The following is a 52,550-nucleotide window of genomic DNA, read 5'->3' as shown; positions in this document are numbered from 1 at the left end:
TGCAGAGCTTTCTGGATAGATCACGGTTATATATAGAAATCCCACAAGTATTTCCGATGAGCTGTCTGGATAAGCGGCCCTTTGCTAGGACCAAATGCCCATCGTTGCCTACTGCGCGGTAGAGATCCGTCAGCTGGATGACGCTCATTCCAACATTCACAAATGACTGTGCTGAACCGTCTTCGTATTGCATGGGGCTAAGTTTAATTCGGTTCCCTGGCACGCTGCCAGTTCTCTGTGGGCATGGCGCTGATTCTGGCAAGGGCCTAATCATTTACTTTGGAGTCCTTTGCAAGTTATCTGCTCTGCCAGTTTTTTTTCTTTGTTTTTTTGCATAACTCGAGCCAATAGGTTCACGTTGGCAAGGGTTAAACGTTCCGCCAGCTGTGTCTGCAGCGTCCAGAGTTGGTGTCTGCCTGGCAGGGAGGGTTAAACGATGTGCGCTGATCTGCACTATGTTTGGTTACATTCCTGTGCAGAGAGTTTTCGGATGTTTATATTTAGAGCGCGTGGAACTTATGAATAGGGAGCGAGAGATGGAAAGAATGAGATTTCTATCTATATCTGCACATCTATCTGCCTGCTATGGTTTTACAGCAGCGGCTGCACCTCCTTTTACAGCTCCTGTACCGCTGCACCGGGGGGCAGGTAGAGGCGCACCTGAGATCGCACCTAGTCTCGTCGGCCTACAAGCTAGTGTTCCCTGGTATCAGCCAACATGTTCGTCAGTGGATTTACTGCCCGTCTCCGGTGATCCCAGCCTTGTCTCCCACATCTCGGAACATTTTATAAGTTACAGACTTTAGGTTTAATGGGCTTTTAAAGAGAGAGCGATAAGCGTTTTCAGTGTTGGCACATTTATGAAGGTGTATAGAAGTAAGATTTAAGAGGTGAACGCAGAGTATAGGGAATGTAAACTGAGGAGGGGAGCTATGGAATGGGGTGCACTTGGGAACCATGATGTATATGTAAGGGCTGGTGAAAAGCAAATCGGCATTCCTTTTTTATAAGGAAAAATATGGCCCTCAAACTGACCTTTTTTAAAAGGCTTTTCTAAAAAAAAAAAAAATTTTTAACTGATTACCTCTGGTGGAGAGTCCAACACCCGGGGGCGCCCACCAATCGGCTGTTCGCTTCTCTGAGCGCCACTACCTTTTCACACGGCGCTGTCCTTGGTATCGCGCTCAGTCCCTTTCACTTCTACGGAGCTGAGCTGCACTTGGGCCATGTAACAGATGACTCTGACTTCACATGGCCTCCTAGGCTAAGGCTACTTTCACGGTGGGTGCGGATCCGTCTTGTATCTGCACAGACGGATCCGCACCTATAAATGCAAACGCTTGTTTCCGTTCAGAATGGATCCATTTGCATTATTCTTAAAAAAAAAAAAATCAGTTTTGACTTACATTGAAAGTCGATGGGGGACGGATCCGTTTTCAATTGCACCATATTGTGTCAGTGAAAACGGATCCGTCCCCATTGACTTACACTGTAAGTAGGGATGGATCTTTTTGGCTCCGCATCGCCAGGCAAGCAGCGTTTTGGTATCCGCATCCAGAGCGGAATGGAGGCGGAATGGAGCCACACTGAGGCATTCTAAGTGGATCCTTATCCATTCAGAATGCATTGTGGCTGAACTGATCCGTTTTGAACTGTTTGTGAGATCCCTGAAACGGATCTCACAAACTGAATTCAAAACACCAGTGTGAAAGTAGCCTAAGCTGCGAGAAGGCCGCGGTGCTGCTGCCTTCTCAAACAGCCGATCAGCAGGGATCCCGGGGACCTCCATCAATCAGATACTGATGACCTATAGGACATCAGTTGAAAAAAAAAAAAACTTTAGGCTGAGTTCACACGGGCGCAATGCAGGAGGTGAACGCATTGCACCCGCACTGAATCTGGACCCATTCATTTCTATGGGGCTGTGCACATGAGCTGTGATTTTCACGCATCACTTATGCGTTGCGTAAAAATCGCAGCATGCACTATATTGTGTGTTTATCACGCAACGCAGGCCCCATAGAAGTGAATGGGGCTGAGTGAAAATCACGCATGGTTGCTAGGATGAAAGTCTATTCACTGTATTATTTTCCCTTATAACATGGTTCTAAGGGAAAATAATAGCATTCTTTAATACAGAATCCTTAGTAGGTGGTCAATTGAGGGTTAAAAAAATAATTAACTCACCTTCTCCACTTGATCGCGTAGCTGCCGGTCTCTTCTTGCGCGTAGCTGCTGGCTAAAGGACCTGTGGTGACGTCATATCACACAGTCCTATTTTTTAATCCTCAATTGATCACCTACCAAGCATTCTGTATTAAAGAATGCTATTATTTTCCCTCATAACCATGTTATAAGGGAAAATAATAACATCTACACAACACCGAACCCAAACCCGCGTGATAAAAACTGAACAAAGGAACGCAATCGCAGTCAAAACTTACTGAAATTGGGTACCTACTCACGCGAGTTTGCCGCAACGCATCCGGACCTTATCCGGACCTTATCCGGACACGCTCGTGTGAACTCAGCCTTAAGGCCCTTTTTCACACAAGTGAATTTTCAGTACAGGTGCAAAGTGTGAATTAAACGCATTGCACCCGCAGTGAATCCTGACCCATTCATTTCTGTTTTTCACTCATCGTTTCTGCGTCATATGAAAATCGCAGCATGCTCTATATTGTGCGTTTTTCACGCCGCTCTGGTTCCATAGAAGTGAAAGGCGCCTCGGTTGTATCCACATACAATGCGCTTGGCATGGATAGTTGCCAGGAGATGTAGATTGTTATTCTTCAGCTTTTTCTCAAGTGTGTAAAAAAAAAAACTCATCAAAAACTGATTGCACCTGCGCAGGAAAAAACTGAAACGCTGAATGCAATCGCCAATAAAACTGACTGAATTTGTGTGCAAAACATCAGGGTTTTTTTCTGAACAGACTATGGGAGAATCCGTAACACAAAAAGATCCCCCTCTTTTTTTTTTTTTTATAATTACAGAATACAACAGGCTGATGAACAGTACTCACAAATCACCATATTTTTCAGTTAACGTCTCTCAAAAGAAAAAAAATTTACATATAAAAAAAATGTCAGCTTCAGATAATGGGAGTGTGAACTGTTCCTCAGGGACATGCAAAGGCCCAGAACACAGAGAATGGAAATGGGTCAAGAATAAAAGGGGAACTAATGGCATGAATATTGTATTGGGAGAAATAAGTGCAGAAAAATGTCCTCTCCAAGACACAGAATCCTTATTGATATTGTCAGGCAGGGTTAAAAATCTTCACTGGTCACCAGCCCACTGCTTCCGATGCGGAGCTCCCTTCTCCTCTGCTTCTGGTACCCGTTGGACCAGAAGTGTGAGATGCTGACGGCCTCAGTGCGGACACGTGCAGGTAAAGCATATGAATGCTGAGACCATTGACCTTTGACAGCGGTGACCTGTAGATGGCACATCAGACTTCCGGCCCAGCGGGGGCCAGAATCGGAGGACAAGGGAGCTTGGTGCTGAAGGTGGAGCGCTGCGCTGGATGTCTCTTTTTAGTTTATTTTTTAAAAATCCCTTCACCCTGCCTGGCAGTATTAAGACTCTGTCCATGTGGTGGGAATTTGGAGGGGATTTGATCAAATCTACTATGCCAGTTTCGTGGCATAAAATTGTCGCAAGTGATGCCCACCTGTAACATTTGGTGAGCCTCACCACTGTTGGGGCTCATGCACACGGGCGTGTGTGCCCCATGGCCATGCGGCAGACCACAAAAAGCGGTCCGCAATGCACGGGCATCGGCTGGGTGTTTGTGGATGCGGACCCAACGACTTGAATGGATCTGCGATCTGCAATATATGGTCCGCACTGCAAAAAGATAGAGCGTGTTCTATTTTTTTGTGGTGCGGAGCAATGGCGTACATAGAGAAGTAAGGGCCCCATAGCAAGGATCAAACCAGGACCCCACACAGGACAGAAGGGTTTCTGCTTAAACCCTTTTCAATGACCCTTGGGACATTTTTCTACTGCTTCATTTGCTAAAAGTTGTTCCTTTAGAGGGTAGAGTCCTGACCAAGTTTTCCCCTCCAGTAGAGGAGGAGATAATCCCAACTAAGAGTGGGTCCCATCTTGCCCTGGGCCCCATAGCAGTGGCATGGTTTGCCGCTATGGTAGTTACGCCCCTAGTGCGAAGGCAAAGGAAGAAATCCCACGGAAGCACTTCGTAGTGCTTCCGATCCATGCCTCCTACCTATTCAAGTGAATAGGTTCACCGCGGAGTACATACGCCCAGTGCCCTTTTATTGCGGACCCGCTATACAGGCGCTTACGCTTATGTGCAAGAGCCCTTAGAAGTGGTGTTAAAGTAGTCAGGATTTCAAATTAGAACACCTTTAAGGCCTCATGCACACGACCGTTCCGTTTTTTGCGGTCCGCAAATTGCAGATCCGCAAAACACGTTAGCCGCCCATGTGCCTTCCGCAATTTGCGGAACGGAACAGGCGGCCCATTGTAGAAATGCCTATTCTTGTCCGCAAAACGGACAAGAATAGGACATGTTATATTTTTTTTGCGGAGCCACGGAACGAAGCAACGGAATGCTGTCCACATCCTTTGCGGCCCCATTGAAGTGAATGGGTCCGCACCCGAGCCGCAAAAACTGCGGCTCGGATGCGGACCAGAACAACAGTCTTGTGCATGAGGCCTAAGTCTAATTTATGATGTGCGACTTTTTAAAAAGGGGGAAAAGTTGCATCTCCAAGCCAGGCAATCCCCTGGTATACTTCTACAGACACAGGCGTGCACCACATTGCACTTGTAAATTCGGCGCTACCTCAAAAAGCGAAGACAGATTTAAAACTAACACCAAAATCACTGGAAATGATGAAATCCCCTTCAAAGCTTTTAGTGTCAAAAGCTGCCTAAAAGAAACTGGCTGACCTGTTACATGTGCACTTGGCAGCTGAAGACATCTGTGTTGGTCCCGTGTACATATGTGACCGCATTGCTGAGAAAATCCTATATTAATATATGCAAATGAGCCTTATAGGAGCAACGGGGGCGTTGCCATTACACCTAGAGGCTCTACTCTCTGTGCAACTGTCGCATCCTCTGCACTTTGATTGACAGGACCAGGTATGATGATGTTTTCACTGCCTGGCCCTGTCAATCAAAGTGCAGAAAGTGCGTCAGTTTTAGAAAGAGCTGAGCCTCTAGGTGTAATGGTAACGCCCCCGTTGCTCTTAAAGGGCTCATTTGCATATATTAAAGCATAATTTTTCTCAGCAATGCGGACACATATGAACGCGGGAGCAACACAGATGCCTTCAGCTGCCAAGCGCACATGTAACAGGTCACAGGTACAAAACTGCTGACAGATGCCCTTTAGAAACTTGCAGCTAATTGCTGGGAGACATTTTGTGATTAGCTTATTGTTAAGAGAGAGTTCACAGTGGAGAGCACCTTCAAGAAAATGACAAAGGGAATGTCAGAGGGGGGACCAAAGGGATCAAAGCTGAAGCAGAAAGTTCTGAGAGCAGATGGAGAACATCAGGTCTGTGATAAGATGCAACAAGAAGAAGGGAATGAAGGCTAAGGAGAAGGATGCAGCGGCGAGGGAAGACTGGAGAATAGATGACTAGAAAAACCTGATTGGGCATGACAGAAATGAACTTGAGAGAGAATGAGTCTGACTTCAAGAAAAAGAAGTGAGTAATTCAAGCTTGTAGGAGTTAAAGGGACAAGGGAGGTGGAGAAGGGGGGGGGTTGGATAGTGACAGGAAGGAGGGAGAAAAAGGGTGGGACAGAAAACAGAATTTAGAGGATAGGGAGAGAGAAGCGGAGAATGAGGATTGCCAAGTAAAGGAATAAGGTGGGAGAGAACCTGCTAGATCAGAAGAGCAGCAAAGGGCAGGGGGTGTGAAGTTTCAGATGCAGAACTTGCAAGAACTTACTACATTGCATTGCCCAAGAAGTTCATAATGCTTGCCGCTAAAGCTAAGAAAAAGTATTAGCTTGTAGCCATGAGAAGAAGTTAGATTGTCTATTAGCATTCTTTAGAGATAGAAGACGACGTACAGGAACTAAAGTCCATCATTCTCCAGGTTAGAAGTTCATATAGCACGTTGATTATGGTTTCTTATAATATTTAGCCAGATCTGTAGAATTCATGGGCATAAGAAGAGCCGTCAGCAACTGTGACATGGACAGGTGGCCGTGAACATCGAGTAACCCCACTAACAGGATGGAGCATACACTCCTGCCACCAGCTCTCCTGAGTCTAGATGCTCTACTGGACCTCATGCTCTGCGTGTGTCACGAGTTGGTCACATCGCCATTGGTCAGTGAGAACCATATAGCAGATTTTCTACACTGGGGTGAGTGCCTTCTATTATTTGTGTTTACGTTTTTAGGCCGTAGCGTTGTCGACAATAAAAATAAAAAAAATGCCGAAGTTGACTTTTGCGAATTGTGATTTCAAGTTGTTGGGAATTATGAATCACATGTCTTCACTCATTTTTGTATTCATATGAAATAAATGATCGTAGATGTGCAATCATTTTTTGGAATGTTCTTTTAGACGGAAAGCTATTTTGTAACCTATTTCAATAGTGTCCAGATCTATACGGTATATTATATGTACTGTAAGTGTTTATGCTCACACTAGTCTGACTGGAAGGGTTGGTTCACAACACAGGGAGTGCCAGTGTCTGCAGCAGAACGCCCTGTAATTATAGATACATATCTGGCTGCTCTACGGATTGACACAATCAAAGCTCCTTCCTAACGTAGAAGGGTAACAGCCAGGTTTATGTAACCGTACTGCTAAAGTTTAGGTTTCTTGGTCTGGCACACCTTCCACATGTTCTTCATGTTGGCACAATTAGACGGTACTTTAGAGCGTTCTTCTAGTTCTTTATGCCAAATTCCTCCTGGGTGTTGATCCCTGTGCTATGACAGTAGGCCAAAGAATGCAAAAGAGTACCTCCACCTGCCAGCGAATACACCTACTAGGAGTCTTCTCTCCACTTGTAGACCGATTTGGACGAATTAAACGGCATGTTCCTCATTGCAGATCTACAATGACGGGAGTTTGCCCCATGAGTAAACCCATCTCCTTGTAAGAGATGAGAGATTAATGGGTTGCTCCCCGACTCCTATTCTGGGAACTATATAAACTGATAGATCCTCAGATAGAGGTGACCATGCCGTCTCGGTCTCCAAGGGAGTGGGAATGAGTTAATTCCCCAGACGGGGAGGTAACACTATTACATTAACCATATGTGGAGTCTGTAAGAGCACCGACTGACACAGGCCATATAAGGAAGAGGTCTTACATTTCTCCCCCCTGGACTAAGTGCTCATACCGCTGTCCCCACACCCAGTGGTCCCTTATCCCTCCCCGGGCATATTGCATTTTATGCCCCTTTCCCCGATCCGATCAATAACTGCATCCCTGATTCCAATTATTAATATTTTACACTAGCTCCATGAGGACCACCATCTGGCATTACTGCACCAGGCTTGGTTACGTACACTCTCTGTATCTTTAGACATGTATTGTTATCTCAGCTTGTCATGAACTCCTTAGTAGGTTCATGGCCTAGACCACTCTGATCCTCCACTTAATTTACTGGTTGTACCTCTTGACATTTGACATTGACCTCAGTATGCAAGAAGTGAGAAAAAGCTAGTCCTGTTCATGTGGTTGGGTGGTCTACTGTGGACATTCGGCGGTCGAGCTAACCGGTGGTCAGGATCTGAGCACTTGTCTGTCACATTAGGATCAGGGTTACACTGTGATAACATTTCAAGATCATTAGCACAAGCAAAGTGTAAATGGGTTGAAATGCTAATTCTCAAGACTGATCTCTTCTTAAGGCATGGTCTTGAGATGCGTCAAAAGCTTTACATAGAAACTTATTTTGCCCCAAGCTTAAAATAATGGTTTAATCATGGTATTTAAGGCTTTACCCCAGCAGACTGATTGTTATGGGCATGCTCTCTGACAAACCTAATGAGAAGGCTGTGGTTGACAGCTTGACAGCCATGACTCAGCTGATCAGCTCAAGGATGGACTTTGCAAGACAAGAGGAGAATAACTTGGCAGCAGACACATCATGCCATTCTTCAGTATCTCATATGAAACGACTTGGCACTGGGCTCGCAATGTTATGTGTGACTCTAGTGGGGCCACGAAACATGTTTCCTGTGGATAGGAATGGCAAAAGAGCTAAATCATTGTAATAATCTGCCTCGTCTGGTGTAGTAACTGCTAAATCTTTAGAACATGGCTTTACCTCAAATGTTTCTTTTATCGTTCTTATTCCCTTTTGGATTTGGTGTCTCCTCTTTAAAGGGGTTTTACTGTAAAATAATTTTATGACATGTCACTTGTAAGACCTGGAGGTTTCTGTAAATCCTTAAATTTGGTGGAGTGCGCAGTGCCGGACTGGGGTTTCTTGGGCCTACCAGAGGAAATTATTCTTAGGGCCCAACTCAGATGTCACTATTAATGTATAATAGGTTTCCTCAGGATAGATCATCAATATCAGATCAGTGGTGGTCCAACACCCAGCATCCCTACCAATCAGCTGTTTGAAGAGGCTGCGGTGCTTCATTTCCTCTTCCTAGGCCAGTGACGTCACAGTCTTCATCGGTCATCAACTACATGGCCTAGGCGCAACTTAATCCCATTCAAGCGAATGGGGTTTAGCTGCTATACAAAGTACGGCTGCTATGCAATGGACGGCGCTGTGCTTGGTAAGCTGCGAGGAGGCTTTGGTAGTCACGAGAGCGCAGTGGCCTCCTCAAACAGCTGATCATTGGGGGTTCCTGGTGTCGGACCCCCCCCCCCCCCCCCCCCATATCTCATATTGATGACCTGTCTAGAGGATAGGTCATAAATATGAAAATCTCAAACAACCCCTTCAAAGAATATGGTACATGATTACATGATTATCTCCAAAGGCAGCTCCAAATGTTTTCTTTTTTTCTCCTGGATCTTTGGGGTCCTCTATTGCATCAGTGCCTGGACCCACCAGAGGATCACTGGTACACTGGTGGGCCAGTCCGACCTGGGGCATAGGGACCTCAAATGCTTGAGACAGTTCACATGTAATATTGTGTCTCTTGGTAACTCCATGTTTTACTGCACTGTTGCTATGCCATAAGTTGGTTTTTAGAGGTGAAATGTCATAAGAAAATGTGTTTTACCTGTAATAACCATATCGCAAAACGCAATGTTTGAACATCTGCTGTAATAATAAGAACTTTTTGCAATGGTATCCGACCCATGGAAATTACATTTTATCATCCGATCGGGAATTTATAAACAATTACATGTTCTAAGGCATAGCTATGTGACATTAAAGAAACTGTCATGCATGTGAATGCGATTATTGGCAAAGTTATCACATCCCTAAATCAGCAAATGCTCCGTGTCTCTGCTCTTAGGTTGCCCATACATTTTATATAGCTGTTGGTTGAACTTGGTCCAGGCGGCAGTCAGTGGCGTAACTAAAAAATGACTGGGCCCCACAGCAAATTTTTGAACAGTGCCCCCCTCAGCAACTTCGCAACCTCCTCCTCCCGTGCAGCCCGTCAACCTCGCTCCCTCTAAGACCCGCTCCATCCGTTTTCTACATACAGTATGCTGTATGTACTGTATGTCATGTCGTTAGAAATAATGTAATTGTATAATATTGTTGAATGGACCCTGATAAAATCTTTTAGTCCTCCTCCTGGAGGGGCCCCTTCTGAGCTCTGGCCCCAAAGCAGCCGATCCCCCTATAGCTATACCCCTGCCAGGCAGCTTTTCATGCACAGCTATATGGGGAAAAGGGAGTAACCCTCTGCCTTGAGAACAGAGGGATTGGCCATGTTGAAATCCAACAGCCTGATCCTCCTTTGCCCCAACATATTCCTTCTGGGGAAAGTCAGGACACCCTAATATGCATTAGATAGCTGGCCAATCCCACCATCTAATCTGTATGGAAAGCATTACATGCTACCTGGCCCTCGTTTTGAGTTTATCCATTTTTCATCTGGCTCTATTCTGTGTTCTATGCAAGGATAGAGTATGGTGACACACTAAACCTTAGGTGCCTCTGTATGGCAATGCTTCTAGACAGGGGTGTAAACAGATATTTTCTAGGATTGCTCCAAACAACATTTCATTGTATTGTACATTGTATTACATTGTATTGTACAGTGACAATAAAGGCATCTTATCTTATCTTAGGGACCTATAGCAAAACTTAGTATGAGCTCCCTCTTGCTTCAGCCACCAAGTTTTCCACTATATACAGTATGTGTCAAATACTCCCAGACAATGCAAAGTTCAAATTTGTGACAATTTAAAAAAAAAATAAATTAAAGTAGAAGACATTTTTAATCATAAAAAATTATAATAATAAAAATTGCCCTCTCCCTCACTCACTTTACTTGAATTCTAGGTTAGAAATAGTGGAACAGGTGCTTCATAAATACGACAATTATCTTAACCACCATATTTCTCAATGTAATTACATCAGACAACTGGCATAAATACACTGATAAATCTGCTGCTTGCCTTCACACAGTATATTAAAAAAACTATGTGCCTGCAGCCACCACTAGGGGGAGCTCAGTGCATAGGAAAATATATAGTTGCCATTGAATGTAATAGAAGCTGTAAATAATCAGTCTGCACTAAGATCCACCTAGTAGTAGCTGTCAAAAAGTGCATTGATTCTTCGTAGGGAACAGGAGTTCAGCACCTCACATGTCCTATTGCAGTTACGCGATCTGCTTAAATGTCAGGTACACCACTATATTTAAAGCCTTCTTCTTCATCCATTGCATTTTCTTCATATAGTATCTCCTCTAGTTCTACATCCAGTGTTTCTCTACAGTTGTTTTTACGTTCTGTCCAATGTCCACAATCTTCTTCACGGTTTCACTTTTGGTATGGCTTTGTGCACATCACGTTGTGGCAGTACAGTTGAAGTATACTGTTACACAGTAGAAGCCTGGTTATGGTTATACTACCATATACTTTTTTGGTATACAGATATGGGGACACAGGGGCAGACTGGGAACTTAAAGTGGCCCTGGATAAACACTAAAAGTAGCCTTATATGGTAGGCAGGTCCAAATCAACAGAAAGTGGGTTAACACAAGTAGGCGCGATTAGCAATACTGTAGCACAAAATACTGTCCCAGCAGAACCATATACCACAGTGCAGCGCAATAACTGTCCCTCTGTGGTGACCATCAATAGCTGCCATTTTCTGACCACCTTCTCCTCCAGTGCATGGATTTAGGAGGTGATACGCGGGATAGAGCTGTTGAATTTAGGAATTCATGTGCGGTCGCTGGCCGGGTACATGAGTACCTGATTCTCACAAAGTTAAACCACTGAGACCTCATTATGTATCTGGCCAACAGCAAAGAGCAGGGCTTCGGTGGCCCCCTGGGTGATGGGCCACCAGGAAATTTCCCTGGTCTATAGCCAGTCTACCCTTGTGGGGATAAAATCTGATACCTATATGGTATCTTGGCTCCATCTCTTTACTAGAAACAATTGGGGCTTGATAAAATTGCCCAGAGCATTTTTTAAATCCCATGATTTTTTTAGATGGTTGGCCATACACATTAGATTATTGTTGACCAACCTCACTCATATCAGCGGGACCAGCCGACCGTATGGGGTCTTCAGAGAGAAGAGAAGGGTTGGGCAGTTAGATTTCCTCATGTAGGATCCTGTTGTTCTCAGGGAAGATAAGCTGCCACCAGATGTGTTGGGCAGCAGGTAAATACCCACTCACTGTTGAGAACATATGTGTGCTGGGCCAAGCCAAGCATTCATGTAGAAGGGGGAGTCAGGAGGAATAGCAGTAAACTGAATAAGCTTCTAGCCAGCCATGTGTATGGCCGGCCTTAAACTTAATTTTATCTGGAGGTCCATGCAAGGGCAAACGACTAAACATACTTATCATACATGCCGTTGCCATGTCTGTAGAAAGTCCCCAGATAAGCACCTTTATTTATTATCGCTTTGGTACCACTAGGTCCAATGATCAGGAGAATCCAAGGTTAAAGAGGTTATCCTATGGTTAATGTAAAAAATGAAAATCAGACATCACATAGTTCATGACAATGTATTTCTAGCAAAACTAGAACCAGCCCTGTACCTCACATGGATCCAGAGATCTCCCCATTGATTGCTCCGTTACATTTATTTTGAGCTGGCAACTCAGGATGCGTATACTTTCTTGTGAGGCATGTCCTTTCTGCTGCAGTTCTCTACTTTTACAGTTCAGTAGATGTGTCCTTACTTCTGCAACTCTCTCCGTGTTGCGGTCACCGCTTACAACTGTAGATATGGCTGGTGGCAGCTGAAAGTTGGAACTGAGCATGTGCAACCACCTCAGTGAAGTGGACAGAGAAATTATAAAACAGAAAAAACAGCAGATGATGCTCTACAGAAATATTTTATTGAATAACTCAATGGCTATACTAAATTTTAATTACATGTAATTACAAGTCATCAGATCCAGGTGCTGCCTTTAAAAAATGTAGAATGGTTTTTGTGGGACAACCCCTTTAAATTGACCCCTTTAAAAAAAATGTATACATAAGACTCACTAGTATACGTTCACTATAGCAGATAATGCACCATCTGCTGAAAAATATTAAAGGACCTGCTATTACTGAAGTTTGAAGTATTTTCCCATCAGTTTCTCCCTCGGGATTAGGACACCTTGACTGTTTTCTGTCCTCAGGTGCAGCAATGCAAATGGCTGTCACTTTAGAAGACCTATGTAAGAGTCAATAACTTGCATACAACTTTCAGAAAAGATCCAAAGTTCTGACTCTCTCAACCCTGGCTGAACGAGAGATCTCATGGTACTGATGAACAGGGGCGGATTGGCCATAGACCTTACAGGGAAATTTCCCAGTGGGCCGATGCCCAGGTGGCTGCCCAAGCCCACATCTCTGAGTACATAATAAGCTATCAGTGGTAATTAACTCTGTAAGAATCGGGTACTCATGTCCCCGGCCAGCGTCATGCCCTCCTGAATTCAACTATGTCCTGCATCTCACCTCCATCTCAGCCCACTGCCACATATCTTAATCAGAGACAACTGGTAGAGGAGGAGAGAAAATGGCCTCTATTGATAGCCAACTCAGAGGGACAGCTTTTGTGGCAATATATTAGGAGGCACTATGGTATGTGGTATTTTGCACTATGGTATTGCTGGACCCTCTACTTTTGTTGCCCTGCCTTAATTTAGACCCTCCTACAACATGAGGCCACTTTAGGTTCCCGATCCGCCCCTGTTGATGAAGCGTATTCCATTGATTAATGAAAGTTCCTCTCACCATCACAGAAGGTCATCTCAGAATTTCTTGACTTCTATGATAACACTCTGGTTTCTATGTCGGCAGAAGTTCTTGGTGACTGCTAATATTCTCATGTTGTATAGTAGAGAGTGCGATATCTCAGTATGTCTTGTTGTGCTTAGAAGAATTCTTCAAAATCCAGACATAAACAATATATACCAATATCTGTACATGTGAAAGATGCTATCTTCAGATGTCCAACTATAACACCTTCATATAACATACACATTTATTTTTTCGGTAGCTGAGCCATTAGTCCAGAACATACGGGAGCAGAGGATGAAAAGAAGTGACTTTGACATCATTAAAGTGATTGGACGGGGAGCATTCAGTGAGGTAAGAGCTGAGCTTCATGTATACTGTATGTAGACGATATCAACCCTCTGTCTAATGGCTAATCCGGGTCTAAAGATTAACACTGGTGTGAAGAAAATGTTCTAGAAAAATGGAGAAACATTGGACAGAGATACATTTGACTCACCAAATGAAGTGGTTCTCCGAGCTCTTGCTTAGATATATAGGACTTGTACATGTCCTTTTCAATCTCCTATAATTCATGAGGACTAATAATTAAGATATTTGTGTAAGGAACCCCCCCACAAACTATCTAAATGGTGGCTACTACCAACTTTTCATTGGGTTACCCTAGGGTTGTCTGCTGGGTCATGTGTCCTGGATGTCAGGAGGGAGCCAGCAAGCCACCCGCTCAGGGGATTTAGAAACAGGGTGAAGGCTAAAATATGAAACCTTGCCCTGTATGGAGCAAAGCCTATGAACTCCTCAGGGTTGTCCACTGCTGGACCTCATGAAACCTGTTCTCTGGACGCCGTTATGAGTGTAGTTTGTCCTCACCACAGGATGCTGTGATCACCTAGTAAGTTAGTCAAGCCATAATTTGTTAAAGTATGTTACAACCTAAATATAAGGTCATTGCATTGGGATTTGTTCTGAATATGTGTCTTCAAAGGTATTTCCCCCTAAAATTAGTCCTTTTGTTGTCTCACCGTTTCATGCAAATAAAAAAAAAAGATGAAAATTTTATGGCCACCATTACAGATTTCAAGGGGGATTTCATGCAGCTTGCTTTGTAATTTGCTCAAGTAAAATCTGCAGCGGATTACTGCACACCTCAAGTTGATGAAATTTCACGAACTGCATGGAAAAAACAAGCATGCTGCGTATTTTCACTGCACTTTTGATGTAGCAAGGGTGAAATCGATTTTTGGAGAGATCAACTCTGTGTGGACTTGTGGAGCCCTTTTACAAAGGAAGAGGATCGGGGCAAATATTGGGAACAAACGTTCCTACCAATGCTCGTTCCTGAAAATCGGGTAAATGGGCTGCTGGTCATCTGACAAATGAGCTAATTGCATCTTTCATGCGGCACCAAATATTCTCGTTTACTGGCAGCATATCGGCCTATGTAAACGGGGTAAGTGTATGGGGACAAATGACCGTAGTAGCGATCGTTTATCCCCATACATCACTGATCACTGCTGCATTTGAATGCAGCTAGCAAGCGGAGGAAGAATGCAATTCTGTAAAAAGTCCCTTGCTTTTGCAGTGGTGTGTTATGGCATTCCTGTAGATGAGAAGGGTTTAAAAGCAGCTGGAGCGCTCTACAGCGAAGAACCGGCTGTTGCAAACAAACAGCCTGGGATCTCAGCATACCCAGTGCTTCACAACCGGAATTGGAGGTAGTTCCATACCACCGCATGATCAAAGGGGACTCCACCCCCAATGGGGTCACCGGGTTTTCCAGTGATCCGATCAGCGGCTGGGGGGAGCCATCCACAGTCAGCCCTGAGGTCCTCTGTGCAGTAAGCATGCCCTTGGGGCATAATAGTGTTGTCCTATCACCGCACGCTCCCCCCCCCCCCAAAAATAAAAATAAAATTGTGAGCATGAGACATGAATGATGTAAAAAAACAAAAAAGATGACAATTTTTTTTATATAGGTACGCAGCAAAAAAAAAATAAAAATTATAAATGACACCGTAATGTACTGAACATCTGCAAAAAAATGATGACATTTCCCCTACATAAAACAAGCCCTCAGCCTGCCACATAAAAGGAAAAATAAAATAGTTATGGCAGCTGAAATGCATAGCGGAATAAACTGAAAAACTTTGCTGGTCAGTAAGTTGTTTTCAGGCCTGTTCCTTTAGGCTAGTTTCACATCTGCAGCATTGTGATCCAACCGCCAGCTCCAGTAGAGAATGTCGGAAATTGGCCGGACACAAACCGCGGCGTGCAGCAGTTTCTATTGTATTTATAGTTAATGGGACCGGTGGGCATTCGGTTGCATCTGGCAGAGCCGGATCTGGAGATTTCGGAATTGCTGCCGCAGATGTGAAACTAGCTTAAGAGGTTTAAAAGGGTTGTCCACTTTGGGAAATCTCTTCTTGTTAGAAGGGTCCCCTTACAATATCAGCTATAAGCTGGAATCCCTGCAGCGCCGTCGCAGGAGGATAGAAGCACTGCATTGTTACCACTTAAAGGATAACTGTCATATTTTTTTTTTTTTTGCTAGTTTATTAGAGCTAGGCATGTATACCTGAGTTAGTCTGTCAATGATTTGCCAAAAGATCTGTAATTACCTTATAATAACAGCTTTCATCAATGTCACCTGTCCCTTTCCACGGCTTCCTTGAAAGACCGTTGCTATGGCTCATCTGTCTCCGGCTAAGAAGACAGGAAGGCGGAGGGGCGGTTCTTCACACTGCATGCTTCAGAGTGAGGAGGCGTGTCTCTCAGTAATTCAATCTGATTGGCTGGCAGAAAGCTGCTGGCTACAGCAAGTTTGTATGTGACCTGAGGGAATGCAGTTTTGGCCTCAGAGAACTGTCAGAGGAGCCATCTTGAGAAGGTCCTCATAATGTAGGATTCAAAACAGCCGTAACTAAGAGGAAAACTCAAGGAAAACAGTGGTACGTGAAGAAACTAAAGATTGCTTTATGCATAATGCTGCTGCAGCAGTAACATATGCTAAAATTAGTTATCAGTTTCAGTTATCCTTTAAAGAGGAGCTGTCACCTCTCCTGACATGTCTGTTTTAGTAACTACTTGCATCCCCCGTGTAATAACAATTCTAGAGCATCTATTCTTATGATTCTATATTATGCCATTCCTCTATTATTCCTGAATGAATTGCTAACCGTTTACAATGATGGTCCAGATAGGTTTTACCAGAAGGGGGGGGGGGGGTGACCCTACACAGTCTGACATTGCCCAGTCAGTGCTGCCAGTGTCAGACTGTGCAGGGACCCACCCCCAACTGGTAACACCCATCTGGACCTCCATTACAAACTGCTGGCAGTTCATTCATAACTTCTAGCAGGAATAGTACAGGAATGGCACATCAGAGTCATAGGAATAGATGCTCCAGAATTGTTATTACAGGGGGGATGCAAGCAGTTACTAAAACAGACATGTCAGGAGAGGAGACAGATACTGTTGAAGTAAATGAAACGTTCTTAAAGTAAATGAAAGTGTCAGGTCCTCCTAAGAGAAAGAAAGAGAGAGAGAGAGAGATGCTCTTTGAATGTTCTTTGCGATGTCTAATAAATGGGGGTCCTGAACGGGGGAAATCATGGATGGCTCTTTGTTTTCCAAGACAGAAAGGATATTTTGGGAGGCATGGATCATCTTTGCCAAATTTGTTGCCATTTATAAAGACACGTTCTCAACATGTATGGTCAGAAATATATATGTTAGCTGAGAAAGGCATGGACTTGGGCTCTCTAGATGCTGAGGAACTGCCAGTCCTAGGACTCCTGGCCAGCCTATGGTTTGCATGGCGTGTGGGGTCATGACCTAAAGGATGAACATATTATGCAGGAATGGAACCTGGATTAAAAAATAAAGTCCTGTTGTTTGTACCGGATTAGAATAAAAGCTTTCCATTAGACGTTAGACAGGTATGGTTAGTTTTTTTCAAGATCTAGGTCAATGCAGTTTTTCCCACGACCACTGAGTATATGTCATAGGAATTTGGATCTTGGTTTATCTGTATGGGTAGCAATATTGGTGGCCATGTATTGGGTTAACAGCCCCACTGCAGAGGTTTCATGTATAGACATTATGTGGTCGGGTCTGTGGATTTATTAACCCCAGGTACTGAAATCAGATATATGGTTGGTCACTTTGCCAACATGTAAAGCTACAGGGATTTATTCGGGGACAGTGAATCATGCCAATATAAGTCTTTAAAGAGGTTTTCTGAGATGACTTGAATAGGTCATCAGTATCTGATTGGTGGGGTTCCGACACCTGCTGTTTGAGAAGGCATCGGCACTCGCAGTAGATCCGCGGCCGACTCACAGTTTTGCCTAGGCCAGTGACGACACGTCATGGCCTAGGCGTAGCTCAGCCCCATAGAAGTGAATGGGGCTGAGCGCGATACCAAGCGCAGCTACTATTCAATCTACAGCGCTGTGCTTGGCGAGCTGTAAGGAGGCCGCAGCGCTACTGCCAGCTTATCAGCAAGAGTCCCGGGTGTCGGATCCCCACCGATCAGATACGGAAAACCCCTTTAAGACTGTTTTTGCCTAGATCCCGAGTTACATCCTGTAATATAGTCCAGAGCTGCATTCACAATCCTGCTGGTTATTATTGCAAACAGCCATACAGTTTATAATCCAGTGGGGCACTTCTTTTTTTTTCTCTCAACATCAGATTCGTGTGCAGATTCCTACATTGTTTTTAGAACGCAGACATGGAGCCAGCAAGGACTGCTGGGAGTTTTCAGCTCTGAAGTTTGCAGAATTACGAATGCAGCTCTGGGTAATAACACAGGCTGTAACTTAAACAATATCAAATAGCGTCAATGTTTGAGTATTAATAATTACGGCGTAGACAGGATATTTGTGTACAGTAAGTCCACAGGAATTCTCATAATTGTATTTTATGATCTGTTATTATGGCGCCCATACACATTAGATGCACGCTCCCGCCGACCATCGAATACCTGTCTTTCATGACTCTTCACCAACAGATGATTGGGCGTTTTCGATTTCAATCATTTTTTTCTCCTGGGAGATGGCTCACTGCTAGAGATGTCTGCCAGAGGCCTTTTTCATTCTCTCCATTGACATCACATGCTAGTTCAGCCGAACCAAGTGTCAAGGGCGGACTGGGAAGTAAAAGTGGCCCTGCAAAAAAAGGTAAAGGTGGCCCCATGTGCAGGCAGGTCCAAATTGACAGAAGGTGGCGCAACATAATTAGGCAGGGCCAACATATGTAAGGATGGCGAGCAGTACCATAGGGTAGAGCAATATACCACCCCTGCTGAACCAAATACCACAGTGCAGCACAAAATACCGCCACCTTCCCCACAGTATCCAACTGTATCACTGTCCTGAGGATGTCATGAGGACCTGCAGCTGCCTTCCTACTTGCGTAGGAGAGAATCAGATCTTTATATACCTGGCTGGCGGCCATGAGGAGGGCTTGGATGGCCTTTCTAGGCATCAACCCACGAGGAAATTTCCCTGTAGGGTCTATGGACAATCTGCCATGTGTATGGGGAGGGGGTATAGAGGAACAATGAGAATTCAGCCTACAGCTTTCTGAGGCTTTATGCGCACGACCGTGTCCATTTTGTGGTCCGGAAACCACAGACCCCGGCCGTGTGCGTGCTGCCACTTTCTTTCTTCCTTCTATAGAAATGTCCTACCCTTGTCCGCAAAAATGGACAAGAATAGGACATGTTCTATTTTTGTCACTCTGATGCAGACCTAAAATACGGTCGTGTGCCTGAGGCCTAAGGGTTGGTTTGTCCAGGATTTATATTGATGGCCTTTTCTTTTACCATTCAAAAGCTTGCGCCATATGCTGGTTACTGCGTCTTTGGGTTTAATTAATCGAGAGGAGCTATATGAACATGACGGTATGTGGTGCTGATCTGGCAAAAAAGCACCCGATGAAACACAAAGAAACCCTTGGAGATACAACAAAGGGTCTAAGGGCAAATTCTAACAGAATTTAGCCAGATTATATTGTACCTGCTCCTTCAGAATGGAACTAGGATTGGGCAGCAGGGGCGTAACTACCATAGCGGCAGAGCATGCGACTGCTATGGGGCCCAGTGAAAGACGGGGCCCAGTCTTAATTGGGATTATCTCCTCTTCTACTGGAGGTGAAAACTTGGTCAGGACTCTACCCTCTAAAGGAACAACATTTAGCAAACAAGGCAGTGGAAAAAATGGTCCAAGGGTCATTGAAAGGGGTTTCGGTGGAAACCCTTCTGTCCTGTGTGGGGGGCCTGGTTTGATACTTGCTATGGGGCCCTTACTTCTCTATGTACGCCACTGTTGGGCAGTCCCTATAAATACGGTCAAAATACTACCAAAGCACAGCATCATTACCTGACTATACGTAGGCAGATTTTCAACCAAATTCGAGGGTGGCGGTATTGATCACCTTTGGGGTAGTTGTACCTGTTTCCTCATAACAAGGTTCTCGCTGTAATTTACAGCATCAGATAGATTTTGCAGCGTATTGAAGGTGATTTCATATAATCCCATTCGCACAGGACACAAGATTACGATTTTCAGGGGATGCTGTTTTTTGTTTTTTTTGCATGCCTTTGACTGGGTTCAGTAAGTGAAGCTACATGTTAAATCCATGTATAATCTAATAAAGCCAGAAATAGTAGGACAAGTCTTTACAAGGGAATTTCTTAAATAGTGTCGTAGTTTAACATTCTAATTTTGGCTTGGCACAAACGTTATAATATTAGTCAGCATGCTAAATAACCTATAAAAGAGAAAAACCAAAACCCTGCCAACTTTACTATGGTGTGAAGTGTATAGGACTGATGGTATATTGATACATGGCAGATTTGTTGCACAAATTTCTGAAACTGTCCCAGTCATCTGAATGGGGCTCAGAGAAATCCATGGAAATAACCCCCATTCAGATGAATGGAACATTTTTTTCAGTTGTAGAAATGGCTGCATTTGAATAAACCGTTCCAAGTAGAAATCCTAAGAGCAGGGGCGCACCGTCAATGAGGCGATGTGAGGCAATCGCCTTAGGAAGCACCACCTAAAGAAATGCAGTGGGCGGCGGTACTATTAAGTCATGAGCACTCCCATTGTGGAAGCAATCATCTCTCTATATCCAACTGTATTGCTGTCCTCAGAACGAAGATACAGTCGAATGCTGCTGCGGGGAACAGGAGAGGTGTCCCTGCCCCATTGTTTCCTCTTTTAGGCCACAGCTACTAGGCCTGTATTGGTTAGTAAGAAAAATTGTGGTGTAGCCCTAGTAACTAATCTTAGGTTTTTTAAGGTGGCCACACACACATAAAACACCTCATTTATCTGACAGCTGTTTCTCAGGGGTCCACCATAGGCATGCACACATTTAGCTCAGCTAGACATGCCTGTTTATTTTAATGGGGAAAGGAGACTAACACACTGTCAGTGTAACAGTCACGTCCACACACACACAGGGGGGAGGATAGTGACCACTGTGCTCCACCCTCATCCCTGGCCCTGCCTACTTGCCTCACGAGTCCTGATGACAGGGGACAACTGGACGGCAGTCCCAAACTTAGAATACGTGTGGGAAGGACAGACAAGACAAATAACGGATAGTGAACGTACTGGGTCAAAACCAAGAGGACAACGCAGTACAGAGGGATAAGCAAAGAAAGGTCAGGAGAAGCCGGGGTCATAAATACCAGGAGAGTCGAGAAGTACCGAAGGAGTCCTCAAAGAATAGTCAGGTGGAAGCCGAGGTCAATATACCAGGAAGGATGCGCAGTACAGGAGGAGCAGGCAAAGGCTCGTCAGGGAACAGGATCAGGTAAGTACACAGGTATCCAACAACTGCCAGGAACCTAAATTAACAGGCAACCTGTGGCCAGCAGGCTGCCTGTATTTATAGTGGGGAGTGAGGGTCATATGACGTGGCCAGCGTCACATGACGGACAGACCGACCAGTCGAGCATCGAGTGATCAGCTCGGCGCTCAAGGCAGACCTAGGAGCAGGGAGCCTCCCAGCTAGCAAAGCCGCCCTGGGAACGAGGTCAAACACAGATCCTCGCTCCCGAAGCTAAGCAGCAGGTCTGCGGCTGATGGGAGACCGAGTGCGCCTTCGGAACCCCGTTACAGTCAGACACCTCTGCCTCTGTTGGCAGCTTATCTCCTCCTCCAGTTAAAGGCTTGGTAGCTGAAACGCGCGTCGGGGTGGACACTGGACCCCTCTCACTTATGGGTATGGATTTATCTCTGTTTGTTGTACTTTATTAATGTTTATACCATTTATGCCTATTTGGCATCCTCTGGATACTTTCTATATATATTAACTTGACAATTATTATGTATGCATCATTGGATTGTATCCTGCGTTATGACACATGTATTATGTGGTGGTCGGGGCCTAGTCTTCTTTGCGGTCTGTGATTAATGTTTTATTATAGCTTTTTGATAAAGAATTTATTGTCTGCTACCAATGAATTAAATAAACATAATATTTTTAGATATACGTTTTATGATGCACATATATATATATATATTTTTTATATACGTGATAGATTGTCAGCTGACCTGCCAAGATTTTTGGGTTCAACTGATCTTTGTGTAATGTGTATGGTTTTCAACCCAAATGGCATATTTAGACCTTGAGACATAATTTAGGATTATCACCAAGTACTTCATTTGCAGAGTGCTGTTGATTGCCCCTTATTAGTGCAGAGTAGAGAACTGACTTGTCTGAGTGAAAGGCCTTTGTCTCGAATCTATTCTTCTTGTGGGGAGCACCTGTTACATGGAAGGAGCCTTATAGGCATGCAGTGCTCCCCTGGGAAAAAGGTATGCCAATTGACTCTCTTTCCAATACTGAAAAGAAGGCTGAGCCTTTGGAGCTACCAGTTGGAAGGTAGCTATCCTATAAGTCAGTGGTCGACCTTTAAACAGGCCTTGAGACATATATTGGGAGTATAGCTAATCCAGTACCTCATCTGCACAAAACGGTTTCAGGGTGATTGCCCCTCATCACTGGAGATCAGAAAGGCGAGAGGCCTTTGTTGGGGATCTGAGTGGTACTAATCTTCTTGTGGAGAGCTCCTGCTAGGTGGAAGGTGCTTTATAGCCATGCAATGCTCCTCTGGGAAAAAGGTATGCAAGTTAACACTCTTTTTCCAAAACAGAAAAGAAGCCAGAGCCTCTGGAGCCACCAGTTGGAAGGTAACTAAGTCAATGGTCAAACTTTTAAATAGGCCTTGAGACATAAGTTACGATTATAGCTAATCCAGTACCTCATCTGGAGACAGCTGTTTCTGCAGTTGATTGTCCCTCATCAGTGCAGAGCCGAAAGAACTGACTTGGCTTGATAAAAAGCTTTGGTTGGAGATCTGGATATTATTCCTCCTTCTAAAGAGCAGCGGTGAGCAGGTGTGATTACACCTAAGCTGTCCCATTCATTTCAATGGGATGGCTTGATCCTATGTAAGTGTATAGGAGGAAGCCGCCCCATTGAAATGATGTCATCAATAAAAATAAAATAAAAATAACTCGGACAACCCCTTTAAAAAAAAAATTGGCTGTCCATGATTTTCGGATCAGTTGTCCAGAAAAATTTGAAAATTAGGCTGGCACTGCTTGTTGTGCAGTCATCATTAGACCATCACTGTTTCCCAGCTGACTAAACACTAGGGTGGAAGAGGAAGAGCTGGACGAGGATAAGTCCTAAAATATCCTCTGAACAGTTCTTGTGACCTTTAATTATCTGTTACTACGCATTTTTTTTTTCTTACCCTGATCATCTGTTCAATGATAGGACATAGGAGACTTTAATACTGTGAGTTATATCAGAAAGAACCTAATCCAAGGACAGAGCTGTTCAAATAAACCACTCCTGTTCTATGACTGAGCTTTCACATGGCAACCTTTTTTGTTATTGAAAGTCTGAGTGCATGCTTCTTTCTACCAAAGTGCAAGAAAAAGTCCAGCGTACTACACAAAAAAAGTGCAGAGGAAGCGGTCTTGCAAAAGCAGAAGGGGCACAGCCTATTCCCCATCCCTCCAAGCCAGGGACAAGTAGTCGCCCCTAGTAGAAGCTTATGGCGAGATATGGTTCTGTAGCATCTGTCACTCAATCATTCTTCATAGCTCAGAGCTACTACACACTTGACCTTAGCCCAAAGGCTGAGAAGCAATGATAGCTCAGAGCTGGGTTATGGGGGCATGAGGGCAAGAAACCTCCAGGATGTACATCCATAAAAACATTGCATCCCGAACAAAGAATGTAGCCAATGAACACACAGTGAGCTTAAAGGGTTTTTGCCATCACATACAATAGGGGCATATCGCTAGGATATGCTCCCATTGTAAGATAGGTGTGGGTCCTACCTTTAAGACCCGCACCTACAACAAGAATGGAGCGGGGAAATGAATGGAGGGCACACTGCGCATGCACAGCCGCCCTCCATTCTTTTCAATTGGGCTGCCAAAAATGGCCAAACGCTAGCTCGGCTATTTCCATCTGCCCCATAGAAATGAATGGGAGCAGGGGCCGCGCGTGCATTGTGCGCTCCCATTCACTTGTATAGGAGCAACCTATGGTGGTGGACAGATCCCAGGAAACCCAGGGTCCACCTGCCACAGCTCTCCCCGCACCGTTCTCCCTGTAGGTGTGATTCCCAGATTTTGACCCGCACCTATCAGACATTGGGGCATATCCTAGCGATATGCCCCCATTGTATGTGATGGGAATACCCCTTAAAAGGCTATGTACACCTTCGGAGTGAGCTATGATGAGTGTTTATAAAGTCAGAGAGCAGAGATAAAGAGCCGGTCAGCTCCCCAACTGACAGAGCAGAGAGAAAATCCAGAGGCTGCTACTAGAGCATTTCAGCTATGTACAGAAAAAAAGACTCCATATTTTTAATAAAGACCAAGTGAAAGATATGATTTTTAGCTCAAAATGAGTACAATGCAATAATTAAAAACAATTGCCCCCAAAGGTGTAACATAGCCTTTAAAGGCATTCTCTGGGACCATACTTAAAAAAGAATTCCTTTTAAAGGGGTTCTCCAGGATTTTCATATTGATGGCCTATCTTCAGGATCAATATGAGATCGGTGGGGGTCCATCTTCCCAGAACCCCCTAGCAGTTTGAGTAAGCTACGGTGCTTACAAGATCTCTGGTGAGCGCCGCAACCTCCTTACAGCTTACCATGCAGAGGCTGTCCATTGGATAGCAGCTGTGCTTGGTGTTGCAGCTCAGCCCCATTCACTTGAATTTGACTATCCTGAGGACAGGTCATCAATATAAAAATCCTTGAGAACCTCTTTATCTGTGGATAGAAAATGTTTCCTAAATTACTTACTCCTTCATAGTAGCGCCATTTTCTCTAATGGGCGCATCCAGGTTCCACCACTTCCTGTGACATCCCGGTCGAGACACAGTCTTCTATTTTCCAGTCTGTGCAATATATGAGCATCATCACTGACATCACCTGTACTGAACTGGTGGGCAGGGGGAGCATGCGATGGAACAGATGCCGACGCAACACATGCTGAGTTTCTTTTGCCAACCCAGCCAGAAATTTCAAAACCAGAAGTTCAGGATCCAAACAAATGTAGCAGTGAGGCAATTACTACTCAAGCATAGCGCTACAGTACAAAAAAAGCATTGGGGCTGAAATAGACATTGTCTAAGGGTAAGCTCAGCGATTAAAAAGAACATTTTTATCCTAGAGAACTACTTTAAAATTAAGAGAAAAAGTCATGACAGCCAAGACAACAGACTAATTAAAACATTTTGTTTGATGTTTACAAAAGCTAGAAGGCCCAGATAAATTAAGGTGTACTGTATTAGCTCAAAGGAGTAAAAGTGCATGCAAATGCAGGATCCCATCCCTATTGATTTCAGGCACCCCTTCTGTATCACTTCTGCACCTCGGGCTTTCAAACTCCCCAATTTCTCTGGAGTCGTTGTGGCGCTAATGTTCACATTTCTAAATCAAAGCAAGGCAACATACATGATCCCTGGGACTCCTTCTGAATTGGTGAGAAGATCATGGTTGGGGGCCACTGGGTAAACCATTGACTGATATGCTTAGTCTTTAAATGGAGATTTCTGAAGTTAATGGCCTGTAAATAATCTACTTGCTTGTTATAAATTGACCTTTTATTGGGAAATGTTTTCTCCTATTCTAGTTAATAATCGTAGCTTGAAACTCTTGGGGCCTAATGCCAAAAATGAGCTGGGTCACCAGCGAACAGGCGTCATCCTTGCATTCTGCTGAAATGGTATCAGATTGACGGGCGTATAAAGATTATATAGACAATGCAAAAGTATTCACATTGTGTTACAGCGTGATGCCCCCACATACAAATAATGGCTGCTCTCTTTTATAGTATTAAGACTTTTGGACCCCCCAAGAGCAGTGGCCCGGTTGCTGCTTCTGAACCATCTACGGCTACTTTGTACAGACAAAATTTGTACATACCAATTTCCACATGTTAATGTGAAATATCTGCTCTGTTTTGATTGTCTATGAGCTTTCATATTGGTTCTCTGCTGAACAATATCTCCCTTGTGTTGATGGATTTGTCTCCTCTTCATTTCAGGTTGCAGTTGTGCGGAAGAAAAGCAACGCTCAGGTTTACGCCCTGAAGATAATGAACAAGTGGGACCTTCTAAAAAGATCAGATGTGAGAGGAGAGGACGTATAGAGGGATGGTGTGTGGGGAGTAGTGGGACAGTGTATAGACCAAGGACAGAAAGTGAAGAGGTCTCATGCCCATGTCCATTTTCTTTCTCTAGGTTGCCTGCTTTAGAGAAGAGCGAGAAGTTCTGGTGAATGGAGACAAGAGATGGATAACGCAGTTGCACTTTGCCTTTCAGGATGATAATTATCTTGTAAGTTTTCACTTATACTACAGGACACATGGACATGTTTGGTATTTCAAGTCAGTCCCATTCAGGTGAAGCACCTGGCTTTCACCAAAATCTGAAATTTCAGGTTTGACTGCAGTTGATTCCAGTGCCCTCATTACTTCCAACCAGATAAAACTTACATAAGTCTGCAAAGTTGAGATTTATGGTGCTCCTTGGCAAGGTCTTCGTCCTGCAAAACTAAATTAACACGATAATTTGTTTCCATGAGAAAAATAGTACCCGAATAGGATAATTGTAATGTGATGAAACTGAAAGAGGATATTTTAGGAAATGTCACATGACACTTGACTTGCAAAACAGCGATGTTTTACTTATTGTCACTTGACTATTTAACAGGGTACACGTAAAAACTTCAGTAACACAGTGAGCAACAGTAAGTCTCTCTTAGGTATAGGCCATGGTACTCAGGTGTGTGGCTTCTTTAATGGTCTGTGGAATTCGTCACACAACACAATGTACTAAATTAGAACAACATAATCACTGATGTCTTAGTTAATCATGCTATTAGTACACCAGGTGCCTCCTGCTTTTTGATGATCTCCTCTGCAGACATCAGTTAGTCATTTTGCTGCTTCTCATACACATTGAGTGGCTGATCCCTGCAGTCTCTGATGCAACCCACATGTAGGCTTCACACGTAGCTACTTCTCCTGGTTCTTTTCATGCTCTTCACACACTTTCCTCAGTTCTGCCTACTGCTTGTCGCAGGGGATTGTGCCTTACATCAGACTCTGTACCACAGGAACCAGATTCCCTTGTGTAATGACCTCCAATAAAGGCTACACATGGCCTCTTTAGACACTATTGCTGAGACACTATTTTGATAGGCCATTTCCTAAGGCAGAGGAAATTCAAATGATGTCTTAGGGCCTGGGCTATACTGAGACGTTTTGTAGAACTACTTATCTACTGTATCTAGCTCTCATGCATGTGGAGTTTTAGGCAGAACACCCACATCTCAGCTTACTGGCTCCTGTGTGTATTAATGAAGAACACTCCACATCCCAGTTTACTGGCCCCTATGTGTATTAATGAATGAAGAAAGGCCGAATATAAATTTTGGGTTTCTTATTAGATAGATCTCCTGCTACTGACTGATGACCAGTAATACTTCTCTTTTCTAGTACCTTGTGATGGATTATTATGTGGGAGGTGACCTTCTATCCATGCTCAGTAAGTTTCCAGATGGGTTTCCTCTACACATGGCAATCTTCTACCTGGCTGAGATGATCATGGCTGTTAATTCTGTCCATTCTCTGGGTTACATACATAGGTGAGAGATGTGCAAATATTTATTTATTGCTATGACCCATGTAAAATAATCTTTATTTACCCTTACATTCTTTTCTTCCTATTCCTCAGAGATATAAAGCCAGACAACATGCTGTTAAACCGGTCAGGACATATCCACCTTGGTGATTTTGGTTCTTGTTTGAAATTACGCCAAGATGGCACGGTATGTTCAACCTAGAGTTTACTCCTGGTGCCCTTCAACATATAATAGGTTTGACTAAAGACTTCTGACTTTTCTTGAAGGTGTCCTGCTCTGTTGCTGTTGGAACTCCTGACTACCTATCCCCAGAAATTCTTCTTGCCCTTGAAGACCATACCTTGTCTTACAGTGTTGAATGTGATTGGTGGTCTATAGGGGCCTGTGCCTACGAGATGTTCTTTGGACACCCTCCCTTTTATGCAGAATCTGTTGTGGAAACATATGGAAAGATTCTTCACTATAAAGTAAGTAAACTCAAGCTGCTGGTATACCAGACTTCACTTTATGATACTTTCCAAGGCCTGCTTTATACGTTTAGAAGACCCATTTTCATTTACCCTATTAGGAAGTTAGTAAAGGGAGCTCCTATGTTCAGGATCCTCATCTGTTCTGGAAGACCTGTCCAGTCCAACATTACACAGACATCCAAGTGACCTAAATGGGTTCTCTGGGGTTTTGATAATGATGGCCTATCCTTAGGATAGGTCATCAATATCTGGTCTGAAGGGGTTTGACTCCCAACACCCGTGCCAATCAGCTGTTCTGCGGCAATGGAACTACACCAGTTTACTTTGACGTGAATGGGAGTAGTGCTAAAATAACCAGCTCTAGGCACTACACAGTGGACAGAGCTGTGTAGTTCTACCACCTTTTTACAGTCCCAGAGCTATGATTTGAGGGAGAGTGCCAGAGATACAAGTAATGATTTGGTATACCATGTCTGTCAAGAAGATGATCAGCTGTGTGGGTACTTGAAAGCAAGTGCCGAATTCCCCTACAGCGCTGCTACAGGAGAAGCAAAGCATTATACACTGTATGGACATGCTGAGTCCTCCAGATCAGGAGACTCTCTTTGTAGCTACTCTCTGCTATGGCTAATACCACAATGTTAAATAAGGAAATTAGAAAATGGGTTATCTTAAAGCTTATGCACACCTTTGGGGGTATTTTTTTTTAATGATTGCATTGTACTCACTTTCAGCTAAAAATCATTTTTTCAATTGGTCTTTAGTAAAAATAAATGTTGAACCCCTGTCTTTGTGCAGCCTTGAGTTTCTCTAGTAGCAGTGTTTAAAATTTCACTCTGTTCCATCAGGCAGCTCAGCTCTCTGACCTCCATAACACCCATTATAGCTCAAATCTTATCCTACTAATAAGAATATGGCTTAAAAATGTGTTTATGACCTTTTAGTAATTTAGAGATAAGGTTTATTAGATGACTGGCAGAAAGTAAAGTAAAAGTAAAAAGTACGATTCACACACATAGAAAACCAGTTAACCTTTTGTGACAGAACGGCTCAATATTTGTAATAAAGACCAATTAAAAAAATTATTTTTAGCCCAAAATGAGTAAAATTCAATCATAAAAGAAAAAATTGCCCTTGAAGGTGTACATAGCCTTTAAAGGGTTTCTCTCAGCAGAAAATGGTTATTAACCTGGCTGACATTAGTGATGTACTAATGTCAGCTGAACATAACTATATTAGTGCCATCTCACTGCCTGCCCCCGTTATTGAGAAAAAAATTACGTTTATAATATGCAAATGAGCCTCTAGGAGCAGGGGGCGTTTCTCCTGCTCCTAGAGGCTCCGTTCTCCCACCTCTGGCCACGCCCTGCTACACTTGATTGACAGGTCCAGGCAGCGCTGGTCTCTTGCCAGCCCTGTCTGCCATGGAAATCTCGCGCCTGCGCCGTCCTGTTTAGTATTTGGCGAAGTGAAGTGAGTGAAGCCGTCAGCCGGCGAGCGTCCTTCACTTACTGCACCTGCGCCAAATACTGAACGGGTCGGCGCAGACGCAAGATTTCTAGGACAGACAGGGCCGGCAAGAGGAGACCAGCGCAGCCTGGCCCTGTCAATTAAGTGTAGCAGGGCGTGGCCAGAGGAGGGAGATCGGAGCCTCTAGGAGCAAGAGCAATGCCCCCCTGCTCCTAGAGGCTCATTTGCATATTATACAAGTTATTTTTTCTCAATAGTGAGATGGCACTAATATAGTTATGTTCAGCTGACCTTAGTACATTACTAATGTCAGCCAGGCTAATACCCATTTTCCTGCTGACAGAAACCCCTTAACCCCTTAAGGACGGGCTCATATTCTCCTTAAGGACCAGGCCATTTTTTTTGCAAATCTGACTGGTGTCACTTTATGTGTGAATAACTTTAAAACGCTTTTACTTATCCAGGCCATTCTGAGAATGTTTTTTCATCACATATTGTACTTCATGACACTGGTAAAAGGGAGTCAAAAAAAATCATTTTTATTTATAAAAAATACAAAATTTACCAAAAATTTGGAAAAATGTGCAAATTTCCAAGTTTTAATTTCTCTACTTCTATAATACATAGTAATACTTCCAAAAATAGTTATTAATTTACATTCCCCATATGTTTACTTTATGTTTGGATCATTTTGGAAATGCCATTTTATTTTTTGGGGACGTTACAAGGCTTAGAAGTTTAGAAGCAAATCTTGAAATTTTTCTTAAATTTTCCAAAACCCACTTTTTAAGGACCAGTTCAGGTCTGAAGTCACTTTGTGAGGCTTACATAATAGAAACCACCCAAAAATGACCCCGTTTTAGAAACTACACCCCTCAAGGTATTCAAAACTAATTTTACAAACTTTGTTAACCCTTTAGGTGTTCCACAAGAGTTATTGGCAAATGGAGATGACATTTCAGAATTAAAATTTTTGGGCAAATTTTCCATTTTAATCCATTTTTTCCAGTAACAAAGCAAGGGTTAACAGCCAAACAAAACTTAATATTTATGGCCCTGATTCTGTAGTTTATTGAAACACCCCATATGTGGTTGTAAACTACTGTAAGGGCACACGGCAGGGCGCAGAGGGAAAGGAACACCATATGGTTTCTGGAAGGCAGATTTTGCTGGACTGGTTTATTTACACCATGTCCCATTTGAAGCCCCCCTGATGCACCCCTAGAGTAGAAACTCCAAAAAAGTGACCCCATTTTGGAAACTACACCCCTCAAGGTATTCAAAACTGATTTTACAAACTTTGCTAACTATTTAGGTGTTCCACAAGAGTTATTGGCAAATGGAGATAAAATTTCAGAATTAAATTTTTTGTAACCTTGCCTCACAAAAATGTAATATAGAGCAACCAGAAATCATATCGCAAAAAAAAAACGCTTGCGCCCCCCAAAAACGTGTGTGTGGTTGGGTAAGCTGCAGCACCCCTGGGGGGGGGGGGGGTCTAGGGTCGCACAGCTGAGTGATCAGGGTGAAGCCCAATAAAAACACTTTTTTTCCCCTTAAACTATCCCTTGGTCTCCCAGCCTAATCTAACCTTTCCCTAAACCTGTCCCTGCGAACTTTTGAGTGCCAGATGGCACTATGGTGGCTCACGTGGGGGTGCTGGGCTCAGAGGTGGACGGACGGGCTCCTCTCTCCTGGCTCCATGGAAGCAGTGTGGAGAAGAAGAGCAGAGCTAGGGGAAGTTAACGCCCGCCCGTCCAGCCAATAGGATGCGATCCTGAGAGGTCATGTCACCGCATTGTCACAGAGTGCCTGCTGAACGATTTCAGCAGGCACTCTGTTCCCATCACCGCCTGCCACGCAGCGGTGATCAAAAATACACAGGGCGTACCTGTGTCCTTAAGAGGTTAAAGGGGTTGTCTCACTTCAGCAAATGGCATTTATCTAATGTATACTTATTGTCTATATTTCCTCCTTTGCTGACTTGATTCATTATACACTGCTAGTATCCAGGGGTTATGACCACCCATCCAGCAGCGGTGGTCATGATTGCACACTGTAGGAAAAAGCCCTGGCCTCTCTGCACTGCAGCAGTGGCCTAAACCCCTGGAAACAAGCAGTGTATAATGTGATGGAAATAATGAATCCAGCCAGGAAAGGAGGCAATATGGACAATCACAATTCATTAGTAAGGGCCTTGTATTAACTGTATCTACATGTTAAATGCCATTTGCTGCAGTGAGACAAACACAAAGAATATTCCATCTTTAAGAGCAGTACATAATTCTCTTCCAATCTTCCAGACCTCCCTCTATTTTTCTAGCCTAGATGGCACATATGTGAACTGATTATATTGTAATTAGTCTCCTATGGGGTACAGGCATAGAAGGATATTCCATTTCCATTTTAATTTCTGCTATACCTTATGCCATTCTGTGCTCGTACTTGTACATTTGCCAAAACAACGGGCAAGATGTTGGGCTGATGCTAGTTTTTGGATGCCCTTGCCTAAATAATGGGCCATACTATATTTCCTGACCTGAACATTTACAAAATAACAGGTCAAGGAGCAGATCTAGTTGACTCTTACATTTCCTTTCCAGGAGCACTTTAACTTTCCCTCCTCAGTGAGTGACCTACCACCAGAGGCCTTAGATTTCATCTCATCCCTAATTTGTGACCGTGAAACCCGCCTGGGCGTTGGTGGACTCCAGGATTTCCAAACCCATCCACTATTTGTTGAGATCGACTGGGAAAGGTTGCGGGAATGCACTCCACCTTTCGTTCCTGAGTCAACGGGAGCCACAGACACTTCCAATTTTGATATCGTAGAAGATAAGCTATCAGAAATGATCAGTGGGGGCGGAGTGAGTATATTTATGCATTATTGGTCAAGTATTAACTGAATTTTCCATTTTATTATCTGGCAGACTTTGCACTCAACCAAATAATATGAAAACCATAACAAGGCTTATCATATTACTTATTACAAATATTCTATTCTAAATTAATATACGGGAGGTTCTTATTCAGGACCCTCATCTACAAACCAAAGAGGATCTTTTTCAGTCTCTGGAGGACACAGTGCACCCATGCATCACATTGATTTCAATGAGAATTGTGCAATACCACCTTTCTCCTGCAGTGGCGCTGCAGGGTAATTTAACACTTGCTGTTAAATGAAGATGAGCAGCTCTTCTCTATTCTTCTTCTTAGGAAACCATATCGGATGTTGGGGACAGCTCTCCTCTTGGAGTCAACCTTCCTTTTGTTGGCTACTCATATACATTCAGGTAAGAGCAATGGGATCTTTTGTTTGAGGTTAATGGGCACCTATCATTGAGCTTTCAAGCTTTAGTAAATAATGCTTCTCTGTTTCCTAGGGAGGACGGCAGGGATCATGTTTGGGGAAACTTGAGAAACGCATGTGCATGTAAATTGGGATCACATCCAGACCTTCAAAAAATGAGCCATGGGGAGAACTTGGTGAGAAATCTTGCCCTATACAGAAAGCAAATTCTATGCGAGACATTTATCATACCCCTAAAAATGTTTCTGCAATCAAACAGTCCCCCCACATGGGGATAACATCATGGGGCACGGGGCAGGGGGTGCATGGAGGCATTTCTTAGAATTTACGCCAGAAAACTGGTGTTAATTATAGCTGAAATTCACTCGGCTGGGTAGATTTCAGTTCTGGAGCACAGACCAGCACTGTCATCAACATCAGAACTGTGGAGGCCTGACACCTCGGACCCCCATGATCAGATGTTTGAAAGGGCTGCAGCACTCTGGTGAGAGCCACATCCTCTTCCTAGGCCAGTGATGTCAGGTTTATTGGTCACATGGCCTAGGCGCAGCTCAGTCCCATTCAAGTGAATGGGGCTGAGCTGCAGTTCCAAACACGGCTGCTCTCCAATGGATAGTGCTGTGTTGGTAAGCTGCAAGTAGGCCGTAGCACTCAAGCAGCTGATTGGTGGTCCAAGTGTTGTACCCCCTCCAATCTGATATTGATGACCTATGCAGAAGATAGGTCATCAAAATCAGAACCTCGGAAACCCCTTTAAGAGGTCTCTGCCTCTAAGGCTAGCGCACCCAGCATCTTCCAGGTAGCGGCCGGATCTCCGCTGGACCCCATTATAGTCAATGGGGTCGGCAGGTATTCCGGTAACATCCGGCAATGCAGGAGCGAGAGAGTTTCGGCAGGTTGTTCTCCGCCGGACAAGCCTGCCAGAGCTAGTCATTTTAATGTGAAAAGTGCCATAACAGTTGTTATAACAGGCATCTGACGCAGGGGAAGAGAGATTATAAAAAAAAAAGTATAAAATACTGGTGTTAATTAATTTTCTCCAGTGTTTATACATTGCATGTCAGAATGAAAATGCAAAAAATCCACAGGCTTTATAAAAAAAAAGGTTAGATAATGAATGGATGTAACAGTCTCATCTTGGACAGTACATCTAATTTAGGCATGATAACAAAACGTATATCTCATACCTCCAGGAATCACATTTGGATCCCTCCTTGTTATCTGAGTTGCGCAATGCTCTGCAGAGTGAGTCAGAGGCCAGGGAGGCTCTGTCTTCTGAAATTAGCCTCCTTCAAGCAGCCAATCAGAGCCTGGCCAGGTGAGAACATCTGTCAGTCCATTGAAGATGATCTGTAAGGAAGTAAACATGTAGACACTTTCTTGACCTGGGCAATGTTATCCATGTTAGCAATCTGCTTGACCTTTAGTCATATATTATATGTATTGTAATGGTGTTGTGTTTTATGTTTTTGTCCCTCTGGAAGAGAGCTAATTTGCATACTCTTTGCCAATGGAACACTGCCAAAAAGCTTAATGCAAAGATAGTTCGGTCTTTCTACTGAGAGCCAGTAAACAACCCCGCCCCCCCCCAAAGCCACATGAAGGGCTTCTCATCTATCCAGCCAATGCCGTGCTCTGTACTGAAAAGTGCTATATTTTTGTGCTTTGTTTGCGGTGATGGGACCTGAACTTCAGTCCTGTTACCATAACTCATCATAGAGCTGTATGGTGCGGCAGCACACAGGCTATATCCATGCACCGATCCATGCAACAACTCCTTACCGCAGACATACTGGTGGGGAAGACTGGAGTAGTAAGTGCCCCTCTTCCAGGGACTGGTTGGGCTTCCAGCAGTTTGCCGTCCCCTAGATCATTACTCTATGACATTGATGGACTTTCTCATCCATTATACATATAGAAAAAATCAATACATGAAAGGGTTGAAGCTGATTTGGCCAATGCTCAACACCATCATGGCTTCGGTGCATTACTTCTGGTTTTACTTTGGTTGTCTTCACAGTCGCCTGTATGAAGCTGACCAGTTGAACTCTGAACTCCAGAGCAAAATCTGCTCATTGGAGCAGCAACTAAAAGACAGAGAGAGAGGTGAAGAGGAAGGAGAAGAAAGAGGTGAGGAAGAGACTCAACTTAATTAAAATCTAATGGTTTGTACACATGAGGTATAATGCAAGCATCTCAGCTGAGTGCCATAGGGCTATGTTTATTCTATGGTGAACACCGCTAGGACACCTTTCGGTCATAGCTATGGTAAGCATGCTTCAGTGCTGTAGGGATCATATGATCCTGGTCCAGCACTTCAGTTTATGTCCTTAGGAGGCTTCTACCATAGTGAGCAATGGCAACTAGCTGTCCAGCCTTGGCCACCATGCAGTCTAATACTGGCTACATGCTTGATTTCTTTTTACCTTCTATGTACAACACTACCGCACTGCTATACTGACCATTCATGATGTATTTTGCCATCTGTCTCAACCCAACTTACAATCCTCTTTACATAGCTGTCTTCTGTATGCATCATTGTAAATATCTTCCTTTCTTCTAACAAGCCTCTGATATCTGCCATCCAACCTCTTACAGAAAAACATTTCCTACCCCGAAGATGTGAAACCTGCAAACAGAAATCTGAACCTACCTCTAGGATTAGACAAGTGAGATTTCTATAGGAACTGGAAATGGGAGTCAAGCTGGGTATTTTAATTCTAGGGGATGGTGGAGGGAAGAAGAGGGGTGGCAGCTCACTAGGGACTAAATTTTGGAAAGAGGGCCAGTAGCACAGTATGTTCCCAGGCAGGATGACTCTAAAAGTGTCTTGGGACTTTGGCCCAGTTAAATGACTTTGTGTACCTGAGACTCATAGACAACCCTGGTATACAAGTCCAGCCTTGTATAACTTAATAAAGGCCAAAAATAGGGGAACTCCCTTAGAGATTGACAGTAGACTGCTTGTTGAGATGGACATACTTTGTCTAGTGGGAGATGTTTTTTGGGACATTGGAAGCATTAGGAATATTTAAGCCCTGGACCTGACTCCAAACCTTTGTCTATCTTCTCTCTCAGCTAGATAGCTGTATACCTTCCTATTGCCACCCCTTAGTGACACCAGTTCACCGTCACATGCTGCTCTTCTCACGGGTATGTCACATGCATGTCACCTAATATGTTGTCCTATGTTGATCGGGGGTGACTCCCACCCAACCCTGTTGTGTCGTTGTGGTGTTAGACTGGTCTTCTGTGTCTGTTTCGTCCCTGTGTGTTGGGAAGTGGGAATAGATGAATGATTCTGTATGTGCAGAGCAGACTCTAGAGTCCTATCCCTCTTTGTTGTCTTTCAGTGTTAATTCGGCATCATCAGTATTTTTCTATGAGCTAACAAATTCGAAATGGTTCTTCATGGGCCCATGTGACCATCTGAGTATAGAAATACTCTAACATCAGGAATGATGAAACTTTTGTAGTCGTAGATCTAGTTTTTTATGAGCAGATTATCTGCAATCTAGAAAACACCGGGGTGAAAAGAGTTTTGCAATCCATCACATCATTTAGAATCTATAATTTTACATACATTAGAAGGCAATGCACACATTCAAATCATAGTCAAACCATTTCAATTACATTTTTTTTTAGTAAATTACATTTTTATTTTTACATTCTACAACAATATTAATATTTCTTTTTTTTCCCCATTATTCTCTCTTTTTTACCTTAATTTTTTTATTTTAAAGGGGTTGTCCACATTATTACAGCTGATGACCTACCCTTAGGATAGATCATCAATATTAGATTGATGGGAGTCTAAATATTTGCAACCCCGCCAAATCAACTGTTTAAAGGGGGGTGCGACTCTCATGAGAAAAGTTTGGTGTGTGCAGTGTGAACCAGTTTAAACAATGATGAGGCATGTGTGTGTGGCCCCTCCAAACAGCTGGCTGGTGTTGGTGCTGAGCGTTGATCCCTCACCGATCTAATGATCCTAAGGATTTTAAAAACCTGGATAACCCCTTTAACATAGCTGAACCTTTAACAATTGACTTATCTTTGTGTCACTGTCTTCCACAGGTACCTAAACCCAACTCTGGCTGGGTAGGATATCTCCTGCACCTGAGCATGTGGTCCTTGAAGTGGATGGTGCCTCCAGTCCTCTGAGTGACATCTTTGAGATACCATTTTCAAAGACATTAATAACAGAGAGAAGGAGTAAAAAAAAAAGTGACGTGTCAAAAACATCTAATGACCCTTAATAGCACTGTGTCCATGTTTACCATGCGCCCCAGACAATAGTGCCTGCTTGCTTGTCAGGCTGAACAAATGGGTTACAAAGTTGTAGTTTTTTTCACCTATTGGCTGCTGACCTTACTAAAACCAAGCTTACCGTCCTAACTGTTTTCAAGATGGTTGGGTTTTGGTTATTGGATTGTTTTTGGAGGCCATGCTTCCCATTAGCTATTAGATATACTGATACAATTGGCATTTGTGCATTGTCGGATTGGGGGTTCCTTGGCCCATCAGAGGAGATGATTCTGAATGACCGCTTTCCATCCATTTTAATTGCATCATGAATTTGTTACATTTTTGAATCAACTCCTAAGAATCCTAGTAGCAAATGATTGTCTCCAAAGTCAGCTCCAAATGGGGTTGGACCCCTTTAATTGTGCCAGAACCTGGGCCGACCAGAAAGAAAGTCCTCCAATCCGACTCTGTATTTGTGCATACTAGATTAAGGAACAATAACATTTCTGCAAGTTCCTGCAGGGCAGCCCAGCTAATTCTATAGCCTAACTCCCCTGACAACTTTCACATACAAAAATTAGTAGTACGTACTTTTGCAGAATCTGCTGATATCTTTTCTTTCAGCTCCCCTTTCGTCTCTGGGCTTTCTGCAGATTTGGATTCTGCAGGGGTTTCTTCCTGCTGTACAGGGGACTCCCTCTCTGTGCCACACAGACTTGTTCTAGGCTCGTCTAACACATAAAACAGGAGACATGAAATGGCTACACCATAGATTAGTGATGGCGAACCTTTTAGAGACCAAGTGCCCAAACTGCAACCCAAAACCCACGTATTTATTGCAAAGTGCCAACAGGGCAAATTAACCTGAATACTACAGTCCAATAGAGTATATCTTCCATTTAGCTATAATAGCCTGCCTACATTCAATCCAGACCCCCCCAGGCAGGCCCCCTGTCCAACATACAACATATACATTTACTACACTTTTTTGACACTTGATATGCATATCAAAAGTATTGATAGCGGGGGTCCCAGCTCTGAAACCCCTGGTGTTCTCTATAACGAGCAGTCTGAAGCGCTCAGCAGAGTGCTGCTTCTCCTCACTGCTGGATGATGAAGATGTCCCATAGACTTTATATTGAGACTGTCTTCACTACAGCGCTCAGCGGTATGGAGAAGCACCGCTCTGCTGAGCGCTTCAGTGGGGGTCCCACCTCTGAGACCCCCGCTAAAGCCCACTGCCCACCACTGAGACATCAAGGCCGCTTACCGTGCCAGGTGCCTCTGGGTGAAGATCGCACACCACTGCAGGAGCCTCCCCCACCACATCTAGAAAGCGGTGTGCCGAATGCTCCAGCAGCCCGCTCAAAGCAACCAATAACAAAGCTCCTTTTTGCAGGTCATGCGTGCCCCCAGAGAGGGCTATGAGTCCCCCCTCTAGGTTCGCCACCACTGCCATAGATTATGTCTCTTCAGAGTAAAAAAGCATGGGTAAAAGGTGGGAGAACATGGGTTATGCGTTATGTGTGGGCAGAGAGGGAGGTTTGCAGGAGGCATTATGCCTAAAACAAAGTCAGCTGGGAGTTGTAGTTCATAGTAATAGTCTTCTTCTAATGAGATTATCCATAATCCTTATCTGCATGACGTGTGATTTGTTTCACTGTCACAGTCTTAACACAAACGCACAGACACACATAAGAATACATACGCACAGACAGACCTCACACGCATTGTGGTAATAGATCTTAAAAAGCACAATTTCTGAGTAAAGCATCCTTTCCGACCATCCGCCATATCTGGGAATAAACCGTGCCCATCTTATGTCTTAAAAGTAGTAACACTCCCATGTTACCCACGGCTTAGTGTGATAGGCAGGAATTGTAAAAACTGGTCCTGCCCAAAAACGAACAAATGACCGTAGGGATTGTCCCCAGTTCCCCACATGCCTTAGGTGTGTGACAATTTTGGGCAATGTCAATGTTCTTATTTGCACTAGTTTTTATAAATCTGTATCGATTTATGTATGATGATCTATTTAAGTACTCTACTCTCATACATTTATGGCATATGCACAGGGAGCATCCTGTAGCTATACCATAAATTGTTCAGGTGGTAATAACCTTTTAAAGAGAATGAAAAAAAAAAATCCTGTTAAAGGGGTTATCCCATGATTTATGTAAAAAATTAAAATCAGACATCATATAGTACATGAGAATCTCTTTCTAACAAAGCTATCACAACAGCCATGGCCTTTTCGTACATGCATTTCTGATTAGCTCTACAATATTGCATCCCCTGCCCTAATATGTCTACATCATTCTCAGGAGCCTGAGAAAATTGAGTAAAAATTGCAGTGGGAGCTGTAAGACCTCCCTGATGTAGACCAGACTCTTCTGTCGTAGGTTTCTGTTTTCTTATAGCCTATAAGCTTTAGCTTTTTCTTTGAGAAAAGTTAGATCCAAGGCAAAAATTACTTTATAATGCGAAGTGTGGTACTTAGGGTACCGTCATAAACACCTGTTTTGGCAAGTTAAGAGGAAAGGGTGTTCTGGTAGGGTATCTACCTAGGTTCTTTGTACCTACAAACCACTGTGCCTTAGATACAGGGCAGCAAACCAAATCTTGGTTTTGGTTGAGTATTGATCAGATCCGGTGTTGTTGGGAATAAGATTTTTAGAAATTCCATTCACAATTTTTTTTTTATTTTTTTTACACACAGCATACCATTTTTGGCTAGGTGTATGAGCCCTCAGAGGGATCTCCCAAGACAAACAAGTCAGATCATAGAAATTCAAAGGTGAGAATCTAAATTCTGAGACTCTCACAGGTCCAGTGTATACACATATACAAAAAAAATTAAAAAATCAGTCATTGCAGCAGGGGAGGTCAATCTTCTACAGCTGGCCAATATTTGGAGTAGAGAGCGTCATCTTTAAAAATTGGCTCATATTTAGGACTTTAAGGGTGTGTTCTCATGGTCCAACCTTGGCAAAAAAATAATAATGATATGCCGCAACATGTGAATATACAATAATAGCAATAGGTACGCCAGTGCAGCACCATCATCATCATGTCAGCAGTTGTCCGATCTGGATCAGTAGCAGAGGAAAGCTGTACAAATCCCACCCTGGCTGGAGTCCTCTCAGTAGGTCTTCTTCATACTTTATTATTAGCTACTGCTGGCCATAGGGTTTTATGAGTAATTACCTATTTATAGGACTTGCTTTTCCAGCAAGGAATGCGGACATACAAACATGACCCATTTCATTAGGGAGGCATTTGTTTTGACTGGTATTTCCCACGCATTTCAGTGCTGTTATGCGGCCTCCATAAAAGACTGCTTTTCAACAGTTCATTAACGGAAATGGACCAATGTTATATTTGTATAACTGGGTATGGGCAGCAGGGACAATGTGTACTTTTTCACAGTTGGTATAGCTATAGGGAGTGCAGAAGTAGTAGTCACAACCGGACCCTGATGCCTGTGGGGCCCTCTGCCACATAAGAATACACTAGTATTATAAATAGAACACGATAGCTAAGGTACTGTGTTACAGATTTCACTTTGGGCCACCAGTATTAAAAGCAGAACATGATAGCTGAGGAACCAAGCCAGATTTCACTTTGGGCTAACTGTATCATAAATAGAACATGATGGCCGAGGGACCGTGTTACAGATTTGACTTTGGGCCACCAGTATTATACGTAGAACATTATACCTGAGGGACCGTGTTACAGATTTCACTTTGGGCCACCAGTATTATAAATAGAATATGATATCTGAGGAACCAGCTACAGCCTTGACTTTGGGCCAACTGTATCATAAATAGAACATGATGGCCGAGTGACTGTGTTACAGACTTTACTTTGGGCCTATGCACATTGTAGGAAATTTATCGATTTCATGGAGCTTTTTTTTTGAAAGACATCTTTAACTTTACCATATCATACCATTATCAACCAGTATACAGCAGATCGGCCACCCACAGATGAGAACAGGTGGGTCCAGGTGGTGTTATGCATAGAAGAAAGGTGGCCCCATAATAAAAATCAAAATGGGCCAATCCATGATGTGGTGCTGTGTTTTGCCACCCTGGACAGAGTAGTCCGCTGTCTGTTTCCACACCATTTTCATGCCCATTGGGCCAGTTCTGCAGTCTTTGAATGAAGTTTCTCTGTAGAGTACTGTCCTCCATAGGCTCTTATCACCCAGTAGCTAAGGGGATGGAGTGGGCTTCTACCTCCAAGGACCCCATAGCACCCACTTGTTCTGCCTCTATAGCATTTTATGCATTTGGGTCCAGGCACTAATGTGAACAGAGGCATGGTCAGCAGCATTCCATTCAAATCAATTAAGGTCTTTTAGTTAGTAGGTTTCTTGGCCTGTGGTCCAAACACTTACCGTACATAGACAGTGGGTACACTTTTCTTCAAATGAGACTTAGGACTAGATTTTTGGCAGATTCCCAGTGACCTGTCCTGCTTAGGGATTTATTACAAGGACCAGACGCTGGTTTCATTTGTTCCAGAGAACTTTTAAATAGAATAAGCGGTGGCAAGAGGCCCAGATTCCAAGAGGGGCTTCTATCTTTCCAGTGATATTTAGGCAAAGTATATATGGGACAATTAAAGGAAACCTAGCAACCAAGGAACATCCATTGACAACAACAGTCTCAAGTTATCGTCGTTTTTTCCTGTTCTATGTATGAGTCTATATATCTTATGACTGAGGTGGAAAATATACAGCATATAAGGCCATGTACTGCAGCAGGGTTATACGTGGCCAACTATCTAACCCACCTAAATACAAGAAGACTTGATAGATATAGGCCCCCTGCCACATAACACAGCAGTATTATAAATGGCACATTACAGATTCTGTATTGGGCCTAGGTGCTCCAAATTAGGCTTCCTCTTCTATAACATCCCATTGGTGCCAAATATATAGTTTTTCCCCCCGTGCTGTCAGACCAAAACAATAGGATATTGCCACTCAGTGTCTTGACCTACTAGATTTTTGTCTTACAGATCTGTCAATTTTAGAAAAATCTGCCAACAGCCAAATGCCAACGGGTGCCCCTAGATGCCATATTTCGATCAGATAGGTAGGACAGATTTGTACCTATGTCACCCTGTCATTTACACTTTCTGCATTCGTATGTTCATTCCTCAAAAGTTAGAACATGTCCTATACTTTTTTTTCTGATACAGTTTTCTGAGCTAGAGCAAAAAGTGTATTCCAGTAGGTCATCAGTATCAAAATCTCAGAAAACCCCTTTAATTTCTAGGTGGAAAACTGTGCATGAAATTTTCAAAATCATATCTACTTTGCAGGCAGTGTATTACATAAAAATCATCACGGAAAATCCATGCGTAATGCAAACAAAGTACGTATACCCTCAGGGTTGTTTCCACAGGGAGGCCCAAACCTTAAAGAAGCAGTCCCACAAGATTTTTATTCTCTGATCTGTTAGAAAAGTCCTGTAGCGAGGGTAATCATCTTACCAGTGACTGTATTTGTGAGTTATCCCCTCCCTTCTGATCCTCAGCTGTGTCATGTGAAAATCTGACTGCCCAAATAAGGCTACATGCACACGACCGTTGTGTGTTTTGCAGTCCGCAAAACACAGATGGCGTCCGTGTGCGTTTCGCAATTTGCGGAACGGCACGGACAGCCATTAATATGACTGTCTCTTAATATGACTGCCACGGAACAGAGCAACGGATGTGGACAGCACACGGAGTGCTGTCAGCATCTATTGCAGCCCTAATGAAGTGAATGGGTCCGCATCCAAGCCGCAAAAACTGCGTCTCGGATGCGGACAAAAACCTTGGTTGTGTGCATGAGGCCTAACAGCATCTTGTGTGTGGACAGGAAGCCAGTTTCTCTATATATTCCTATGGAAGCCTGATTGTCAGTCTCAAAGGAAGTATTAGAAAAGTAACTGACTTCTAGTCCTGTGTCAGTTGGAGATCAGAGTGCTGGTCACATGACACAGCTAAGGATCAGAAGCGAGGTTATAACTCTCAAATACAGTCACTGGTAAGAAGATTGCCTTCACTACAGAATACATTATGCACACTTTTAACAGGTCAGAGAGTAAAAAAATTTGTGGAAGTGCTACTTTAAGGGTAGATTTTCTGCTGTATAATTGCAGTTGCTGTATAATCCACAGCAACATCAAAGTGAATGAGCTTTTATGAAATCCAGGCAAAAATTGACCTGCGGAACGAGTTTCAAATCTGCAGCATATGCAATGTATAGATTGAAATCTGTGGCAAATCTTAGATTTTGTTTTCTGCAATTACGTTCATGTGAACATCCCCTTAGGTAACACAGACACATTTTAACTTCAGTATTACATTTTTCAAATCTACCGGACCCAACGTAGATTATGATAGAACCCTATAGACATTGATCTGAGCCGTTCAGTACCAGGTGGGTGGGGGGCAGAATGGTCTGGATCTTATCCATATCAGGGATGTTGAAAATGATAGCCTATATGAAACTAACACTCTGAGCAAGTTGTCAGCAACCTTGGCCACTTTTGAAGAATGTATATTAGGAAGTGTTTTTTGGCTTCTTAAAATGCTTATACAGCGATTTTTCAAAATATAGTGCTCTTAGCCTTTTTCGTTAACTAGTTTCTTTAAAAAACGGACTTTTATAATATGTAAATTACCTCTCTACGAGCAAGTCGGGCGGTTACTTGCTGGTAGCAGCCGCATCCTGCTTTCAAAACCCCCCCCCCTCCTCCTGTTGATTGACAGGGCCAGCAATTGCTCTCGTCTTCTGGCTGGCCCTGTTTGCGTTCAAAATCTCGTGCCTGCGCCGTATCGGTCTTCAGTCGGCGCAGGCGCACTGAGAGGAGGACGCTCGCTCGGCCGCTCCTTCCTCAATGCGCCTGCGCCGATGACGTCACATCTACACCCGGCGCAGGCGCATTGAGGAAGGAGCGGCTGAGCGAGCGTCCACCTCTCAGCGCGCCTGCGCCGACTGAAGACCGGTACGGCGCAGGCGCGAGATTTTGAACGCAAATAGGGCCAGCCAGAGGAGGAGAGCGATCGCTGGCCCTGTCAATCAACAGGAGGAGGGGGCGTCTTTATGAAATGAGGATGCGGCTGCGGCTTACCGCCCTATTTGCTGATAGAGAGGTAATTTACATATTATAAAAGTCCGTTTTTTAAAGAAACTAGTGAACGAAAAAGGCTAAGAGCACTATATAGTGAAAAATCGCAGTATAGGATTTTAATTAGCCAAAAAACGAAAAATTACTTTTGGGGGGTGACAGAAGCCGTTTAAAAGAAATGCCCACATTTGGAAATGGAGCCAGGGACAGTTATTTCTCAACTTCTTCCTTCATGTTACAGATCTAGATTCGTTTTCTTAAAGATGCACTGTATTGTTCCTTGAATATCAACTTTGCTTACTCAGAAAAGCATTCCGAGTTTACTCACTGCATGCTGCCAAATAGTGTACCTGTGAATGTAAGTCCCACGTTGTAAATCACCAAAACCAATCCCTGAGAATTTCGTTTACATGATACATGAATGAATTTTTACCATTTGCTCTATGCACACAAGAGTGTTTTATTTTTATATCTATATAGATGTATATATATACCTGTTTATATATAGATATATATAGATATATGAATCCAGATGTAATATATTTTATTTATGTTTTTGTTACTACCAAGGTTATGTATATATGCCTATTGTATATATGACTGTATATATTTGGAAGAAAGCGAACATGTGTGTGTATAGTAGGTTAAGATCAATGTACGAGTGGTTCTCATAGATGTCTGTATTTATAGATATATATAAATTGTGTGAATTTAAGTGGTGAATAAAAGATCAAAAATATATGAATTGACATGTGTGCCCTGCATTTCTTTTCTCTTATCTCTGCTAAGCTCCTTTCATACTGGTTCTAATGATATCCATTGTTCTGCTTTGTTATTTGAATAAAGCAATGGATGGGCAGGTAGAAAAGCGAGAATAGCTATGAAAACGCTGTGGTCTCCATCGGATACAGGTGGGGTTCAATTTCCGGATCTGAGGAGATAAAATCTAGACATTGTAGAGATTGGCTACATCAGACCTCTCATTATTCAAATACTTTATTGGAAAAGGAACTGGCCGCAGGGTGGGACTTGGGAGCTATATTGCATTCCAGGCTGGCATCTCTACCTTCAGATATCAAATTATCAGTGATGATTAGGGACACGGTAGTGACTTGGAAGGAAGTGAAGAAACGATTTGGGCTCTCATTTTTGTCTTCCAAACATAGGCCTTTGTGGAATCATCCAGAATTCAATGCAGGTAATAACAATAAATGGTTTCGCACGTGGAAGACCAGAGGAATATACTCCTTAAAACACTTAGGCCTCTTTCACACGGGCGTGAGTTTTTTTGCCCGGATAAGAGCCGGGTGCGTTGCGGGAAAATGCGCAATTTTTTTCTGCGCAAGTGCAAAACATTGTCATGCGTTGCACTCGCGTGAGAAAAATCGCGCATGTTTGGTACCCAAACCCGAACTTCTTCATAGAAGTTCGGGCTTGGGATTGATGTTCTGAAGATTGTATTATTTTCCCTTATAACATGGTTATAAGGGAAAATAATAGCATTCTGATTACAGAATGCATAGTAAACCAGCGCTAGAGGGGTTAAAAAAAAAAAAAAAAAATTTAACTCACCTTAGTCCACTTGCTCGCGAAGCCCGGCATCTCCTTGTGCCTCCTCTGCTGATGAACAGGACCTGGGGTGAGCTGCTCCATTAAATACAGGTTAAGGACCTTCGATGACGTCACTCCGGTCATCACATGGTACGTCACATGATCTTTTACCATGGTGATTCACCATGGTAAAAGACCATGTGATGACCGGAGTGACGTCATCGAAGGTCCTTAAGCTCTATTTAATGGAGCAGCTCACCCCAGGTCCTGTTCATCAGCAGAGGAGGCACAAGGAGATGCCGGGCTTCGCGAGCAAGTGGACTAAGGTGAGTTAAATTTTTTTTTATTTTTTTTTAACCCCTCTAGCGCTGGTTTACTATGCATTCTGTATTCAGAATGCTATTATTTTCCCTTATAACCATGTTATAAGGGAAAATAATAATGATCGGGTCTCCATCCCGAACGTCTCCTAGCAACCGTGCGTGCAAATCGCATGGCATCCGTACTTGCTTGCGGATGCCATCCGATTTTCACACACCCCATTCATTTCTATGGGGCCTGCGTCACGTCAAAATCGGACAATATAGAGCATGCTGCGATTTCAACTGAACGCACAAGTGATGCGTTAAAAACAACGCTCATGTGCACAGCCCCATAGAAATGAATGGGTCAGGATTTAGTGCGGGTGCCATACGTTCGCCGCACGGATCGCACCCGCACGGAAAACTCGCCCGTGTGAAAGGGGCCTTAGGCCTCTTTCACGCGGGTGAGATTTCCGCACGGATGCGATGCGTTAGTTGAACGCATTGCACCTGCACTGAATCCGGACCCATTCATTTCTATGGGGCTGTGCACATGAGCTGTGATTTTCACGCATCACTTGTGCGTTGCGTGAAAATCGCAGCATGCTCTATATTGTGCGTTTTTCACGCAACGCAGGCCCCATAGAAGTAAATGGGGCTGCGTGAAAATCGCAAGCAAGTGCGGATGCAGTGCGATTTTAGCGCATGGTTGCTAGGAGACGATCGGGATGGGGACCCGATCTTTATTATTTTCCCTTATAACATGGTTATAAGGGAACATAATAGCATTCTTAATACAGAATGCATAGTACAATAGGGCTAGAGGGGTTAAAAAATAAAATAAAAATAATTTAACTCGCCTCATCCACTTGTTCGAGCAGCCCGGCTTCTCTTCTTTCTTCTTCTTTGCTGTGCAGGAGGAAAAGGACCTGTGGTGACATCACTGCGCTCATCACATGATCCATGACCATGGTGATGGATCATGTGACGGACCATGTGATGAGCACAGCAAAGAAGAAGAAAGAAGAGATCCCGGCTGCACGAACAAGTGGATGAGGCGAGTTAAATTATTATTATTTTTTTAACCCCTCCAGCCCTATTTTACTAAGCATTCTGTATTAAGAATGCTATTATTTTCCCTTATAACCATGTTATAAGGGAAAATAATAAAATCTACACAACACCGATCCCAAACCTGAACTTCTGTGGAGATGTCACGACCCTTTGTCATGGTCGTGACTCCTGTAACCGCATGCAGTTGCCTGCGGTCTTGGTGTTGTTGTCAATCACAGGTGAGGGCTATAGTATGTTGCCTCACCTGTGGTTGCCGCTGGCAACATTGTGTATGTGGCAGCAGAGCAGCCTGAGCGGTGCTAGGCATCTTGCTGCAATAGGCATGCGGTTGCACCTGGCAACCTCTCTTTATAGGTGTGCCTTTTATCGGTGTGCACGGGGTGTTTTATGTGTTGTGTGCACTTCCCCTTTAAGTTGATGTCTTCCCTTCCCTGATGTTGGAAGGGTTAACCTCCTTCCTAGTGTGTGTGTGCACTGGGTGTGTCTCACTGTGGGTGTGGCTACTTGGCCCTATATAGCCTCAGTGGAAGGCAGTAGTCAGAGAGGGTGCTTCAGCCATGCTTGCTGGAGACATCCTCCTGGTTATTTACCATCTGCCAGTTAGGGCCACCCTGGTGTTCATAAACTTTATGGTTTATCTGTTATTGCAGCATATGGTTTACTGGGTTCCCGTGTGGTGTCTGTTGTGTGCTGTGTCCTTGGTGTTGGTTGTGGATAGCAGCACTTGCACGTGGGTTCCAGGTTGTGTGTCTGTGGCAGGTAAGTGTGGTACTAGTCTCACTTACCTGTCATTGCCATATGTCTGTTTATGTTTCCCCCTTTCTATGTAGCTTGGCTAGTAGAAGAAAAAAAAAAAACAAGACCGCAGGCAACTGCCTGCGGTTACAGGAGTCACGACCATGACTAAGGGTCGTGACAGAAGAAGTCCGGGTTCGGGTTTGGGTACCAAACATGCCGATTTTTCTCACGCCTATGCAAAACGCATTAAAATGTTTTGCAATTGCGCATTTTCCCGCGACGCACCCGCATCTTATGCGGCCCAAATCCATGCCGCCCGTGTGAAAGAGGCCTTACTCCATGAGAAGGAAGCTCGATACCTGTCTCTGTCAGGATTCCAGGACAAACATGCGCTTCCACAGAGTCACGTTCTACGATTCTATCGAGTAATGTCTTTCTGTAAAGCTAGATTAAGAGATGTTAGTCAGGAATACGTCACTAATTGTTTTGATACTTTACTAGGACAAAAAGAACACAAACTTTCGCTCTCAACCATCTATAAATCCCTGAGGGAAAGAGAAAACGATAAAACTCAGGCTCATCTATTCTGGGGGGTGGAAATCATTACTGGGAACAATGGAGTGGAAGGATAAGTTGATGAATTGGTGGATGAGAGTTAGAAAGGCCGTCACATGTGAGGGATGGAGAGAGACGCAGTTTAGGCTCACACACAGAGCAATATTTGCGTTTCATCTACCTGCCTCGGATGTGGCTCCCGAAAGGATAACAGCATGTCCAAAATGTAACCAATCAAGGGCAGATTTGGATCATTGAATATGGTCCTGCCCAATGGTAGAAACCTACTGGAGTTGGATACTATCTTGGATCAAACAGACTTGGCAGATAGAACTACCATGTGAGTCACTCGTGGTTTTGTTTCATAGTTTTACTAAAGGGAAAAAGATACTGAGACTGATAGATGGGGTTTTATTGGTAGCTTTGAGATGCCTATATTTGCCGATGCAAATAGCTAACGCCACATACGCCATCTGACAGGGTGTTCCAGGGGCAAATGCGATACTTTTTATTAATGGACCAATTGGAAGCAGAAAAAAATAAAAACCAAATTTCAACTATCTACTTAACCTCTTGGGGACACAGGGCATACCTGTACGCCATGATGTCCTGGTACTTAAGGACACAGGGCGTACAGGTATGCCCTGTGTATTTCCGATCACCGCCACGCGGCGGGCGGTGATCGGAACAGAGTGCCTGCTGAAATTATTCAGCAGGCACTCTGCGACAATGCCGAGGGGGTCCTGTGACCCCCCCCCCCGTATCAGCGATCGCTGCAAACCGTAGGCCAATTCAGACCTGCAGTTTGCAGCGTTTATGGGTCATTCCAACGGGGATCGGGGGTGCTATCGGGTCCCCGTGCTGCTGTAATGGGGACTCAATGGCATGGAAGGTAGCGCGATGCCTTCCTTAGGCATCGGGGCTGCCTTCCGGTGAAGAGCCTGTGAGCCCCAAAAGTTGAAAGCCCAAAGTGGGACAAAAAGTAAAGTAAAAAAAAGTTTAAAAAATAAAGTTTTCCCCTCTAAAAATGAAAAGTTTCATGAAAAAAAACCCCCATCATTTTCCCCAAATAAAGTAAAAAAAATAAAAGTTCACGTATTAGGTATCGCCGCATCCGTATCGACTGGCTCTATAAACATATCACATGACCTAACCCCTCAGATGAACACCGTAAAAAAAATAGTACTAATCTAACTGTCGCCTCATCCCGCATCCGGATCCGTCTCACAAATGCATCCATTTGCATCCGGATTCCGGTGACGGAACTGCCTGACGGAATCCTCTGCTGTAAGTGTGAAAGTACCCTAACAAGGATCACACCTTCTATGAAGCCTACATATATCATATTTAGGGGGTCATTTAGTATGCTGAAATACGCCTAAATTAGGCGTATTTCATGCACAATGGTTAGTTGCGACGCTATATGCAACGTCACTCCGCTCATGCCAGGTCTAAAATTGTGGGCGGGGAAGGGGATGGTTTTTCTCCTTTTTATTTCATAACTGACTTTGCACAGTTAAGTATGTCTATTTCATTACTTTTTGTAGGTAAGTACTGTACTCGGTTTGCCTCGTTGGTCCAAATGAACCCAAGCATCTGAGTACAAGTGCAGCTAGTGTTACTGTGTGAGTGCATGTGTTAATGCTATAGCTGGCGGCAGTGTGTTCTGTAACGTGTGGACTTTTTGGGGGTGATTTATGCTTAATTTGCAGCCTGAGTGGAAGGTGAGTGTAAGATTCAGTGAGTGGAGTAAATTAACCCCTTAGGTTGGGTTCACACGAGCGTGTCCGAATTAGGTCCGGATGCGTCCCGGTGTATTGCGGCAAACCCGTGTGAGTAGGAACGCAATTGCAGTCAGTTTTGACTGCGATTGTGTTCCGATGTTCAGTTTTTATCGCGCGCGTGCAATGTGTTTTGCACGAGCGTGATAAAAAACCGACTGTGGTACCCAGACCTGAACTTCTTCACAGAAGTTCAGGTTTGGGTTCGGTGTTGTGTAGAATGCTTAGTAGGTGATCAATTGAGGGTTAAAAAAAATTAAAAAATTAACTCACCTTCTCCTCTTGATCGCGTAGTTCCCGGTCTCTTCTTTACTTCTTTAATGATGAACTACCAGCTAGGACCTGTGGTGATGTCAGATCACATGCTCCAATCACATGGTCCATCACCGTGGTGATGGACCATGTGATTGGAGCATGTGATCTGACCAGGGCCGTCTTTAATATTGATTGGACCCTGGGCAAGAATTTACTTGGGCTCCCTGGATCCCGCCTTCACACACCATAGCATGAAATCACGCCCCCCTCCACCACAACACACAGTAAATGGGTCCGCATCCGAGCCGCCAAAACGGCGGCTCGGATGTGGACCAAAACAACGGCCGTGTGCATGAGGCCTAAGCACATGCAGTCTCAGGAGTGGTCCACACCACACCCCTGCCTTGCAGCCTCACAGGAGTACAGGACCAGTATCTGCACACGTATGTATGGCATAATTGGGATGCACATCACACATTACATGACAAAGGTCGTTACCAGACACATTATTATTGCCACATGTGTCACATGCCACTACTGACTGTACAGCCGTTCAGACAGTTCACAGTTACACTTCCTTCAGAAAAGCGAGCCTGCCGTGCACTCCAGCGACTTACAGATAGAGGCAGTGGCGTTGCTATGGCTGGTGTCACCCTTTTCTCAGGGGGGCCCTCATGGTGTGGAGTGGTCATTTTTGACTAAGGAATATAGTTTAACCGTTTATGTGCAAAAGAGAAAAAAAGAGGTCACTAAGTCAGCTCTAATCATATATCTGCGCATAGACCAAGAGTCTTGATCTATGTGCAGATATCTGATTGGAGCTGACTTCTTATTTTCTCTTTTGCACATAAATGGTTAAACTATATTCCTTAGTGAAAATGACCAGTCCAGTCCACACCATGAGGGCCCCCCTGAGCAAAGATTAGTAAATGTGGCCGGTGGTGGCCCCAGCCCCCAGGCCACAGTTCAGCAGCAGACCGAGGGAACCCAACCCCTTATGTCTCCTGGGGCCGTCTGTCTCTATAATAATCCCCCACTAATTTATGAACGGATCTGGGGTTAATTATTAATTTGGTGACCTGACAGGTCTAAATTTCTAATATAAAATAAAGCTTTTTGCTTTACCTACCGAGTCCTCCCCTCCTGGCGCGGCAGTGGCAGGTCTGGCTGTGTAAGGTAAGGTGAGTGAGTCACTGGTGGTCTGGTCACGTAAGGCCGTGACTCACCACCCAATCCCTTTAGCTCCGGACCGGTCCGGAGGTGGAGACTTAGTCCCTGCTGCTGGCTGCTCCTGGGGGCCCAAGGGAGCTCCGTTTCCAGACTCCCGACTCGCGACTTCCATCCATTCACTAATTTTATGCAGCAGGCAGCAGCGCAGCAGTCTTCAGAACAACTTACAACTGCGCTGCTTAGTTGGAAAGCACGCCGGCGCCCCGCCGTCATGTGGTAAAAGGGGGTGTGTGACAGCGGGGCGCCAACGTGCTTGCCAACTAAGCAGCGCAGTTGTAAGTTGTTCTGAAGACTGCTGCGCTGCTGCCTGCTGCATAAAATTAGTGAATGGATGGGAGTCGCGAGTCGGGAGTCTGGAAACGGAGCTCCCTTGGGCCCCCAGGAGCAACTGGGCCCGGGGCAGCTGCCCCTTTTGCCCTGCGGCAAAGACGGCCCTGGATCTGACCTCACCACAGGTCCTTTAGCTGGTAGTTCATCATTAAAGAAGAGACCGGGAATTACGCGATCAAGAGGAGAAGGTGAGTTAATTTTTTTTAACCCTCAATTGATCACCTACCAAGCATTCTGTATTCAGAATGCTATTATTTTCCCTAATAACTATGTTATAAGGGAAAATAATACAGTGAATAGACTGTCACCTAGCAACCATGCGTGAACATCGCACCGCATTCACTTCTATGGGGCCTGCGTTGCGTGATAAACGCACAATATAGAGCATGCTGCGATTTTCACGCAACGCATAAGTGATGCGTGAAAATCACAGCTCATGTGCACAGCCCCATAGGAATGAATGGGTCCAGATTCAGTGCGGGTGCAATGCGTTCACCTCCCGCATCACGTGGCAGGGCGATATGTACGTAACAGACCTGAATAAATT

General features: G+C 43.9%; 1 protein-coding gene across 5 annotated transcripts; it reads left to right on the top strand.

The window, feature by feature from the left end:
- Positions 1-5,820: 5,820 nt before the first annotated feature.
- DMPK (DM1 protein kinase) lies at positions 5,821-43,716 on the top strand. 5 transcript variants are annotated; one of them, XR_006391204.1, is made up of 15 exons: positions 5,821-6,359; positions 13,616-13,707; positions 25,959-26,042; positions 26,155-26,250; positions 27,414-27,562; positions 27,652-27,745; positions 27,826-28,026; positions 32,103-32,366; positions 32,716-32,792; positions 32,883-32,985; positions 34,003-34,127; positions 34,830-34,939; positions 35,377-35,478; positions 35,892-35,962; positions 36,887-36,957. XR_006391204.1 is itself a non-coding variant. In XM_044305327.1 (15 exons), the coding sequence occupies exons 1-14, from the start codon at positions 6,227-6,229 to the stop codon at positions 35,922-35,924; spliced, it is 1,632 nt and encodes a 543-aa protein (XP_044161262.1). In that variant the 5' UTR covers positions 5,821-6,226; the 3' UTR covers positions 35,925-35,962; positions 36,887-43,716. The 5 variants fall into 5 exon arrangements, 3 of the variants coding, with proteins under 3 accessions (XP_044161262.1, XP_044161261.1, XP_044161264.1); XR_006391203.1 differs by having other exon boundaries at positions 35,888-35,962; positions 36,887-36,952; XM_044305327.1 differs by having other exon boundaries at positions 35,408-35,478; positions 36,887-43,716.
- The last annotated feature ends 8,834 nt before the right edge of the window (positions 43,717-52,550 follow it).

This window comes from Bufo gargarizans, chromosome 9 (genome assembly GCF_014858855.1).
Source record: "Bufo gargarizans isolate SCDJY-AF-19 chromosome 9, ASM1485885v1, whole genome shotgun sequence".
In the NCBI taxonomy this organism is placed as follows: domain Eukaryota; kingdom Metazoa; phylum Chordata; class Amphibia; order Anura; family Bufonidae; genus Bufo; species Bufo gargarizans.
This window is presented reverse-complemented; position numbering and strand designations above follow the sequence as displayed.

Coding starts and splice junctions, on each gene's coding strand:
- DMPK (XM_044305326.1), top strand. CDS start 6,227: ATGGAGCATACACTCCTGCCACCAGCTCTCCTGAGTCTAGATGCTCTA. Junction 6,360..13,615: donor AGCAGATTTTCTACACTGGG/GTGAGTGCCTTC, acceptor TTTTTTCGGTAG/CTGAGCCATTAGTCCAGAAC. Junction 35,479..35,887: donor CTACCTCTAGGATTAGACAA/GTGAGATTTCTA, acceptor CTTCTCTCTCAG/CTAGATAGCTGTATACCTTC.